Source organism: Alligator mississippiensis, chromosome 4, assembly GCF_030867095.1.
Source record: "Alligator mississippiensis isolate rAllMis1 chromosome 4, rAllMis1, whole genome shotgun sequence".
NCBI classification, from domain to species: Eukaryota; Metazoa; Chordata; order Crocodylia; family Alligatoridae; genus Alligator; species Alligator mississippiensis.
Window position 1 is genome coordinate 149,431,014 of NC_081827.1, and position 70,769 is coordinate 149,501,782.

General features: G+C 45.9%; 1 protein-coding gene across 1 annotated transcript; it reads right to left on the reverse strand.

Annotated features, from left to right (window-relative positions):
- Positions 1–597: 597 nt before the first annotated feature.
- Positions 598–39,155, reverse strand: LOC102569953 (transient receptor potential cation channel subfamily V member 6). Its single transcript, XM_006271797.3, has 15 exons — positions 38,561–39,155; positions 19,766–19,863; positions 19,048–19,170; positions 18,146–18,286; positions 17,523–17,621; positions 16,992–17,167; positions 15,938–16,084; positions 10,831–11,043; positions 9,757–9,843; positions 9,155–9,231; positions 8,621–8,786; positions 8,322–8,388; positions 7,638–7,906; positions 6,253–6,359; positions 598–4,501 (listed from the first exon to the last, which is right to left on the reverse strand). The coding sequence occupies exons 1-15, from the start codon at positions 38,686–38,688 to the stop codon at positions 4,222–4,224; spliced, it is 2,178 nt and encodes a 725-aa protein (XP_006271859.1). The 5' UTR covers positions 38,689–39,155; the 3' UTR covers positions 598–4,221.
- Positions 39,156–70,769: the final 31,614 nt, after the last annotated feature.

The following is a 70,769-nucleotide window of genomic DNA, read 5'->3' on the forward strand; positions in this document are numbered from 1 at the left end:
GTTGAGATTCCATTCATTAAAGGTGGGACAGCTTTCCTGGCAACCAAAGTCAATGCAGTTCCTTGAATGAGTAATAATAGCAAGGTCAGACCTTGAACCAAGACAGAGGGGTGGCAACATAAACACATTCAGCAGATGTTACCAAATCCAGAAGGTAAACCATTCTTTTCTTTTGAGGACCAGCATTGTTTGTGCCAGATTTTACAGATATAAAACTAGGTAAAGAGCTCAGTGCTCAAATTTGAGGTGGGGCCCAAGGCTGCAATCAGGATAACATCACCTTTGCGCCACATGATGATCTCTTACTCACAGATGCAAAAACGTGGCCCCTTTTCTACAGTGTTTGCAATCTAATTTATAAGAAACATTACTTTATTCAAAATTCTGAAGGGGGCCACTGGAAATGATTATGAAGGAATCTCTCAACTGGATGCAGTTCCATTGTTGGGGTATAAAATGCCAAAGCCATGATAAACACAAACAGTTGAGTACTCTGGAGGTTTGACAGGTTGCAGGATGTGGAGACATTCACAGGAACTATCATGTGTTACTGGCTTTACAAAGGGAAAAGAATACGACAAACACACATTATTCGTATGCGAGTTTTTATTTTCAACAAAATCCTTCTGTTTTCATTCTGAGCAATGACACATCAAAAATAGCCCATCCATTTCAACTCAGAGCTATTTTCCCAACTACTAATTTTCCAAGCATAACAAAGAATCTTAAAACCTTGAAATTGCTTCGGTGGCTTTTGAAGGTAGTCTGAGGTCAACTGTTGTAAGACGAAGGGAGAAAGGACGGCCTATTAAGCAAGATTCTGGGCCTGGACAGTGACTTAATGGCCTTGCAAGAAATATAGCCTGATTTCTGTGAAGTCCTGACATTCCCTCCACTGTTTACTGAAATGACAAGTTGCTGAAAGCATCTTCCAAGGGGAACTTGGTCACGCCTCAAGTACCAGGAAGAACATGGTGCCGCCACCAGCCTGAGCCTGCAGCAGCAGCTTGTTCTTGTCCTGGGAGCAGCCAATGGGCTGCTCCACACCCCTCCCTCCGCCCCTTCCCTACTCCCAGCCTTTCCCCCTCCCTCCCTCACTGCCGCAGGAACATATCCCTATTTGTTACTTTATAAACTGGGTTCCCTTTATGCAAATTCAATTCATGCACAGTTTTCTGGGAATGCATGTACCGCATGAAGTGAGGGAAACCTGTATTGGAAATCCAAAACCACTAGCAGTGAACTAGTGCCAGAGACAGAATATAGCTGATGGGTCTGGCTTTCCTGTTTAACCTATGCAAGCTGCAAAATAAGGCCCATATAAAGAGTGAGAATGGTGAGTTCTTAAAACCAAGGAACTGCAGTTATACAGGTTTTCAATTACATAAATAATTTTTAATGACATAAATAAGGTCATTAAAAATGTTTCCCATTTAAAGTGTTCCTTACTTATTTCACCAGTGCTTTCCAGACCACTATAATACCTTATCACCCAGCTCCCTTTGCCACTGTCCTGCCCTGAGAGTTTTTAATACAAGAAAGGAAGGAGATGATGACATGATGAGGTGAAGTAGTCCTAGATAATATCAGCATGAAAGGCCTCAAAGCCAATCGTATTGCTCCATGTTGCAACCTTATTTTATAGGCAAAGTTTAAAAGACATGGGGAAAACCCACAGACATTTTACTTGTCCTCAGAGAAAACAAATTTAGTAATGTGTTTTTGCTATTGAGACTGTATGAGTACACATGACTAGTTGATATCTACTGTCATTTGCACCTATGCAATATCCAACAACTTTACTGAAACTGTCCTGGGATGATAATCCCATGATGATAATGTCCAACTACAGGAGGCAGTTGGTCAATGTTACCCAGAGGACAGTTCAAGGTAAAATGTACGAAATGTGTTTACAGTAGTAAAAACACTGAATTCCTTCTCTCTCTGTGTTGAACTTGGATGATAATCTTTCACTAAAACTACACATTATGCTTATGGTTAAAAAAGTAACTCTGAAAAGAAGGCACCTTCTCATTTAGAGCATCTTCTTGCTAGGTGCTTTTGTATCTGTAGCAGATTCAGAAACCTGCAAAACATATAGGGATGTAGGCCGGATTCTATTCCACCTCACTCTGGCAAATTGCAGGATGCAATCTCAGGCCAGAATCATCATTCCTAGTGATGTCAGAGACAAAAAGAGTAGAGCTGGATGTTCAGAGCCTAAGTCTGAATTGCTGAAACTTGGAACAATCTTTTTTTTTTTCTTTCTTCTTTTTTCTTCATGTACAAATAGAGCCAATCACACTGATGAGCCTGTTTGTAAAAATGACCACATGGTAATTGTGTTTCACGCACTTTTCTAACCGGTTAAAAAGCCCAGCTGGATTTGGAAAAAATCCCACAAACTCCTCCTTTCCTGCCATCTCCCATTTCATTAAGAAAGAAAATTAAACTACAATTACAGTAGCAATTCACAGTTTTGGCAAATGTGCAAAATCACATATTTCCCATTTCCACCGACATTTAGCACAAACCCCTGAGGTTAGAAAGGAGGGTCTGAGAATACAGAAATGTAAAGGAGACCAACCAACACAATGCCAGTTCACCAAAGTGAATCACATTGTAATATTCAGCTGAATCCAAGGGAGATGCTGCCATCCTTGGGACTGAACACACATTCAAGTAAGAAAAAGGTATATTTAATGAAATGCACAACCCCATGGAGTTGGTTGTGGCACTTAAGTCTCCCCCAGTCCCATGCATGGGATATTTTAAAGGAGGGAGGAAATGACACCAATAAGGAAACTCACTTATTTCGCATCCTTCCCTGCTGGTTTCTGAATGTCAGGAAGTATTAGAAGGTCCTTATATAGCTATAGATGTAAGCTTCTGGGTCTTCTACAGACCTCTCTTACTGGTCCTAGTAGAGAGGCACTGTAAGGTCATGAGTTGTTAAGTCTGTGAAATGCTGAGGGTCTGAGAGCCTCTAGAAGAGCGGTCCACATCATCTAGTTATTTTTCCTTTAAAGAAAGCCTTGACAAAGGACTGAAGCAGGAGGTGAAACAGAACTGAACCTATTAGACCAGGCATCCATGGCAAGCTATTGTTAGAAGACATGTGGCTTGTTTTCTTGTGGCTTATGCAATCCCTTCCGCTGTGCTGTGTGCAGCATTGGGTCCTCATTTCATTTCACTACAACTGGGCTACAACCTTGTGACTTAGGAAGGGGTGAAGTGGAAATGGATATCCCTCACCACTGCATGTCCATAAGTACACAGTCTTCAGAAAGAGAAGGACCAAGCATGTTACAATATTGACATAGAAAAGGTAGCAGATGGCAAGCAGACATTAGACCCTGGGCCATTGGGCAATTGTTCAGACATCTGCTTTTCTATACTATACCTGGCCCACATTCAGTTTACCTGGGATCTCCACAGGACATGCACTACAGGATGTCACCCAATCAGTTCCCATACACCCTTGAAACAGGGAAAAGTTCCCAGAATTGGTGCCTCAAGATACTCGTAGAGAATATCTAACTAACAATCACATTTCTGTAGGTGATACAGCATCAAACTGCATTAATGTGGCAGATAAATCAAACCATCCAGTACCTCCCAGTGTAGCAGTGTGGAAAATGCAGCTAATAGGGTTTGTCTTTCTTGTGGGAGGAACATCTGGCAACCTCTTGAATGCCAGTTGACTAGTGACAGTCCCTTTAATCACTTTAATGTCAGCAGCTATTCTTTCCTGAGTTTAAATAATGCTTTTAGTTCTGCATCAAATGAAAAACAATTTGTCAGTTCTCTTCAATTCAGAAGGCACTGAGGTCTTTGCTGGACTGGGCAAGGGAGGACAAGAAAGTTGTTGACCAGTTCTTCATCTCACTGCAGTAACAATTTCTTGGAAGTGAATACAACTTCAGCGCTGACCCAGTTTTCCTTTATTTCTCTAGAGTTATAGAACTGGATAAGGATCCCCCACACCTCAGCTCAGCAGGCTGACCAAACTGGTGCTGTGCATCAGTGCGGTACTCAAAATACCTGAAGGGTAGGGGGAGAGAAGACTGAGCTGATGGTATTAACTCTTTGCTGGAGCGTGGACTGTGCACAATGAACTGAGAGAGCTCATCATGGTGTGCATGTGAAAGTGTCCACTGATAGGCAGAGGTGCCAGCATGTATCAGCAGTCATTCTTGTCACATGGGCAAAAGACATGCCTCAGACATGGTAAACCTCCTCTTCCATGCTGGGATTAATTTCCCCACAGAACTGGCTGAAGGTGCTGCGCCTCAAGATCTGCCAGCCACGGTGGGAACTGCTCCGGGTTGTGCTTCGGGATACCGATGAAGCAGATGGTGTGAGGTTCCTCTTGCAGGGGAACTCTTCATCCAGCTCCAGCTTCTCAGAGTACTTGTCACACTCTTCCTTTTCCTGGCTCTTAAATGCATCTGCATAGCGGAACATCTTGTGCTTGTTGGGGTCAACCCTGTCTTCTACCCTGTAGTAGGGTGAAAAGAAACAGAATGTAGCAGACATAGACCAGCTTCTTGACAACTGTAGTAGTTACACCCAGCAGCGCTCTTCCTGCATCTCTCCAAACACAAATTCATGTTAGGGCAGATAATGCTTTCCCCAGGGAGCTCCACTGGTGTCAGCCCATTCTTTTCACACTCACCGACTTCCTGTTCTCTCCCCTCCTGAGATGTCTATCCCCTTGTCTGATTTTCTATCCATGTTTTTTCCCTTCTCTTTCACCCACACTAGATGCTGTGGACCTGATTCCATTCTACCTGTTGGCCAGCTAAGTGGAATTGGGCCCCTAAGTGTGATTCTGCTCCAGCCTTTTCTAGTTCCTGAAAAGCCATTAATGTAATGGCTTTTGCAACACACCATCATCTCACCCTTAAATCTGAGTCATAACAAGGCAGTGTGGAGGAGGAAAAGAACGCACCCGTCTTTTGCATCAACAGTTTTTCAGGGATTCAAGTGGGGTGGAACAGAATTGCTCTTAGGCATCACATCCACATATGTGCCTAGTAAGTGGAACAAAATCTGGCTCTTCATGTTTGCTCTGTGTCGATGTTCAATCCCACAGCTACTCTATTCCCCATACCTACTCAGTACTCTCTTCTGCTCCTGGCTCAGTACTCTGCTCTGATCTTTAATCCTCGGTGGTTGTGTGTTTCCAGAAACCACCCTGCCCACCATCCACTTGAAATCGCCCTGCTCCCATTTCACTTGTCTTCTTTAGTTCTGCCTAGGAGCTTTCCTTCTCATGAGTCAGACTGCCGTCTTTCCCTCTGAAGTACTGTCCCATGTTATACACCACGCCCATGCACGTGATAAGACTACATATGTGACTGTTACTTTCCCCCCAGCCTAGAGTGGCATGGAGTGGAGTTTGTGCTGGGCAGCAGTCCTGGGGCGTTACACTGCATTTTCTAATTGAAAACACTTCCCACTGGTGCTGCATTCCTGCTGCTAACTCTGCCTGGAAGACTTGAAATCCTCAAGCCTTCCTGGCCTGCTGAAACCTACCAACAACCCCATTGCATAGGGCAGCTGCTCCCCCTCGTGGCTGACTCCATACAACAGAGAAGTAGGTTGATCCTGCTCCCACACAGCGGTAGGTCAGATACAAAACCAGCATACATAAGCAGAAACTTGGGCCTGTTTTTATCCCAACCCAAGGCACGTTGATTCTCTGTACAGGGCTTGACACCAAATCCCAGATCTCAGCAACCCCACACAGTGCCTGATACAGTCTCCTTTGGATGCACAAGCTTAATACATTGACTCTGCTGCATTACATTACACCCTAGTGCCCTATTCTAACAGTCCCTTCCATTGTGTTACTGCTGTTCGGTGTTTGCAATGTTGGAAGTTCATTTCGCTGCCAGGGATAGCTACTAGACTGATAGCTGCACAGACTAACACGCTCTACAGAGGGACGGACTTTCCCAACCATTCACACTGCTCCTGACACAGAATAGGAGGGGAGTGAAAAATGCAATTCAGGCTCTGTGGCCCTTCCAATTTCTTGGCACTCCTGCAGAGCCTGCCAAATAGGATGCAGCTCATTTCACATAGATCATCAGCGCTGTGTCCCAGGGAGGATGCAGGGGAGTGCTTCTGTCAGCCCAAATCTGCTGATACCCTCCAGGGCTGGAAGGACAGCAGTGAGGCTCCTTCAGATTTGTCCCTAGAGGCCCTTTTGAGCTCCTGGTTTCCAAGGTTAGAGGTCCTCACCTCAGGTACCAGCAGTCACTCAGCCCAAACTCCCGACCACAGATTCCAGAACGAGGCCAGAGGCACCGCGGGAGTTTCCTTTCCAGCATGACCGTTGTGGCAACAATCTGCCCAAGTACAGAGAGAGACAAAGACAGTTAGAAAAAAAAAACCTGGAACAATGTTTGTAACACTTCACTTTGAAAACGGTTTATCAGGATATAGAGAAAAGAGGCAGGATCTATATGCTACAAACTGAAGGGACTCTTACTATTACAGCTTAAATTTTAAATTTAATTTATCACAGCTTTCATAACACCTGCTGAAGTAGGCTGTTTTCTATGAAGGTATATGCCTCTCTAAATAATCTGATATATAATGTGCCACCCTGCCTTGCCTTCTGCCTAACTTCAGACTAACACAGCTAACCAACTTTCTCAGCTTTAATTTTGCTGTGGTTTGCTCAAACAAGAGAAAGTTTCTCCCTACTTATACAGGGTGGCAAGGGAGAGGTCATTCACTTAAGGCACAGAAGCCACTTTGCTTACACAAACGTCAGAGCTGTGAGCAAAGTCAGCATACTCAGTACCATCAGGACATCCTCACTAGCAAGTGACTAAGGTTAACCATTAAACTTGTTTAGCATCTCTCAGCAAGATAGGGAGAAGGTTGACAGTTGGCCAGATGGACCACTGGTCTGGCAAGAGACAGCAAATGGCAGTACTAGGTCCAACCATTGGTCCAGAAGGGGTATAGCAGCTTCTTTTGCTGGATCCAAACAGATCATAGGTCTGACTCGTTAACTGGTCATCCTACCTCCTGTGCCTCCTGTTTATCTCTATAATCATTGTATTTAACTCTAAATCGCTTTGGGATGACATTCATACCCAAGAAGTTAACACCATTAAATACAGCTACAATTCTGTTTATCAGGAGAGTACCTGAGCAGGGGATATGACACAAAGGATGGATGAGAAAGGGCAGAATCCTTTCCATGTGGGATTTGAAATAAGGCAGGGGGTTGATGAAGCAGAGATGTGCAGAATGCCTGTTCCAGATGGAAGGAGCAGCAGAGGAGAAAACTCTCATGCCAAATGTGCCCAGACTAGGGAAAGGGGCTGAAGGAGTTTGGCCCTTGAGACAACAGGCAGAAAACAAGGGCATGAGTTTGGCTGGGGAAGCCCATACTGTGGAGGTAATGGGGTAGGGAGTGGAGCAAGCAGACTCTGAAACAAATGGAGGGCCTGGGCAGTGGATCCACGTATGGACAGCAGTGATGTGGCCATGGTTCCTTGCAGTGTGGATGCAAGTCACTGCACCACTCAGCACTTTAACTGAGGCCTGCTCTTTTTACTCTGTCCCAGAGGGATTCCCCATAGACCGATTTAACTCAGCAATACCCTCACCTGTGCCCTCCAAAGCTCATCTCGCTCGTTAGCCACACGCCAGTGGGTGTCACCCATCATAGCAATGAACAGGTTGAGCATGAGGAGGGTGGCAATGATGGCAAAGGCAAAGTATACCACGCTGTACATGAAGGGCAGATCTACATCGTAGTTCGCGGGCCCATCGATGATAGTGAGGAACAGCTCAAAAGTGGTGAACAGGGACATGGCATAGTTATAGAACTGACCCAGGCGGTCCGGGTCCTCAGTCTGGAAGATGACGTAAAAGGCTAGAAAGAGAGGAAGAGTGAGAAGGTTATGGCAGGAAGAGGGTCTTGTGATCAGAGGTAGGGCCAGTGTGGGGATTCCCAGATCATGAGACTTTCCCGACAGTCATTGCCTCTCTCTCTGTGCTTTTGCACACACCAGTACAACTGGCCTTTGCTCCTAGCTGGTGCCTTCCACCACTGCTGCCATAAGAGCAATTCATGATGTGCAAGTGGTGATGTAGCAGAAATCAGCACTAGGAAAAGAGACCTAGAATCATGCCTCGTATAACAGAAGCCACATGTAACCACAGCTCTAGCTGGCTCATGTTCAGAGGGTCACCTGCCGGGTTGCTGTGGCATGCACTGGACCATATCCAGATGAAGCAAGGAAAGACAGAAGAGACAGCATAGCCAGATTTTCCAGTTGCAGTCTTACCTGATGCAAAGCCAAGTATCACCACGGCCATGAGCCAGCAGAAGCGCATGAGATCTCCAAATATCATCTGAAGAGCAAAAGGAAAGGAACAGTGGGCATGAGATTTGGCTCTCTCTCACCAAGTCATGGAGAAATGCTGCACTACCTCGGTTTGATGTTCAGGCTATGTTGAGGAAAGGGGCATCAAAAAAGCCTTGTCGCACCAATGCCTCTGTTCTGTGGACTCATTATGTGCCCTGGGAGCCCTAAAGCCCCTTCTACCACTGGAAAAGACTTGTCCCCCTCCACATTTTCCATACCTTCTGGATCATGATGGTGAAGGGACCCAGCATCTGAAAGCCCCGTGCAAAGTACATGACATTGCACCAGCCCAGCACAAGGGCGAAGGACATGGGGACCACCTCTCCATCAGTGCTGGTGAGACGCATCACCATGGTCATCAGGATCATACAGGCGTAGGTGATTCTGCAGAGGAAGAAGAGACAGAGCTCTGTGGATATGCAGGGGAATCCCATCCTGCTCATCCTTTCCCTTTTTTCTCACTGTTCGCACACAGGCACACAGAGCCATTTATCCTACGTATGGATAAAGTTGGCTAGGGGCATATCTTTGTGCTCATCAGTTCTTTCTCCCTTATATGATTATCATAAATTTCTCTCTTGTTCTCTCTGTCTCTGTCTCTCTCTCACACACACACATGCATAAAACTTAAATCACAAGAGAATGAGGCCCAGAAAAGGGCCCTTCACTCAAACAAAAGAGAAGACAGGAGTGATGATGGTTGAAGAGCAAACAAGCGCATAGCTATAGCATTTAAGAAGGTAAAGACTTACATGATAACATGGAAAGGACCTCCCAGGATGGTTTGCCCAAAATACTTGGTGGCTCCAACTCTGAGGATATCTGGAATCTAAAAGAGACATGCTCTTTTAGTTTGGGATTCAGCCAGTTGCCACAAAAGGAGGAATTCAGAATACTAATGCCTAATCTTCACCAAATTCTGCTTGTTCATTGATCTCAAGATAACAACAAGCCACACTACATGATTTCATGCAGCTCTAAAACTCAGCCATCCATGTGGAGAAATGAAGATGATGTTTAGGAACACAGGGCATTGTACTACAGCCCAGATCCATTCAGAACAACTTGGATAGTCAAAGGGGATAACTTCATGATGTGAAGGATGCCGGGACCAGCATCTCTCTAACTCCTCCCAGAAATGCTCAGAGTCCTCACTGACAAGTGGCCATGGATTCAGTCTCACCAAAAGTATATTTGCCAGTACTGTGCACAAAAGGACTTTACTCAGGCACTTAAATCCAGAGAACAGGCCTTACTGGGTCAGCAAAACAGGCCAGTGTATTTAGCTGAAGTGATTCTACCTTGATTACTTCCCACCCCACTCCTGGTTCTGGTGGCTCACTGTTCTCCTCACCTCCAGGATCAGTATCACTACAGCTCCGATCACAGTGACCAGCTCCCCTACCAGCCTCAGCTGATCCTCATATGTCACATAAGATTCCTGAAAGAAAGAAAGAAAGTGACCCAACTGGTTAGGACAGAGGAACAGAACAATCTCATGCACTGCTACAGACTGGGGACTGACTGGCTAAGCAGCAGCTCTGCAGAAAAGGACCTAGGGGTCACAGTGGAAAATAAGTTGAATATGAGCCAACACTGGAAGCATCTACACAAGATGTTACATCATCGGAGCGATGAGCTATAGCAATATAGCTTATTGCGAAGGCAACGTAGCATCGGCAGGCACAAACCGTGATGCATCCAGTTTTGGGCCCCTCACCACAGAAAGGATGTGGACAAATTGGAGTGAGTCCAGTGAGGACAACGAAAATGGTTCGGGGACTGGAGAACATGATTTATGAGGAGAGATGAAGGGAAAAGAGCTTATTAGTCTGGAGAAGAGAAAACTGAGTGGGGATTTAATATCAGCCTGCAATTACCAGAAGGGTGGTTCCAAAGAGGATGGAGCTGGACTGTTCTCAGTGGTGGCAGATAACAGAACAAGGAGCAATGGTCTCAAGTTGCATCAAGGGAAGTTTAGATTAGATATTCAGAAAAAAAAAAAACCCTTTCTCACAAGGACGGTAGTAAAGCACTGTTAAAGGTTACCCAGGGAGTTTGTAGAATCTCCACCCTTAAATATTTTTAAAACCCGCGTAGACAAAGCCTTGACTAATATGATATAGCTGGGGATGGTCATGCTTTGAGCAGGGAGCTGGACTAGATGACCTCCTGAGGTCCCTTCCAACCTTAATTTTTCTATGATTCTGTGATTCTATAAGAACTATACTGGCCCAGCTTGAGTCCTGGAGCCACCAGATCATGGAGAATTCCTCATCAGTAATCTGTCGCTGAAGAATAGATGGGGATGATGGAGATAAATAGAGGCATAGCTGCCATAGTTTAGATTCAGAGATATGAGGGCCCCTGTGGTTGAGGTCAGGATGGAGCCTCCAGCCCCTTCCCATGTGGCCTTCAGTCAACGCACCTGCAGCATTTTCTGGACATAGATCGTGTTGTCCCTGTCGCTGGTTCTGTTGCTGGTCCGAGCTTTCAGTGGCCGGTAGACACAGCACATGGTGAAGCAAATAATGTAAAGCACATAGAGAAAGGCCAGGAAACAAAAATAGGGCCGCCCGTACAAATTCCACTTTAGGTTCACAAGCTCCTTCACAGGCGTCAGGTCTAAGATCTGCCGGGCCTAAATGAGAGACAGAAAGAGAAGGGGGAGGGTAAGGTTATTAGCTGTATGAAACACCTGCTTCTAGGTGTAGTCTGTACTGTTTCCTGGAAGGACTTGAGCCCAAGCTAATCTCTCCAAAGTCATCTCAGCACCAGGACATGCAATTGTTTTCATACAGAAGAGAGTTCCTGGGTTAGTTTGGATTAACTTGAGCTGCCAATAAGAGGACTGGGTAAAATGCTAAGAAAATATACTGTGGGAAACATTCTGCATTGCCAGCAGGGTGTATTAGGTGGTTGGATTTTTTTTTCTGTCATTTAGTGTCATAGGCTTGATGCTGTGTGCATTTATGAGGTGTGTGTGCGTGTTTGACGGAGAGGGAGGTTTGCAGTTTCTAAAGTGCATGGAGTCCACGGACACAACAACAAAGCAAACTCACCTACTCTTAATAACCTATGAGGAGACACTGCAGAAAAGAAATTGTATTCTTTAAAATAGCAATAAATTGCATTTTATAGTGTCCTATAGAAAGGTCCCAACGCTTTTTACAAGACAAGTCACAAAACATACAGCAGGTATATAGTAGGGATGGGCTAGCCTCAGGGTGTCAGAGAGTTCATGAACCTTCTGAACCATTCTGCAGGTTCATAGGGTGCACAACTTTCACTCATGTTCGTGAATCTTTTCCTCCTGTCAGTGCAAGCTGCTATGAAGGCTGACCCGAACAAGCCAAATAAAACTCTGGGGAACGTTAGATACCGGCACTCTTCCCCTTCCAAATGTTCTCCAGTCACAGGATTGCAAGTCAGGAAACCAGGGTCCTATTTCCACCAGTGGCACTGATTTCCCATATATCCTTACCAAAGTCAAAATTTCAAGACTAGTCTGTGTAACCTTAGAAATTTAAATGCATAGTCTTATTTCCAAAAGTGCTCTTACTGACTTCACTTGGTGTCGTGGGAAATATGTTTCTGGAAAACGTGTCACCAAGGTTGAAAATTTCTCTCCTTACTGTGCCCTAGCTTCATTTTTTTGCTCTATATCATCATAGAGTCATAGAAAAGTAGAGTCATGGCCTCCAGAGGCCATCTGATTCAACCTCCTGCTCAGGGCAGAATCATCCCTATCTAAACCATCCCAGACAAGTGTTCATATAATCCTAAAGACAAAATAATAGGGATGACACCATTTCAACTCATGAAGGCAGTAACTGGCAACCTTTGGGAACAATTTGGTTCCAGTCCAACACAGGCTGGGGGGCTTTGGCAGCACATCAGGAATGGGTACAACAGTGGGGAGCCTATTCGTGCATTAGGCAGTGAGGAGCTATGCCTGGACTACAGCTACAGGATGGGGAAAAGTAGGGACAGGGCAGGTGCAGCTCTCAGATACCTGGCACTAGTGCATCTTACCACCCCACGCCCTGATGCATGCTTCGGTAAAACTCCTGACTCCATGGGCCAGATCCAGTGGCTCCATGGGCCAGATCTGGCCCGCAGGCCATAGGTTACCAACCCCTGCACTAGGGGGCTGAGTGGCTTGGAGAGATTTTCAGATTCCTTAATCCACATTAAAGCATCTAAATGAAATGGCCACCACCCAGCAGCTGCCATTGCAAAAGCTGTAGCGCATCTCCTCAGCCACACATGTGACTGCTATAGCAGTTACTGTTTATGCTCCCTTTCCACGGGGTATTGAATCAGGTTTCTGGTCTTGGGCCCTTTCTTCAGGTATACAGTTCGGCCTGGAACCAGCAAATCTAAAGCACTAATGACTGTTGAGGGATGAAATACCATGTCTGACAATGCTTCTTCTCAGGCACAGTGGAAATCAAGGGAAAGCTCGCCTGTGCAGGAGACAGAGACTTCTCCAGGGTCACTTTGAGGCCACTGAACACTCTTCCAGTGGAAGAAAAAAGACAAGTCTCACTCCTCCAAGGACAAAGTTCCTTTTTGATTTCACATTTCTAATGCAACTTAATAGTAATGTGTGTGTTTAACCAAACAAACAAAATCATTCCCATCCCCCAAGCAAAACGCCCACCCTGAGCCTTACTGGAACAAAAGCACTGCACATGCAACTCTTATCCCCGAGGGGAGAGAATGGGAGAGAAGGAACATCTGTTTCTGGTGTTGGTTCTGCTTCTTACTGCCCTATGGGGAAGCATTCGCATGCTGCAGCAAGGAGGGCACTATATGAAACTGAATAGCACATGGTACAAGAGAAAACATTAGGAGCTGTTTGCTGTCGAGTTCTTTCAAATATCTGGCCTGCGCTTGTCTAATGGTTGCAAACTGCCCAGCACTCCTCAGATTGGAAGTGCTATTCTACCAGCCCAGGTTATTTTTATGACTGCAGGTAGGATGCTATCGATCCTGTTCATCAGCAAGCCTTTTGCCAATGGGTAGGGGGCCAAAAGTACGTGGAATAGTTGGCTGCAAGAAATGGTCACAGCAGTCACTTGCACCCTTTGTAATAACACTGAACAAGTGCTGCAGACCATGCTGTGAGAGAAAACTCTGATTTGCCTAGGAAGACTGTATTGGGTGGGGGAAGCGAGAAAGGGAGAAATGGGGTCTCCAGGGGGAAATGTGGCAGCCGGAGTACTCTCTCTGGACACCTTTGATTTTGAGGATGTCAGAAGTAAATTTTGAAAGGGGCTTACTACATGAGGGGAAGGGTGAGAGGTCGATGCTTGCCTTAGCAGATTTCTGAAGTTTTCATATCAATGGTTTTGTCATAACTAAGCCATTATCTCCCTCAGAAAAAGAAAGGGAGAAGGCACTGAATAGAGCTGATTAGGAAAGACAGCACTAGATAAACAGCTTCAAGGGGAAAAAAGAGAGAGAGAGAGGGAGAAAGAGGTGTTAACTATATAAAGGGATTGGCTCGTTTGCTCACCAGTCAAGAAATTTCTATACATGAAAATATCAAACAAGTACATAGCAATGTTTTCACTTATGTCTTAACTGCATGAGTGTAAGTAACACTTTAGGGATTTTTTATTTATTTTCCTACGTTATATTTTCCATAACGCTCATAGTGCGTCTGCAGATATTATAAAGTGCAGTCAAAGCTGTGACAACAGAAGGAAAAGAAAAACAGTATAGATCTGTCATGGGTATGGACTGAGAACATCAATTACAGCTTTTCATGCAATCAATACTAATATCTTTTGTTGCACAGGCTCCAAGTCAGAGACAGCTCTTCCATGAGAATGCATTGGCACATACCCTTATAGGAAAAACCCACAGAATTCAAAACACACGAGACCAAAAGGATTCTATAGACATGACTATACATGTTTTATCCAATTTAATAGAAAATGAGACATTTGCTATTGATTTTTTTATATCAGTTGATAGAATGTGTTAAAGAATATATCTCCTTGCTTTAGAATTGTATACGGTCATTTAAAATACATGAAGGAAGAACAAGCTTTCTCTGAATACAACAAAACCCACAGAAGATCTATTACTCTGTTAAATGCTGTATGCTTTTTGTTTAAGGGTACATAATACAGAGGCATTTTATCTATTTGACTGGAAATAACAAGCCAAAAGATTCTCAGAGAGGTTAGTTTTCTTCCATAGTTTCGTGTAGCAACCTATGGTCTGGTCCTCAGCTGGTGTCAATCGGGATAATTCAGCTGAAGTTCATGGAGTTGTACTGATTTACTCCAGCTGAAAATATGGCTCTTGGGGTTCTGCTGTACTTTCCACTATATTAAAAAGCTTCCATTGGCTTCAGCAGAAAGATCACTCAACTACCTGGCAGTGGAATTAGGTCTGTGGGTGGTGTGTTTATGGTGAAGCAAAGTGCTTCACAAGCCAAGGCATACCATCCCTAGAGGTGTCACCCACAATACACTAAACCAGGAGTGAAAACCAGTTGAATGTGGTTTTTACAGAACATTTAGCCCATGATATCATTTCATTTGCAGCTTATCCACGTATAAACCTCAGAGATGGTGAACCTCAGGGAATTTATTTGGTTGCTCTCGAAGGCTGTATTCAAGGTTGGTGAGGTTAATCACCTCCCCCAGGCAAATGAGTTTGGAGTAGGTTTGCTGATCGCGAGTTATAGGTGAATGAGTGCATTCTCAAAAAGGGAGCTGGGTTATGGCTCTTTACCTCATTTACAATTAGTTTGAGTTTTGGCAGCTCCTTGCAGATACAGCCAGAGAATAACACCTGCTGTGTTTCTAGGAAGGACTTGAAGCAATCTTTGGGCATGGGAGATTGTAGCGCAGTGCCATACACACTGAAGTACAAGAGTCCTCTGTCTTAGGCATTGTTATGACCTTAATTGTGGTAAATCTTTCCAAATTTGATTAGAAATGGATAGCAAACACAATTCTGTGGCCCACAAAGCATTTCATTCAGATATTCGAAAGATTTATTCATTATTTATTCCTTGTTATTCGTTTGCTTTAACTATATCACATCCAAAGTGGGAGCTGGAAGAGGCACAGGATCACAAAGAACGTCAGTGACGTCACAACATCCCTGAGAGGTAGGCACATAGGTTCATGGCTACAGGCAAGTACTTGCCATCTAAACATCTACAGAATCAGAGAGAGGAGAGAGCCTTCTTCTGAGTCAATATTGTTACCTCCTGTGGTATAAACAGCCTCAGGCACTGTCTTGGTGGCATGGGGTTTAAAGCTAAACTCTTTCCCCTTCCTCATAAACTGTAAAACTATGGTGAAATGCAGTGAGGGAACCATATTAGCTTTGCTGTCAAAGGATAGCTACCTTTCATCTATTCTTTGCATCAAATGGCCAAAAAGTGCCAGCCCCATGGGCGGCGTGGAATATCAGCACAGCTGGAACCTTCAACGTGCAGTTGTTGTTCCTCCTTTTATAACCACCATTTTCCACACAGAGAAAGTAACTGATGCTCACTGTACCTCTCTCTTCTTGGTAGAGACAATGAGCTCGAGGAAGGACTGATCTTCGCCGCAAGAGTCAATCTCTGTGAGGTCATAGAGAACAGAGGTTATGGGGCCAAAGGACCACAGAGTGTGCTTTCGCTTCTGCATCAGGTGCTGAAACATCTGAGGAGCAAAAAAAGGATAGGGGGATTAGATCACGATCCAGCAGTCAATCAATGCACACTGCAAATATGCCAAACAAATTAAAAATGATTCTCTGCAAATATATATTTTTGCAGTTTCAGCATAATTCAGAAGCGTGCTTTTCTGTAACAGTGACAAAAAGGCTGGCTTGCACACAAGAAACATGATGCTCATCATTCTGAATGTGAACAATTTTGGAGGTCCTCTCCTCTCTTGTGTCCACTTTAAAGCAAAAAAATCATAAAACAACGCTGTTATGGGGGTAAAACAAGCTCATTTGTAAATTAAATGTAAAAAACTATGGTCCCCCCTCCCAACAGTTTCATTTTTTGTCACTGATATTTCACGTACATTTAAGTAGAAGCACAAAGGGTAGCTGCTATTCTGAAAAAGAACAATGGCCTATTCTAGTATGATTGGGTTTTGTTATTGTTTTGTTATTGTTATCTTTTTCTAGGTTTTTAAGTTAGAAACTCACTTCTTTGTACACTGTTTGTCTTGGAAAACTGCGGATGACTAAAGAACAGGCATGTGCTTGATATTGTGAGTAATGATATCTGGGTAACTGAGAGAAGGGAATTTGGATCAGGCTGGGAGTTTTATTTTTTTAGTAACATTTATTTAACTCAAATGTCTAACAAACTGTTGAGAAAAAAATCTCCCTTTGTTAAAAATCAGCATGCAACTTCTTGCATATAAGAACTAAGAAAATTCCAACATAGCATTTTGGATTTTCTCTGTAACTACAAATAAAGGAGGGAAGAGAAAATTTGACATTTCTTTTCTAATGGATTAGTAGGATATTTGGATTCTGCTTGCCTTAGGCTGGAACTGTTTTCTAATGTCCTCTACTAGAAAGAGCTGACTTGGTTAGGAATGAACTCACCACAGTGTTGCCCTCAACTCCGGCCAGTTTAAATGGAGTGAGGCCTTCATTGTTTGGAATAGATTCCAGGGACCCTAGACCTTCTTCTGGCTTGTCATAGGAGAGGATCAGGTTGTACATCTGGCAGGCAAAGGTCTTATTGGGTTGGAGAACCAGGATGTGGAGGATGGTGTTTCCTATAGAGAAGGCAACACAAGGGTCATGATAAAAGATATAGACTAGAATAATTGCTGTGTAAGGGAAATAATTATTGATTAGCCGTGTTAATGAGAGTAAAACTGATTGAAGTCATTTTCATTGTTTGAAATTCCCTAGTACCTTTTACTCCAGAGCCTGCTTGCTTGTGGAATAAGGTAACTCTTTGCTTAGTTGCTCAGTAACTAAGTTGCTCAGTATGTGTATGGGTGTACTTAGTTAACTAAGGTAACTCAGTTGCTTAGTATGCGTATAGATGTACATGCATGGCAGAACCTGAATAAAAGAGGTGAAACTTGGCAATATAGGATTCACCTGGCCTGCCAGATTTCTTACCCAGAGAGTCTTGTGCCCGGATGTTGGCTCCATGTTCAATGAGTAGGCGCACAATCTCCTCGCTTCCCACACAGGCAGCAAAAGATAAAACATGCTCCCCTGAAGAGGAAGGAACAGCATGAAAACAAGGTTAAGATCCTAGGTAAAGAAGCAGGCAGGTCAGACTGGGATAAATTGGAGGAAACCTATTCATATTGGTCACTGAAGGAAGAGAGTTCCCCAGAAGCTCGATAGTTCCACCCACAAAAGATCCTATGGCTAAAGGGGAAACCATTCCTTCATGCCTGCATTCAAATACTGTCACAGTCATATCCATTCAGATGGTGTCACAGGGGAAACAGGCTTTAGGAGGGATGCTCTTTTGCTAGATGAAAATTTGGAGAAATATCACTGACTGCCAATGGATTGCTAGGATGTTTTGCACATAAAATTAGTTTTGTTTTAGGTGCCTGGAAAACCCTGGTCATTTACAGGCCTGGAGACTAGAGAGCTATCTGGGGTAAGGCAGGCATAGTAGACAATAACAGCCCATGCCTTTGACACACTTTGGCCTCCAGGCCTACCACTGTCAGGATAACAGAGGGAAAGAAAGAGGTTACTGGGGACTACTGACAGGGCCATACCAAAGTAGATAAGATTATGGCTGCTGCATCTGAAAAAAAGTCCAGTAGCTCGTGGTGCAGAGGCATTGGCTCCCTTTTTGAGCAAAATCTTCACCAAGTTTACGTTCTGATTCACGGCGGCGATATGGAGAGCTGTCTGGCCTGTAACACACACACATACAAATAAAACACATGTTTGGGGAGATTCTCTCATTAGATAGCAGACCCCAAAACTGGCAACCAGTTCCACCCTGTGCATGTGTGTGAAATGTAATGAGTGCCAGAAGATGTTCTGCCACTGGCCTGGGGAGATCACAAGCTGTATTTTTTCAATGGGAGAGACAGAAAAATCTCCTGAATGTGGATGAGGATTGTGACTGGGGGCCACACTCATTTGGAAAGTGTAGTGACAGTCCTCTTAGAGGAAATAAATAGTCCACTAAGCTGTGCCTACAGGATATCCACTCCAGTTCTCCAGCCTGAGGCTGAGATAGAAAAAAAACCCAACAAAAAAAATTCTTATTATTTTGGAAGTGAAAGCTGCCTTTGTTGAGCGGCCTAATTTAAATTGGCTATATATGAAGTTATTCTTATTCTTTCAGGGCTGGCTCTATTTCCTAGCATTGAGTCTGTGCCCTTCAACCACTAGAATTTATAGAAAATATGATCATTTGCCATCTTTGTCTGGGTACCTGAAAGCCAGTGGCCAGCTCTTCCACTAAGTTGCTATGCAAAGAGAAGGGAGAATTCACTTCTTAAACAACAAGAGCTGGACAAAAACACAGCATAATCCCTATTTAGCACACATGGGGCTTCAAAGCCCTTGTCATCACTTTGTGTGTCCAGCTGATTCAGCAGGGAACACAGCCTGTCAGCTGTGAGTCAGTCTGCACGTGCATCAAGGTGCACCCAGGGTTGCTTACCGTCATAGAGCTCTGATGTCATCCTCTCATTGATGAGGTCTGGAGCGGCTTCCAGCAGAGCTTGAGCAACCTCCACGTTATCATATAAGGCAGCCACATGGAGGGCTGTTTCCCCCACCGCACCTAGACAGGGAGTGGGAGAGAAGCATGCCTTCAGCTGCCTAGAGCAAAGCTGAGAAGATCGTTCAGGTAGGAGGACCCGTGTGACCTGGGTGCTTCCATGGCTCCTCTCCACTGACCTGATGTGTGACTTTGGATTGTCATTTCTCTCGCCTCTGACTCTGTCCCACTCCCTGCCCGTTCTCTCCCTTGTTGGTTAGGCTGTAAGCTCTCTGTGTCTGGGTTTTATTCTGGCAGTACAGTAATTAATACACTGGACCATGGCTCTGGGACAGGGCATCTAGGCACAAGTGTAATACAACTGAAAAGGAACAGCTGTGTTCAATGTGGAAAAACCTCCCTAGAGTAATGAAGGAAGCACTGCTGGACCCAGGGAGCAATCCCAGCCCTTGCTGCTTGGCAGTTTGGGGCCTAAGACACACAGCCAAGTGGTTCTTATTGGATCTATGAGGAGGATGTGGTTTCCATCCACATCACCATGGAGTCAGCAACAGTCCAAGAGCACGATGAGAGCAAATAACCACAGACTTGGGCTAGCAGTGCTGGGGGAGGGGGGTTCAGTAATTGGTAGGGTTCAGGAAAATGGGAGCCCATGTACCTCTCTGGTAGACATCACAAGAGCCATCAGCAAGCAGCTTCTTGATAGCCCGGAGATCATTCTCTTTGGCAGCCTGGAGAAGTGGAGATTCCCATATTCTACAAACAAAAGAGAGCAACTCTTAAATGGCATTGGCACATGCTCTACCCCCTGGAATTGAATTCTTCAGGATGAAGGTCATGTTTCGGAAGCAGTAACAACCCTCCTGCTTAGCTACTTTCCTGAAAGGCAAGGCCTATATCCGTTCTCTTGAATTACTTATTACTCACAAGCTCAGTGAAACAATATAAGGAACAGGGAGTTCATTTCTTGCAGCACTGACATAAGGCCACACGGTGGTAGCACAGGGAAGGAGAGGAGATAGGGAATTTATGCTTTGTAATAAAGGACAAGCAAAGTGTTTCAACTTGTGTTGCCTATGGATGAAGACAGAGTTTCTTTGTCTGAAATCATGTCAGCACAAAGTATGTGGAGGCTGAATTACTCACCAGTATAGACCTCTGTTATCCCTAGTCCAATTCTCTTGGGAGCTAAAATGCCAGTCAGCACCTCCCTTTATTCTTAGAAATCACCATAAAAATTGTTTTTCTTCAAATGGAAACCTAGATTACCCCTTAGCAAGCAGGAAAGAAAAGGAGATAAGGGAAAAATCCCCCGCCATCTCCCTAAAGCTGTTGGAACTAAAATTAAAGAAGTGAGTGCTAAGCTGTAATGCTTTTGCCATAGACAAGCATCCAGAAGATTTAAAGTATCAAAAGTTAAAATGAGTAATCCTTTTTTTGCTGGTAATGATGAGCATGAACATTTTTAAAAAATGAAATCTTGCAGCCTACTTGGAGAAATGGAAACACAGTAAGTGTGTTACCAATCAAGATCCAGGTAAAAAAGAATGTCCTTGGCAGGCAGTATCCACCACTTCCTCCGGGTTCTTGGTTATTTTGTCAAGTTCTTTGAAATGAACTAAAGAATTTGCATACACACAGTCCCCTGGACTCCACCAATGGCACACTCGTGCCCTGAGAACTATTTCCTGGACATGAAAGCATGTTTTCACAACTTTACCCCAAGCCTTGTGATATTTTTTGCTTCTTTTCTGTCTAGCCCCAGTTCATAGACTCATGTGCTGACATGAAAATTACAGCCTTTTTTTTTTCTTTTTTTCAACAGGAATGTTGTAACCCTCCTGGATGCAGAGGACAATTTAAAAGTACAATGTGAGAATACCATAACATTTCAAAATCTAGGAGGTGCCCAAAGTATATAGTTAAAAAAAAACAACATAATTTTAAGATAACCTCATGATTTTGTGGGGCTTGGCCCCTGGTTTTTTAACCATTGGGGTTTTTTTCACAGACCTGAACCGCTCATTGCTACTTCAGGTCTCTGTATGGAAGGTTATTATCACTGAAAATGAAATGCCAGACTGGATGGAGAACTCATCTTATCAAGTGCAGCTGGAAGTACAATGCTTGACCAAATGGGAAAATAGCCTGGAATCCTGTGGCAACATCTAGCAGTGCAATTCAATTTTTCTTTGCATATCTAGATGGCAGCTTTCTAGCCATACATACAAGTAGCATTTTAGGCACTTACAAGTTGCAATTCTATTACCATGCACTCTGGACACATATGATTGTGCACATAGACTGAGCCTGTGCAATAAGCTACACACTGGACAGGTAGCTATGCACGCTAACCCATTCTGGATGTATGCATGCATCCAAATCAAGAAGGTATAGCTAGACAGAAACCTGAGACTAGCAGGTCAGGGAGGCCCTCCTGTGTTTTAGTCCCAAGAGCTGACTGATTAGGCAACTTCCCAGAAAGAAGCAGACTCTGCTATTAGGCCCCTCAACCTAGAGGAGAAACCTGGATCCTCATGACTTCCACACACATTACTCTAAATACCAGTACCACAATTTAGGCATTCCCAGGTGCTTCTTCAGCGCTCCTTTTAGAGCTGGTCCCTTGGGTAGCAGAGAGGGCAATATGTGGGAATGGGACCAGAAGGAAGAGAGCAGAAAGTGTGGGTGTGTCTACACGTATGCGCCATTGTTACTGCGCAGTGATTTAGTACTTGCTTTGGCAAGTACAATATGACTGCACAGTAACCGCTGGTAGCATGCAGTTCTGGTGGCGCATGGGTCATTTCCAACCCTACTGCACAGTAGCAACAAGCCTGTTGCTACTGCACAGTAGCGGTGATGTCATAGTTAGTGCCCATCGATGCTATGTTGCCATAGTGATGAGCTGCGTCCCAGTGAGGTAACTACTAAGATGAAAAGAAACAGGCCCTGGCTTGTAGTCTGGACCACTAACTCCAATGGGAAAGAAACATCTGCAGCTCTCTCCATCCATTTTATCCAATGACTATTAAGTGCAAGGGACAGCAGCTCAGTTTCAAAAAGGAGCACTGGAAAGGGGACTGGATAATGCCTAACCTGTGGCCTTTCCTCTCCCCAACAACTTCCTAGACATATGCTCAGGTACATGCATATGCACCCAGCCAGTGCAGAGTTGACTGAACATGCTCTATGCACACCTACTCACACATCCACAGTGCACAAATATGGCCAGGTGTGGGACTAGAATATTGCATCTTAGGTGCACAAGAGGAAAAACAATTCCAACGCTCCATTCAGTTTTTGGCAAGCAAGGTAAATTCCACAAGCCATCCAAACACTGTGACCCTGAGGTATGAGGATAAGAAGCAACTGGCTCTATCCAGCCTGGGGAATCTCATAGAAAAGGGTCAAGGATCGTCAATAGGAGTGTGCCCTTTAACCCTGCCCTGTGGGCTTTGCTTTCTGGAGACTGAGATGGGAGAAAGTTTACCTTATTACAGAGACAAGCCAGAGCTCTAGCCCGTTGTAAGGAGTAAGCATCTAGTTTCCCAGGAGGATTAAGAAAGCCCTGAGACTGAAGCGTTAATGATCACACTGCTTTCTGGATAGCGAATGAAAGCTACACACACACACACACACACACACACACACACACACACACACACACCCCCAACCCAAATGCACACAGAAGACCAGACAGAGGTGGTCTCTCCTCACCTTCGGTCTTTTCCCAAGCCCTTTGCCTGCCCCTTTCCTTCTTCCCCTTGCTCATCCTAAGTCCGTAGTTTTAATTTTAACCCTTCACTGGATGGGACTGAAAATTCCCTGTAACACCAAATTATCACATTGCTAGATGTCTCAAGTCTTAAACAAATAATCAGACTCAAAATCTTCCTATTCCAGGGACATTTAAGTCAAGATCCAAGATTTCAGGGAAAAAAAGATGTGGAAACAGTTGTTAGCCCCCAAGTGCTTAAACTCATGCATCAACCACCAAAAATCAGAAGATTGGCTTAAAAATCATGACATTAAAATAGATATGTATACTCATTTTGGATGGTCTTTACTTGTTTTTATTTACCTCTTAGAGGTAGTTGGATCGTGTTTTTAGATTTTTTTCCTGAATCATGTAGCTTAGACACATGCATTTTGCTAGTTATAAAAAGTCAGAAATTGTCAGTCATCTCTTGTTAGGAGTTGAAGCTTTAGGGGAAAAACAAAATCGACAAGAAACAGAAAATGTATATCAGGAAACTCATGACAAACTCATAAAGGTAGGCTGCATGAGCCATGCAACCCTCTCTCCCCTCAAACACTGTGCCTTCAGCTCATGTCAATCTTCTGTAATGTTGCCATTTTACTTACTGCCAAATAGATCTCAGGCCAGACTACAAAGCATGACATAAGAGTAAGTCCGCTGAAGATGGAAGGTTAACTTTAGATTCATGGTAATATAAGAGATATGAAGTTTAGTCCCTTTTGCATTTACTCATCTATTGAGTGCTCTTCTTCCTTCTCATCTAACCACTTCTGGTTGAAAACGCCTTAGTCTGAGACCCAAATTGAAACTTGAGTGGTGAAAACCCACTTAAACCAAAACCATGGATGTTTGAGACAACTTATTGCTCTCAGGCTTCTTCCCACTTCTGAGATTTATCATTTAACTTTAAGAGTTCTTGGCATTTGAGGTTCAATTCGTTGGAAAGGTGCCCTACAAGCATACAGATGCTTTATATTATTAATAAAGCTGGTGTAGCTGTACATTGCCCAAAAGATTTAAACCTTTTCTGTTTGTGAAACATAAAGCAATCAGTCCTGACATCCTTTCTACTTGCTGATGACTGAAATGTTTTCAATATTGGAATAGCCGATAGTGAACACTGCACTTTGTAGCACAATTTTTTGGATGAATCTCCTATGCTAAAATTCTTGAAATGCCTGGGATTCAAGAATATTTCCATACTGTTCCCCATGGTCCTTTAGCAGACAGTTCATGGATAATACTAAAGCTCCATTAATTAACAGGAAAATGAATTGTGCCATTTGTTCACAAAAATAATCTTTTATTTTATGCATCCAACTCAGTTATTAGGATGGGCAGTGTTCTGAATAATAGCATACAAACAAGGTTTTTCAACAGCAATCCACTGAATAGAAAACTGACATCAACATTCACACCATGTTATTATCAAGGATCTGGCAAGGGAATTGATGTTTTGGGGAACACTGTCAACTGTACAGTTAGATTATGTTCAATGTTCCTTTGAAATCTTCTGAAATCTTTTCAAATTCACCGACTTAACCACACTGAATGATTTCACCACCAGGAGAAAATTTGAAGAAGGAAAAGAAACGGAGAAACAGTAGGAGAGTAAGTCGAAAAATAAGAAATATGAATAGCCTGATCAAATGACAACTAAGAAGGGAGAGGTGGGTGTAAATAGGGTAACTACCCTCCAAATGTTTGATTGGCATAAGCAGGACATGGTAAGAACTGGTTAAAGACATCTATAAGATTGTGAAAGAGAGCAAAGGGAATATTTTGTGTTGCATATAAGGAAATACTTTCTTTCACTGAGGAAATAACGGGAGTCTTATTTCCCAAGTTATGAAAACTAAACTGGATGTAGCCCAAAGCTATGGACTATGGAGGATGTTCCTGATCAGCCAGGAAATGGTTAAATGTGATCTCACATGTGTCCCTCTGACCCCACACCTATCTTCAGATATGCCCTCTGGGTTAGCCAATCTGTTTTCACTTACAGCTGTGAAGTTACAGGTAGACTCGATAATGACATTAAGGATAGGAATGGACAGCAAGGAAGGAAAAAGAGGCTCCAGGAGCAAAACATGCTATGCTCAATAAGAGGACGCAAGATTATCAGATATAGTGTTGCATTGCCAGGACTTTGCCTCAGGAAAATCTGGTGTTCCTGGGACATCTGAATTTCTAAAAGCAAGAGGTAGGAAGAGGGAAGATTTTCAGTAGCATTAACATTGCTGCAATTAATATGCCTGTGCCAGTGTTTCCCAAACGGTGGGGTGTGCAAGGTTCTTTGAGATGGCACATGTGAATTACAGCCACCGATTTCCCTTACTAGTGCCAACTGGCGGGGGGTGGTATAGATTGAAGGGTATATGTGGAAGAATTGGAGACAGGTTAAACATCAGCAGTGGCTGAAGTAAGAGGAGCATGAGAGTGGCCAACCCTGCTATGGTGCAGTTGAAACCCGCCTAGCTTGGGAAACATGGCTTTATTAGGCTCTGCACCTCGGTTCCTAGACTGACCCAAGTGGAAGGGAGGGGTTGGACAGCAGACCACACTAGAAAGGCTCAGACACAGGTCAACTACTACACAGATCTCAGAACCCCATGCAAACATCCTATGAAGGCCCCCAGAAGCCCTCTGGGAGGTGTTGTTCAGGGAGGGGTCACCAATGTCAGGCTCCCTGAGTGGTCTGAGTGTGCATAGTGTTGGGAAGCTGCCTGCACTGCAGTGTCCTCTGAAGACTTTCTTGTTACAGAAAGAACAACCGCAAGCCCAGTCTCAGTGACAAAATGTCAGCCAGGTTTATTGCCTATAAAGCACCTACAAGCTAACATACATGACAAGCCGGTACGCGGTGTTGGTCACGATACCTGCAGTAAAGTATAGGCATGTGTCAGGTGGATGCACCCACTAAGCCTAATGCAAAATAACAAAGGTTCCTAGACCCTCCTTTATACACCAGTCTAAACAACTCTTATTTATAACATATACTTCCTACTTCTCAGCAAATACTAAAACATCTTTTGGTGGCAACATCCTAGATGATGACCTACATCTAGGACGTGTATGTTGTCACCAAGCAATAAAACATGTTTACCAGGTTGTCTTAATCCTTGTATATCTCATCTTTATTTTGGGGTGTTGTCTGGTCTTATCAAACACTCTTAACCGTTAGCTTTGGAAGAAATCTAACTTTCCCAGTGACTTCTCATGTAAGCCCCATAAATCATATATGGTATTACCTAATTCAGGGGCTTTCAACTTTTTTTAATAAGTGTACCCCCAGCAGTCCCCTTTTTAATAAGTGTACATCTGGGGGGAGGGGGGTGGCAAGCAGCCGGACACGGAGTGGGGTCATGGCGAGCAGCAGAGTGACAGCAGCGCAGCATCTGTGCCACCCTGGCCCTGCTCCTATGAGGCAGCGGCACAGGATGGTGGGACTCCATCCCTGCCTGCTCCCGCATTCCCCCTGGGACTTTCAAAGTACCCCTGGGGTATGTGTACCCCTGGTTGACAACCCCTGACCTAATTCATTCTCAGTAGACATGTCTACACATGCATTAATGTGCCGTGGTTACGGCGCATTAAGTTTAGTGCCTGTAATAACAGGTACTAACTAAATACACAGTAACCAGCTCTACTGTGCAGTAGCACTGGTGCATGCCATTAAGTGACACTAATGCACAGTAGACTAATTCTACTGCACATTAGTGCAACAGCATGGCTTTTGCCGTGGCTCACTAATATACACAGCAGAATTAGTCTTCAGCACATTTAGCATCTTGAGTAGACATGCCCAGAGAGGCCTATTTTTGTCAATGGTTCTAGCAGATCCTCTGTGTGAACTGTAATGTGCACTGATCAATGGTGGTATTCACCCATATTCCAGTGAGACCTATATAGGACAGGCAAGTATTAATTATTATCCTATCTGGAGATGAAGTAGGCCAAAATTTTCAAAAAATACTCTCTAATTTTAGGGGCTGTCAAGTTGGATATCCAAACTCAGTGGCCCCTCTTGGGCATGTGAAGCTTCCCAAGGTTTTATAGCAAATCAGTGACAGAACCTAGTTCAGAACACAGACGTCCAGGTAGCCAGCCCCTATTCTAATTACTTGGAAATACTCCCTTAGCTGCTTCTTGCTCACCTGCCTCCAACATCCATGCTCTACATACTTGTACCATACATCCACAACCTTAGTTAATTTTCTGGCACTGAACAAGGGAAAAATGCGGGCTGTCATCCAGAACATAATTAGGGATAAACATTATTTTTTTTAATGTGCTACTGTCATGTTCCCAGGTAGAAGTGTCATGGACGGGGCAAACCAGTTTAGCTGAGATAAAAAGTGAACCAAAATCTTGAATCTTCAGCCCACGCTTTACAATTTAAATTCTTTAGTATTATTATCTAGTGCTTGAAGTAGTGTGCAACTTCTTCTCCTGTTCCACCAAGCATTTACTTCTGGAAGAATCATATCACCAGCCCTGCAAAGGTCAGTCCTGTAATATTTCTGGTCTGAACCATGGCTGAAAAATTAAGAGTCTCATAGGGGGAGAATAGCTCACCCCATACGATTTCTAGACTGATGTGCTTGGCTACAGGCTAGCCTGGCTCTAGAGGTTGGGAAAAGAAGGGGAAAGTCTGGGCACCTGCTGGAGAATATTAAGACCCAACCATCAATAGCTAGCAACCTTTACAGGACTAGGTTGGGGCTGGCCTTATAAAGCATAGCCACAGGACCACACAGCTGCTGTTCAAGTAGATAGTGAGGATGGATAGTGTATCCCGCTGAAACTTCCCTTGTAATGAGGGAAAGGGTGTGGCTGTTTGCTGGCATTCACAGAGACATGGTGTCCTGTATTACTGCTATGAAGCTTTATTAAGTAGACTTATAAATAGGTGACTCAGCAATAGGCGGAGGAAGTCCTGCTTTGTTGTCACTTGGATAGTGGTAAGGTAGGTAGTAGGTGAAAATCCCTTAGGGAACAGAGGATGGAGAATGTAGGTCAGATATCAACTGAGGAAGTTGCTGGATCCTCAGACTAAAAATGACTCCAAGCAGGCAAAACAAGCAATTTCTGCCCACGTACAGAAAGGGGGAGGTTCCCTTTGCATTTACAATTTCTTAGCTGCTTTCTTCCAAGGGGCAGCATCCAGGCCACTGTATGTATTAAGAAGGAAACGGCATAGGCCAGATCCATCCCTAAATGAACCCCACAGCCTAGGGTCTAGGAACCTTTGTTATGAACCCCCCAGCCTCTGCACGGTTGGCTCATGTGGAATCTGGCTTATTGGGAATTTTGTTAAGAGAAAGGAGTTATATCACAGATTGAGTGCAGGGACTCAAGAGTGAGGGACAGAACCAGCAAGGAGGGCGATCTGGCAAACCACCCCCCCATACAAGATGAGACATCAGACTAGTAAATGGGGTGGGGCCTCAGAAGAGGAGCAGCAAAGGCTGAGGGCTTGGATCCATGCAACCCCTTTGACAGCTACAGGTACCATGAAATCCTCCCACCTTCATTCCTTGCTCCCCTGGAACCTCAGAATACGGTGGATCCTGGCACAAAACATACAAGGCTACAGGTACAGGAGGAGCAGCCTGGCTCACGCTCACTACTCTGCTCCCATGCTATTCAAAACAGCCACATGAACACACTCAGCCCAGCAACAGCCATCCCCCAGCTTGTTCATCATTCACCACATACGTGTGCCATGCTGTCTCTGGCCTCTGAGGAGAGGAAGCAAGAAATAGGGCAAATGGCTTTTCAGTTGGGAAGCCAAAAATAAGATGAGAAGGGAAAGAAGAGACTGGAAAGGGAGTGACTGACTAACAGGTCTGGGGCTGGGGACAGAAGCTACACAAACTGGCTTAAGTGTTCAGAAACTGGTTTAAACCTGTAACAGAACAGAAGCTCAGTGCACATAGACCACTTTCAGAATGGCTGAAACTGGTTTAAGATGAACCTGGTTGAATGTAGTACCAGACTTAACTGATTTGGATCAAACTGGTTTATGAACCTTCTGTCCCAGATGTCTTCCTGGTTCAAGTTAAATCACAGTCCCCCAGCATCCCACCATGCTTTGCAGCCCTGGGTTGGGCCGTGCTATCTGCTCCAGAGAGCAGGGCTAGCTCTGCCTCTCTGTTTCCTAGATGGAGCAGTGAGGGCTGGCTGGCTGACAAGGCAGGCAGGGACAAGCCTGGCTGGGGATGCAGCCCAGTCTACAGGGGAAGGGATAGGCCCCCAGACAAGCCCAGCTGGGGTCTGTGGCCTGGGAGGGGAGTGAAACACTCCTTCCCCCACCCAAACTTACTGCCAGCTGCAACTCTGGGCTACAAATCTCAGAGGCACCTGGAAGCAGGAAAAGGAAGTGATGAAAAACCCTGCAGAGTCCTGCTGCTGTAATTCTAGACTGCAAATCCCAGAGACCTTGGGGGAAGGAGGAAGAAGAAGTGAACACACAGCCAGAGTGCCCTGCTCTAGCAGCCCCTGGCTTCTGGCCTGAGCCACTGTAGGAATGTGGCTGCATTTCCTGAATCAAAGGTAAATGTCATCTCACTTCTGTTTCAATTTAATTTGTGCAGCTTAGACTAGCTGCAAAGACTGAATTGATTCAGTCTCAGTCTTCGTGAATGTCTGTACCTGGCCCTGGAGAGCTGGTGGAAAAGGACAGTGAACAGCCTGTGCCCTTTCCTTTAGTGCATTGGAAGAGATGCTTCAAGGGAATAGGATTGGGAACTGTGTGCACAAACACACATACACAAGAGAGAAAGAGCACATGCTGTCCAGCTGCATGTCAGACCCCATTCAGCCGATACATGGCAGATTTACCTTCAGTTCTAGTACAGAGACTCATGCATGGTGCAGGAGGACCTGGGCTTTGTCCCTACTGATGCTGAGAAGCCCCAAAGCTGAGGGTGCCACAGTGCAGTGAAAACCCAGTAGCTTTAGGTAGCCCTTGGTTTGCTAAAGAAATTCTTAGGTGTTTCTGAGGTGCCTGGTGCTACTGCTAAGCACAGCAATAAAACTGGGAATAAATAAAACTCATTGTGGGCTAAATTACTAATTATAGACACTGACAGACAAGAGGTGGAGAACCCGGGCCTCCTCACCTTGATGGTCAAACAATCCACCCTGCTCCCTAACAGAAACTTCTTCCCAGGTCTTAGGGGACAGGCCCCACCCAACAAACACGGGGTGGCTATGAAAGCTTAAGTGGCTATTGAGAACAATCACAGACTAAAGCAGGGTTAGTAGGTCAGCTCAGCTCATTATTTGCTCATCAGGACAATAGCAAGATTGAAGCACTCCCTGAAATTTGCCTGTATTCTGCAACACAAATCTCAAACACAACAGCAAGAATTACAAACTGCTTTTCTCCAATAGCAAGTATAAAATGCATCAACCTTCAAGGGAGCAGATCTCAAGTCTCCCCCTCCCCAACTGGGTGCTCCAACCACTTGATGCTTACATTTATTTACTTTCTGTCTGCACCCATCGCCTAAGCATTCTTGTCTGCATGCTGGCACAGCCTCAACAGAAAGTGCTCCCTGTTAGCAGTATGCTAGCTATTACATAAAGGGAGACACTGGCTCCAGTACCTCTACTTGTATCTCTGAGCAAAAGTGATCATGGCTACCGCCATTCATGAATGATGTCTGTGCCACTGGCACATGTTGGGCAGGCATTGACCACTTATACTGCCTCCTTACTGACTCCAGATCTACGGCTGACAGAAAAAGCTCTGCTTTCTTGCTCTCACTTCACTACCCCAAAGTTCAGCAATTAGTTGGAAGAGATGGCTTAGGAGGAGTTCTGAGCAGCATGGTGGCTCTGAGTGCCTCCTCATCCCTCCTCACCCCCAGCACCACACTCAGGCTTTTCTGTGAGAACAGTCCTGGGACATGCACTCTTCCAAGCTGTCTACTGTGCCTAACTGCTGGTGTCTTGCACACCCCATGGGAGTGGGTGAACAGGGCTTATTTTGTTAGGGACAATGTGGGGTGAGGAGGAGACTGTACATGTGCCCTACACTGACACCTAAGAGGTTTTGTGGTTGTTGAGCAGAGCTACTCTAGATTGCTTTCTGCAGCACAGATATGTACATTTCTGCCTGAGTTCGGATTGGGCACCTAGTTTGCCAATCTGGATTTGCCCATCTGTACTTCTGAAAATCAGGTCACATATTTTCTATTGTTGAAACTCTTCCCTTAATGCTTTCACTGGGGCAAAGGTGGAAGAAGAGAGACCCAGATTTCATCAGCAATACATCTCTCACATGACTTGACTGGCGGTGCAGTGACATTGCTTCCAAAAGGCCACTTTGTGTGTCCTCCAACTGTGTGAAACATTGTGACTGGAACATTACTCACCAAAAGAAATGAACCTCTAGGAGGCAAGAAAGCATGGTTGTGCCTTTGACCTTTCTCATGAACAGGGATCCAGGTTTTCCATTTCCGTGGGAGACAGAGAAAAACACAGATTTCCCACTTCACCCGATGAAAACGGGAATTTTTCATTTTCATAGATTTCATAGACATTAGGGATGGATGGGACCTCCCAAGATCATCAGGTCCAGCCCCCTGCCCAAGGGGCAGGAACTCAGCTGGGGTCAGATCACCCCAGCAAGATAAGCATCCAAGCATTTCTTAAAGGTATCCACAGAGAAACCCATGGATTTTGTATTTTTGCAAAGAGCTCTCTGCAGGCTGACAGAGTTCCAGCCTGCAAGGGGCTGGGGGGAGTGGGAGAAGGGCGGTCAGGCATGGGGTGCCATGTACATGTCTATGCACATGGCCACCTGGCAGCCTGGAGAGCAGCTCCTGCAGGTAAGTCAGGGGGTGAGGGGTGGGATTAAGGCCCCCATAGGGATGGAGGAAGGGAGTTGGGCAGGGCTGGGGTTTGGGGCTGCTGCCCAGCCAAGGAAGGTGTGGGGCGTGGAGCCCAGGGCTGAAATGCGTGGCTGCAGGATCTGGGCGGAGAGTGGGACAGGGCTGTGGGCAGCTCATCTGGAGGGCAGGGCATGGGACCAGCTCCCCACTGCTGCGTGCACTCCCAGAAGGCAGGGGGAACCCGTCCCCGCCAGATCTGTGACTACGGACAAGGGCAGGGGCAGAGGCAGGGGCAGGGGCGGGCATAGGCTACCCACTGTGGGCTCGGGCTCTCCACCCTGCTGCCATGCCCTGGGACCTCTGCAGCTCGGTGGGTGGGACCCGGTGTGGCAGGGCAGAGCGGGGCTGCACAGGGAAGCTCCTTGCCACTGCGAACTCTGTGCTGCCCTGGAAAGGCACCCCCTGCCCATGCAGCAGCAGCAAGGGGCACAACCCAGTGTCGCTGCCCCCACACGCAGGGGATGCCTTGCCAGGGCAATGGCAAGGAGCTTCTCCATGTGGCCTTGCTCTGCTCTGCAGCATCAGGTCTCATCTGCTGGACTGCAGAGGCCCTGGGGGAGGGCAGCAGGGTGGGAGCCCAAGCCTGCAGTGGGCAGCTCACCCTTGCCCTGTACACAGATCTGAGGGGCACAGGTCCCCCCCTAATGCCCAAGAGTGCGCGCAATGGCAGGGAGCTGGCCCCAACCCTACCTGAGCCCACAGCAGGCAGTGGAGGGTGGGGGGAGTTGAGCTTTGTACCCCACTCCTGCAGGCAGCAGCCAGGGCTAGGGTACTGCTGTGGGGGCTAGGGGGCTGGAAATCTGGGTCCCTGGCCCTGTAGCCCTGGCAGCTGGGGGCCACTTCCAGCAGGGCAGGGGGGCAGGGGGCTGTGGGTGGGAAGCGAGGGGCACCAGCAGGGCTGGGGAGGTTGTAAGGGGGAGTGAGGGGCAGAGCAGGGCCAGGAGTCTGTAGGTTGGGGGAGTGAGGGGCATAAGCAGGGAGAGGGGGCTGCGGTGGGAAGTGAGAGGCACCAGCAGAGCTGGGAGAGGCTGTTGGGGGGTAGTAAGGGGCACGAGCAGGGCTGGGCGGGGGGCTGTGGAGAGTGAGGGGCACTGGCAGGGCAAAGAGGCTGTGGGGGAAAGGGAGTAAGGGGCACCAGCAGAGCCGGGGGGCTGTGGCTTGGGAGTGAGGGGCCTGGAGCTGTGTTCTGTGACCACAGGGGCCAGGGGGAGTTCTCATTTTCGATGATAAAAAAACCCAAAATCAAATACTAAAATTTATAGGTATTGAGAATTTATTTTATTATAGTGATTGCATCAAAAAAAAGATATCAAGAAAACGTTATGTTCAACTGATATATATATATATATAAATGATATATATAGAAAATAAAAATATACTAGCCAATTACCCATCTAAAATGACGGGCGGAGGGGCAGTCAGGGACAATGTCCTGCATCCGGCCCTGCCTCCCCACCTTCAGGGCCAGACCCACTCTCCCCCTCCTCCACCCCCCCCCCCCCACTGCTGCTCTGGGGCCAGCCTGCCCTGCCTGTCTGCTGGCCCTGCCCCCCATCCACCTGCAGGGCCGGGGCACACATAGTCAGCAGCACTGGCCTTGCCCCTCCCCCCATCCACTCCATTTTTGCGGCCTGCAGGGAGCAGGGGGGATGGGGCCAGCGCTGATGGCTCTGCCCCCCTCCATCCGCTCTGTCACCACCACCTGCTGGGTGGGTGGTGGGCAGGGACAGAGGCCCAGGGCCAGGCTCACTCCCCCACCCTCACCCCTGCTGCTTCAGGGCTGGAGGTGCTCCCCCCACCCCCATTCGGGGGGCCGGTGGAGATAGAGCCCAGCGTCCAGCCCTGCACCCCCATTCCCCTTGTCTGGCCCCACCCCCCCAATTTGGGTCTGACCCTGTTCCCCCCCTTCCCCATCACTTCAGGCTCGACCCCATTTCCCCCTGCTGGTTCGGGGCCCTCCCCCTGTCCTCCCCTCACTGCGGCAGCCCTGACCCTGTTTCCCCCGCCCTTGCGCAGCCCCTGCCTCCACCCCAGAGAGGGGGTGGGCAGGCCAGCAGAGCTGGCCTGGCCCCCCATCCCCCAGGTCCCCTCTGTCCCTGCCGCCTGCTTGCCATAGTGCTGTATTCACACACTGATTGGCTGTCAAGATAGCCAATCAGAGTGCAAATAAAGCATTATGGACAGACAGACTAAGACTTCTATATATCTAGAACTGACCTTTCATTTTATTCACAGATTTGGGAGTTTTTATCAGAGAATTAGCAATTTTTTATTGGACAATTTGTGATTTTTTTATCAAGGAAACCAGGATCCCTGCTGATGAAGTTGGCAATAAGGGAACCAATTCATATTGATGGTCATGCTGGGTGTTTAGACAGGGACACTTGTATACTAGGGAAGTGTACTAAGACCTCACTGATTCTTTTCACTGAAACAATGCAGAGCCAATGTTTAGCAACGTCTTTTGTATGTTATCAGCCTAAGACAAATTGGACCTTCTGACTTAGAGGTGAAAGGTGCACTGTATCCTTTTGCAAACCCAAAGGCATAGACCCTGATAACGCACAACAAAGTTTATTTTTCACTTGTGAACGTCACTCAGTACTGATGCTGAATACATAGTAATTAAAGTAATTCAAATAGAAAAAAAAACAATGCATGGGTGAGACTATAAAGCTACACAAAATCCCTATAAACTAAGGCAAATATGTGGCACTAACAAGAAAAGTGATGGCGTGAAGGGGCATAAACTTTTATTGCCACCTGCTTAAAATGACCTGAATAGCTCTCCGCCAGTTATGTAAGCTACCCCCAAAACATGCCTAGAGAATCTTTACAGCAACCTACGCCAGACATATGGAATCATAATTATTATAACAACAGTACATTTTATTCCTCCACTGCCTCTTAGCAGATAATCTCAAAGTCCTTTTACACACATTAATTATACCTTACAACACCCCATTTGGTACAGCAGGTGTGACACACCCTATGGTACAGACGAGGCGACATGGCGTGCAGAGCAAAAGGGCACGTATAGTGGCTACTGACCCACTAGGTAGGAAAAACAGGAAGAAAAGCCAGTTGCCCTAGCTTTGCATCTTCCATTTACTGTAAACCCTTGTGTTGGCTATACACCCATATTTATATATTGGTTATTTCTGACATTGTCCCTCAGGGGTGCGACTTTCCTTAATCATCACACCTCTGAGTTTTCCAGCTCCTTTTTCTCTGTGATCTGTTACTGTTGATGAGTTCATGTACCTAAATCCTATGTGGGTTTCAGAGTTCACCTCCACAGGTAAACCCAGAAAGAAGACAGTGATGAAAAGGTATTCTGACTATAGCACTTCATAGCAAGTTGTATGTTCTTCAGAATGCTGATTGGTGATGTAGAGAAGGAGAGGCATGAACCAGAAGACCCTTCTCAGTGGAAAATGCTGCCACATATTTGCACACTGGCTTCCCTTTGAGCACTAGCCTACAATGAGAGATTAAACTTGAAAATGCCTGGGGGTAAATATTGCTGGCTGGCTTGGTAAGACTCATAGATTTGGACCTGCATGAATAAAGAAAACATGCAGTAACACTAGCCTGGGTGAACATTATTACAACCATTAATCTTCATGCTATGTTATAATGTGCCAGAGGTCAGGAAGAAGTTCCATTTTCTTCTCCTTGGGAAATATTTCACAGTGAGCTGAATTACTAAATCAACTCCTATCAGATATAGGGTAGCAAAGTACCTGGACAGACAGGCCCACATTCTGTGTTGCCCTCCTGTTCCAGCCATAATGAGTCAATGTGGGATAAAAATCAGTGCAGAATATCATTGTATCTCCCAGATCTATGTGTTTTTGTTAGTGCTAGAACAAGTCCACCAAGACTTGTCCAAGCTAGGACCTAACCACGGGGACTGCAAAAATAGAATTATTAGAATGCATGGCAAGCCTTGTTGGCTTACAGTTCTTCATGTGCAAAACTAGTAGCCAGGAAGGATTTCTAAAGGCAGCTTAATTAAATAAATTCTTCACTCTTTCCTTTCATTTCTGCCAGTGTTGAGATTACAGCACCCAAACTCAAACAAGCATCCTCTGTCACTTTGTAAAATATTCCCTCCTTCTCCCCAGAGTATTGGTTATATTTAGGGAGGAAAAAAATCACTGCACTGGAGAGAGAAAACTGTATAACTTAGGAACAAGTGGAATGATAACGAAAGGGGAAGGAGGGTCTGCTCATGTTTGAAAGCAACTTTATTTTTCTATATTTAAAGCCTTTCCTTCCTCTGTCTGTCTGTCTCTCACCTCTGCTCCCTCCCACCCTGCAACACATGCCTCTTTCCCACTTCTAATGTTTTTTTATATTCACGGCTTGACCAAATTCAGTGGCATTATATTCAGCAGGTAGGAGGTACTAAAGATTTTAAGGTGAGATTTAAGGCATACATAAAAAAGGACTCACTGATCTATTCCCACTACTAAAGATAAGCTGATATAATTCTCCCAGTGACTATATTCCAGTATAGGTATAGAGACAGGGTATTAGAAATAAATGATCATGTGCCCACAGAAATGTGGATTGCTTACATTTGGAAACAATAAGCTGTTTGGGTCTTTCTGAACAGTCAGAAATTATGTGTTGAGGATTTCAGAGGTGACTATGAAAACAGCTCTAAAAAGTTACTACACGTTTAGAAGTAAATATTTGCAACATGATGGACAAAAGATTTACTTCTATCTAGAGCAGTGGTTCTCAACCTTCTTTGACTAAAGGCACCATGGAATAAACTTAAGGTACCCCTTTGAAAACTAGGAGCTGCCATTTTCCCTCTTTTTGACTACAGAAAAATTAAAGAGCAGTTTTCTGTTGCAAACTACTCAGTAAGACCACAACTATGGATTTTGATTTGAAATCTCTGGGTTTGTCCTGTGAAACTTGTTTGCAAACCTACCAGTGCTAATATTATGTGGCATACTACAGCAGGTTTAAAATCATCCCATGGAACCCTAGGGTGCTGTGGCACCCTGGTTAAAAATCCCCACAGCTTGACAAACCAAGGATGCACAGTGCCTAGGTCACCCACCACTGGAATCCAGCTGCAGCCCTACATGCAGCAGGTGACTCACACTACACGGCAGTAAGGAGGTTGGTCTGGCACTTACACACTCAGATGACACATGCTGTGCTGACAGTGGTTACAAGCTCATGTAGGTGTCCCTGGAGAGGAACGCTGGACCCAATTTGTTGCTACCCTGTACATTGTGTGGGTGCTTATGCCTAGGTCAAGGGAATGCAAATCATCTGCCTTCTCTTACAACATTTTGCAGACTGTCTTGATGAAGTAAGTGCCTGTGCCAGCTGCAGGCAACCATGGATGAGGCTACTGAATCCAGTGGAAAGAGGATGACAAGGCACTATTGTAAATACATGCAGCTATCGCAGAACCAAGCCCTCACCTACCCCTCAGCAAATAGAATTTTGCACCGTTTCACACTAAAATGCTTTAACACTCCCGTTTCACAGGTGTTGGTTGCAGCCATGTTGGTCTAAGGACATAGGCAGACAAGGTTCTTAAGGTAAATCTGATATATTTTATTAGACCAACTAAGAAAATATATCAGATTTACCCTAAGATCCTTGGCAGACAAGGTTCCTTGGGTGAATTTGATATCTTTTATTAGACCAACCCAAATGGTTGGAGAATAGTTATTAAGCAAGCTTTCGGGTTCAAAAACCCTTTGTCAGGCTAAGGACGCTGCAGCAGTTGCTGCGTGCTCTTCCTGCAACTGTTGCAGCATCCTTAGCCTGACGAAGGGTTTTTGAACCCGAAAGCTTGCTTAATAACTATTCTCCAACCATTTGGGTTGGTCTAATAAAAGATATCAAATTCACCCAAGGAACCTTGTCTGCCTATATCCTTAGACCAACACGGCTACAACCTAAACCCCTAAGATCCTTGACACTCCTGTGGCCTTTATGAATGGGTATGGACAAGATAAAGTGAGCAAAAATTATGTATTTAAATTTTGTGAAATTTATGCTTAGGAAATCAAGGAGTGATGGTTTCCTGAGATATAACTCTGCACATATAATTCAGTTCTCATCTTCAGCTACCTGTCCTGCTAATCCAAGCTTGGAATCTCCAAGCATTTGCCATTTTACCCCATCCCTACCCTGCAGCCCCTTGCTATCCTAGCCTGGACTCCCCCAAATAGCTCTGTGAGCACCCCCAATATGCCCAGCAGGCCCCCACATAATCCATAGGAAGAGAGGACTGGAAGGGATTTCTCAAGCCATATGATCAAGTCCCTTCTGTTCACAGGCAACCCTGTAAGAAACCGGTCAAAAAATGCCCAGTCAGTCTCAGACACCGTAGTCACAAATCACTCAGTAATAAATACCTCCTATGTGCTTCAGGAACAGAGCACAAAAGCACCATGTGCAATTGTGGGAATCCCCAGAGAATAGTGTCTGGCTGTATCATTCCTGACATACAAACCCCCCACTATTTCCCCTTGGGAAACACTGCATGCTGTGTCCAGTGCTACCAAAACTTTCACACGTTGCCGCCATGGGCATAAAACAGAGACCCATAAAACTCACCTGTGAGCAGAGATAAGGTCTAAATGCCAGGCATGTTTCACCTCGGAGAAAACCCCCAACAGAGAGGCAGCCAGAAAAGTGCTGCAAGCCCTGTCTGAGTCCATCTATAGGCTGAAGATCTGAGGCAAAAGGATAGAGAAGCAGTAGAGAGAGCTGCAGGGGGAGGAGAAATGTACTGTACCTTTTCTGCTGCAGCAGGTGAATTTCCTCAAGGCACCAGTCCCAGGACTTCTTGCCCTGTATTCTGGGACACAGTCCATTCCAGATCTGGTTGAAGAGCTTGCTGTCCCCAAACAGAGGCACCCCCATTTCTTGTGCTCTTCTTTTCTCCTTCAGTTGGGGCAACCTTCAAAGCTCCAACACAAACCAGCAACACCAACCACCAGGATTTGGGAAGTCTCACTCAGAAGCCTCCTGTTTCTCCACAGGGATTAGCACTCTTCTCCAAGGCTCTTACTCACAGAGGCTTGTCCCCAGTTGCATCAATTTCCCAAGCGCCCAGGTAAAAAGCAAAACTGGCTAGAAGGTCATCCTGAGGCTTGACAAGCAGCAGAATAAAATGACAATAAGCAGTAATTTAATCTTCAAAATAGCCCAACCCACAGGTGTGTCTTATTTGGAAATAGCTACCTGGGTGCTTATCTCTCAGGTGGAGTGACCCTGCACGGCCACAGGGGAACGTGTAAGTCCTGAGCTCCTAATACTTTTCAGTTTCTAAGATCTATGATTCTGCGATAAGCATCCACCTTATCTACTCTTGAATCCCACTGGCAGGGTGCATCAGACCAAAGGGACCTGGAAAGACAGACTGACACAGGGTTGCATATATCACACAGAGCACCATCTAGCTCTGTGAACATGTTACAGTGTGTCCAGAGTCTTACTGTCTGGCTAGGAGGTGGGGCAGAGGAGGACACACCTCCCAGCTCACCTCTCTACAAATCACATCAGGCTGTTTTGAGATGGCTCCTTCCCCCTCCTTCACACACACGCATACTACACCATTCCTGATCTATAACTTGCATAGAAGTCAGAAGTGTTTACAGCCATTGCCCAAGAACTTTTGCACTCCCTCGCTTCCCTTTTTTCCATTCTTGGTGCATTCTCTCTTACTTGACCTTGACCGACAGGGAAATGTATTGCAAAGGGATAGGGCATTTATCGCTGAACCTTCTTAGGGTTTTATAGAGCAGTCAGCAGGTCAGGGATGCTGCCTCCAGAATGGATTGGTAGGAACTGGACCCAACTGGAAATCCTGGTCTTGCTCCCACTAACAGCAATGGAGCCCACAGTCTACCTGAGCAGCCCTCCAGTTGTAATGAAAGGGAGCTTTGCTTGAGTACAATCTCCAGAATTTGGCCCTGGGGGGACATGGGGCTAGATCAGAAGTTAAGAGCAGAAACCTAGCACAAGCCACTCTGAGGAAGAGAGGAGTGAGAAAGAGTGAAACAGGCAGGGGGAAGGGAATCCATCCTAGATGGCTGGTATTAAGAGACTGCCTTGGTTTGCAGAATTAGGATCCTGATCTAAAATTCACCAAGCTCCAGCTGACTCCCAATCCAGGATTTTGATCTTTCCATTGCAGAGGTTATGGTACCATAGGCTGGAGAATGCACAGCAGGGGCTGACTTGGTCCTGGCTGAGAGGTGACACAACAGGTCTGTTCCTGCAGTCTGTGGCAGAAGTACTGAATCTCCCTCTCAGTAAAGGTGGTGGCACTGCACAGATAGGCCAGCAGGCAGTGCCAATCAGGATAGACAGGCAATCTGCCACAGGGCAGAGGTAGGCTTTGGATGCAACCTATCTGTGTACCCACTCCCATTCCCAAGGAGAGAATGAGGAAGAGGATTGAGCCTGGTTCAAAGTGTGATCACTTCGGCGACTGAGGTAAAAGGAACATTATAAATACCTGAGGGTACACATAGGTAAATGGTAGGAGAGCTGCTCTCCCCACCCTTTCTGCTGGGCTTCACATTTTTTGTGCATAACTGTCATTCCCCCCTCCATCAGGGGCATTGTGATATCTATCTGCTATCAAGCAGAAGGACTCTCCTGTGCAAAGGTCTTGAGTCCAGATTACACAGCAGCTTTCTAGGCATATTGTAAAGGCACTGAAGGCAAGTAGGGAATGTGACTCTCTCTCCTCATCTCTTTTTTTGGCGCCTACCTTCCCTCCACCAGCACTGTGGGTGTAAAAGTGTATAGCCCAGGATGAGAGAACGTCAAGCTGTAAGCAGTTCTGCGGTGCAGACCAACTGCGTGGAGGAGGGTGGGCAATGAAGCACAAGTGCCATTCCTCACCAGAGCAAAGGGGGTTTGTCTTTGCAAAAAGTACAGCCATAAGGGAGGGAATGGCTGGCAGCCCCTCTTCCTGCCGTGTGAACAAGGAAAGGCGAAGCTGTTCCTTATACCTTTGTGCTCTGCCCCTCTGCAGCTGCAATGCAACTATGAGTGGATTAGGATATGTACACAGTCTGGAGATGGCAGGCACATTTATTAGTTCAATCACACGCAACAACCCACACACACACAAACACGTGTGCCAACCCACTTCAATGAAAATAGGGCTCTTGTGCTAACACCCTCCCCATCCCTTTAGCCATTAAGAGCAACAGCTTTTATGCCTTCTAGGGTTTGTCTTCCCTGCACCAGTTAGTACCCTCAGAATAATAATCTCTTTTTACCCCACCTGTGCTAGCCTCCCTGGAGTGAGAGTGACCCCAGAGGGGTTAGACCCTCAAGCTGCACAGTGTGTATGTGTGTGTATGTGCAAAGGGGAGGTGGGGAGAGGCAGGATGAGTAGCTGCTGAACAGCCATGCCACTGAGCTAGCTGGAGCACCAGCAGCACTCAAGCTTCAACCCCCACTTCACTCCTGCTCCGATCTCCACATCCATGACAGGATGCTTTGTTCATTGGCTTAGTGATGTTCAGCTTAGTGGAGCAGTCACACAGTAAGGCAAAAAACCCTGCTCTGATGGTCCTTCGCCTACATAGCTGTGACTTGGCACTAGAGGCTTGGGGAGCAGAGGCTGAACTAGGAGCAGGACCCACTTGCAGCTCCTACCGGGTAAAGAGTGGGCCCATTGTAGTGCCAGTTGCGGCAAGACCGCAGAGATGAGGAAGCAGCTTCCCTGGGGCTCTCTGGTCTCGCTTTCCTTGACACAGTGGCTCTGCCCCGAGAGCAAGGTCCAATCCTTTTTTCTCCATAGCTTAGGTGGTGCCTACCATCCTGCAACCTACCAGCCAGGCTGCCAGCTGGCCAGGTGCCTCCTGAGCACCAAGGGACCTGATCCTTTTTTCTCTGGAGTTCAGGTAGTGTCCAGTCCCCCTGGTGGGAATAGAGCCAGTCCAGGTGGTAGTAGGAGGCACTGTGGCCACTAGGCGCTCTGAGGCTGTGGTGCTCACGTTGCCTGATGCCTCTGGGGAGGGGCAAGGCATTGTGTTTAGCCCCACTGCACCCCAGTGTGAGTTGGGAAGGGTCACTGTATTTTGGGGATACTGGAAGACTTAAGCTTGGGTGAAATAACTGTTTGAAGTAGCCACATGGTAATGGAACAGAAACAAAATTAGGTGGATTGGAAATAATCTTGTCCTGGGGTGGCATAATTTAAGCGGAATAATGAGTGCTTTAAACCACTTAAAAAGGTGTTAATGTGAAGCCAGTCCAGGGGTTAAGAGCTCCAGAAGTCACCTAAGCTTACCATGTAACAAGGCCCTTGGAGATGTCTGTGAGTGTATCAGAGTTGGTTGCAGGCCAATAGTCCAGCTAAATCCTGTGGCTCAGGCCCTGAGAGGCTGCTCATGACTACGCTTCAGTATATAAATCACAGGTGCTGAAAAAGTACATTTTTCCTGCTATTGTTCAGTCAAAGCTAAATGTCTGAAGAGAGGGAAGCTGGACAAACTTGGGGAGCGCTGCATGGGCCAAGGCTGTTCAGCAGACAAAAAATTGCACCAACCTTTATGGGCACAGGAAGGCTGAAGGATATACAGCAACACCCAGCCAAGTGGTAGAGAGTGCACCACTGTGGCTGTGTCTATATGTGCCATTAATGTGTAGCAATAAACTGTGAAGCTTGCTGCTCTGCAGTTTATTGCTTCCCGGGAAGCTCCTGGGTGAGTAATTTACACGTGCACCCAGACTGTAGCAAATTGATCTGGATCAGAGTGGCCCCATCTGGCAGGAGGGTGGGGGGGTCAGCCTGCCAACCTGGGGATGCCCTAGTCGGGCTCAAGGTGCTGCAGAGGGGCTGGCTGGGGCACGAGCACAGCCAACTACTACCCTGTTGCAGAGTTTATTAGTTCCCTACATCCTAACAGGGGCACATGTGTAGATGCCGAGATGTTTACTGTACAGTTGATTAGTCAACTGAGCAATAAATGTCTGTGTAGACATGCCCAGTGGGACATGACCCAGTGCTGACAGTTGAGCAGTGGTGCCAAAGGCCATGATGGTGCCACGTGGGCGTGCATTTCAGTCCCCTCTCATTCTGGGAGGTGCATCAGTGTTGTGTACAATACAACCAGCCTGGGTGTGGCCTTGGAAGAACTGGAATGGCAAAAGTGAGTCAGTGGGTGCTACTATTTCCCAGAGGGACAAAAGAAAAACAAGGACCCTAGCAGAAGCCAGGGAACTGCCATTTCTACATACCAGCTCCACAGGAAAGGGAACCACAAACCCATGTAAGCAACTGGGTAGAAGCACTGCCAAAGGCCTGTGCTGCCAGAACATGCTGCCCCTATGTTTCTCCAGTGCTAGGACAAATTTTGGAACACAAGTCAAACTAACTTGACATGGATACACAGAAACAGGAATCAGCTAACTTCTAGCAATGTTTCAGTGACTGACCTCAGTGGAAGCTAAGCTGTGGATTTTCAGCAGCTGGGAAAATCAGGCCACTTACCTAAATATGATTTCCCAGTAGCAAATTTTGCCTTCATTCTGTAAATTTGCAGCCCCAGGCATGTTTTAATGTGCTTGGTGTGCAGTTTGTGGTGTCGCAAAGTGGTTTGCAATGCTACAACCCATATGTGCCTGCATGTTTAGATTTGGCCTGTGTTTCTTTCATTGCCATCAATTGCTGACTATTCATAAGTTACATGGAGAGCTGACTGTCTAGATCATATGTTGGATCCTTCCCATTCTTGCTTTCATGCATTGATTGTTGCCCTGGTTTGCAATGGAAAGGATAATCAGCCTCAGCATCTCTTGTTCTGTGGAGGATGTTGGCTTTAAATTGGTGGACTGGATATCCAGAGCTCTGGATGAAATGTCTAGCGTTGCCACAGCCCCATTGCGAAACCTTGGGCAAATCACTTCCTTTCTCTGTGCCTTGATTTTTCTCACCAGGAAAAAAAAAAGGAAGTATAGTGATATTTCCCCAGTTCTCAGGATCTTCTTAGGCTTTAGTCATAGTTGGAAAGTGTTGACAAATATTAGTTAGCACAAGAGTGCCATAATGATGTCAGAGGTGGCTGAGGCCGGCTCAAGAGAGGTAGTCTTTTAGAAGAGACAGCATGTACCAATTTCTACAGCAAACATTGTCCTGATGCTGCTGTGCCCTAGATGCTTTCTCTGCCGTAATTCTCTCTGTGTGTAAAAGAAGCAACAGGCCTCAAGAGGAGAGGCAGTGCTATGCTGGGTGCTGCAGGACATGTGGTGCCTTTGAATGCTCTCTTTGTTAACCCATTTTACACACTCTGGAAGAGCAAAGATTTGTATAACTTCCACTCTATTCTTCCCTCTCTCTCTCTCTCTTTCTGTCTCCTTCTCTCTCTGTTGATGCTGTACCTCTCCCAATTCTTTCTCTAACTCCGTCTCTCTTTCAGATTTAAATTAAGACATGCCTTTATTTTATTGACTGTAATAAATGTCTTGCCAATGCTCCTATATGCAAACACAGTGATCGACATGCACGATTGGCTTGGCACATGGCATGGATTCCTTTAGCCTAAATGACCCTGACCCCTGCATTCCGGGCTCTGTCAAAAACGTCTGTTGACTCCATTGGGAATGTCGAGTGCTCAAGGAATGTAGTTTTGGATCCAGTGTATTTAACTGGTGACAAGTCAGGATGAGAGCTCTCTCTCACTCTCTTTATTTCTTCCCCCTGGCCATGTCTGAACATCACTTTAGGAAGAGAAAAAAAATGCAAGGGTCAAGAGATGCTTCCAAAATTATTCCCACGAGGGAACTGTAAAGTGCAACCTCCTTGTTCACGAAACACATTGCAATTTAAAATGAGAATAGCAGCAATGGATGCAAGAAAGGCTATGGCAAGAATGAGGGAGGATGTGATATCAAAAGAAAAAGGCCTCATTTATAGCTCCTGAAAAGATTTTGAATTTTCTTTTAAACAACGAGCAGAGATAGTGTCACTGATGGTATCAGCAAAACTTATTCATGATGGCAGCAAAGAGTGGCTGTTTTGGGTTAATTTATATTCTCCTGTGGTACAACCTGCCTGTAACTTGACCTTTTTTTTTTCTTTCTCAAATCCTTGGCATGCCCCTGATGGACAAAGGAGGCCTTCGTTTCAGTGTGTCTGTTGTCATAACAATTCCTGGCACTTACATCTTCCCAGTGCCGGACAGTCGCTGACTGATCAACATTCTTATTGTCCCCTTGGTCACACCTGCTTGACACATAGAGAAACTGAAGCACAGAGACATTAATGGCCTTGCCCAGGTCCCCATGCAGGGTCAGTAGCAAAACCATGAGCAGAATTCATGAGTTCTTGGACCCCGGCCCTGTGATCCATCTATCCTCTGAAGTTTACATTCCTTTTCTTTCTCACCCCCTTGTTCTTACTCCCTCAGCGTTACATTCGCCTTCAAACTGCTGGAAGTACCATGACATTATCGCCTTATTGATCCAAACTAGACAGATTCAGTCTCACACCTCTTAAACGTTTCCTCTTGGATGGCCTCTGCTTCATAAATCATGATGGATGCTGGCCTTCCCAGAGGACTGTAAGCAGGGGGGAAGGTCAGGGGAAGGCTGCCATCTTCAGACACTGAGTGAAAGTGCAGCCAACAAGTAGATGGCATGTTCCACATCTCTCTGGTTTTTGATTTGCTCTGATGCCCCGATAGCTGGGAGATAGTGGTACACCACAAATATTCCTCAGCCAAGTTACATCATCATTCTTTTGCAGGCAGCATTAAACTGTGCTAGGATCCATGCTAGGATGCATTCATTTATGTGAATGCATAAAATACATACATGAGACTCTGACTGTGCAGTTGTTACATGTACTAAATGACTGCATAGTAACTGGAATTACTACACAGTAGCATCCCCAAATGGCTTCTTGATGATGCTGGCTGCACAGTAGTTCGTTACTACTGTGCAGTAGTGTTGCATCACACTTCGTGCCATGCAACACTACTGCACAGTAGTAACAAGCTACTATGCAGTCAGCGTCTCATGCAGACGTGGCCACTGATTTAAAACAAAGCTAAGTAGCTGAGGGAAACACCATGCAACACCTAGAAATGCTAGGAAGACCATATTACTCGTATTATCTCACTTGTCTTTAGAAACTTTCATTTTGTGAAATCTTAGTGAATACACAACAAAGTGACTACACTCACAGATCACTCTTCCTCCAGTAAATTGCAACTAACCCTGAGACAGATCTTGACTGTTTTTGCACAGCAGAAAAAAATCACACTGTAAGGGTGAGAACTGAAAAATAATCATGTGTCCCACTGAAAATGTAAGAATTTGTTGAGGGTAAAATGCAGCTAAATTATCCTTACAGAAAAGTCCTTCTAGAATTTAACAGAGACCTGACAACCTTACTATACAATTTTTCACTAATCCAACACATTCTGTAGAAATGACAACATTGGTTTTTAAATTCTGTAGGATACCAACCTGGAAAGGGCCTGCTGGACACCCAGACCCAATACCCTGTTTTCCCAGGCAATCATTAACCAAAGGAATCCCCCCAAATCACCACTTCAAACCCTCACCCACAGCTATAAAGAACAAGATCTTTAATACCAAGCATACCCTGTAACCTGACACAGGTGAAAGCAGGGGCAATGACAGGGATGTAGTTGGTTAATATGTACTCAGAAATTCTAGGAAATTATAGGTTCTAGGCTGATTTCTGTGGAAACTGATTGACTGATTTCATCTTTACTAAGTTATGCAGGTCTTTCCATTTGAAGAACTTTGGACTGTGGCCAGGGCACTAAAAGATGACCCAGGATCTTTAATATTGGCTATCATCTTTTCTTTCTGTCATAACCAAAAGCTGAAATACTGAAAGGCATTTCTTGCCCTACCAATACCATAGGGTAGTAAGTTTCAGACTCAGTGTGTCTACACACGTGCTTTAATGCTCTGTGGCCTATTTGACTGTACAGAAAATTCAGGTGCATTAAACTGCAGCCCTGCATACATCTGAACATGTGCCCATTAGGAGCATATTTGCTCCCAATGGGAGCAGTTCAGTCTAGGGCTGCTTCTGAACTGCTCTGCTCCCCTGCAGCACCCGGCGGAGTTGCAGGCTATATGGAGACCAGGACTCATCCAGATCTCTATGTAGCTAGGAGAGCTGCCTCAGTTGCTGGGCAGCTGGCTGCCAGCCATGTGGCGATCAGGACCCATCCCAATCTCCATGTGGCTGCTAGGCAGTGTCCTGAGCTGGGACAACACTCCCCGTCCCCTGTGGCCCCCTGCTGCCTAGGCTGACTGGGGGCAATTTGCTCCCAGTCAGTGTCTACACATACACTTCACCGCATTAGTTTAATGCACCAGTTTCTAGTACCTGTATCTATAGGTACTAGAAAATGTCAGATTAGACTGATCTACTGCAGCAATTGCTGTGCACATGTTGCTGGCGATGCTTTACTGTGCATTAGATTAGTGTAATGTTCAGTAAAGCATCTCATGTAGACTCACCCAAAGCCTTACAAAAAACAAAACAAAAATCCCTACTCCTTCCCAAAGTTGGCATATGTGCCAGTCAAATTTAAATTTCCATTTATTTCCACTACAATAGCAAATTGTTTTTATCTCTGGAAAACTCAATGCTTCTGCATTCTGTGAATTTATTTGAAGCATGTTCAAAGTAGAGGAAGCTCCTCATCTCGCCTCCCTAAAACTGGTCACTGGGAGCCAGGAGAAGAAGTTAGAAAAACTATGGCTCAGTGAGCGTATCTACAAGTGCATTAATGTGCAGTTGCTACTGTGCATTATATTTAGTACCTCTAATATGAGATACTACATAAATACTCAGTAACCAGTGCTAATGCGCAGTAGCAATGGCACACAGTCTTTTTCTGATGCTTAATGCGCAGTAGACTAATTCTATTATGCATTGATGCATTAGCACAGTTTTTGCCATGACATGCTAATGCACAGTAGAATTAGTCTACTGCCCATTAAGTGTCTTGTGTCAACACACCCAGTGTGATGGAAGGTTCCCTGGAAGGAGTGAGGGGGCAGGGAGAGGATTCTAGCTCTGTACTATTGCCCCAGTAGGGCAGAAGCAATACCCGTGCTATTGACCCATTTTAAACCCAAGGGCTAGGGACAGACATTCAGAAAGCCTGAGCCTGAATTGATTCAATCTTTGCAGGTTAGTCTAACCTGGTTAGGCTGAATCAGTTTGTAACTGCACAGATGTTCCAGACATGCCTGCAGTGGCTCAAGCTAGAAGCCAGGGGGTGCTAGAGCAGCCCTCCCTTCCCTTCAACAATGCTTAGCTGAGGGCGGGTGTAAGCAGCCCCTGGCAGAATGCTTTGATAAAGGAGGGATTTCCCCCCTCCCCACAACCAGCCCAGCAGGGAATTGATAACTCAGTGTTTATCACTCCATTAAGAAAACAACAGAGGGACATTACCAGCTACCTGTTGATTCTGCCTCTGTCTGGTCTGCCACAGCATGGACCATAGCCATCATGTGGTCTGCTAGCTAATGCTGAAAGGGTGTCTATGTAAGGCAGAGGGGATGATGAAATCCTTGCTTAGAGGAAAGGGCGGGAGCAGAAGCCAGGTGGACTCCTGCAGTCCCTGCCAGAGCTGAAGCCAGGGAGCAGAGGGGAGGGGCCAGGCCTGCTGTGGAGCAGAGAGCCCCGTGCATGCCAGAGAGCATGCCAGGAAGCTGTGGGAATCTGATTTAACTTAAACCAGCCAGGAGTCTGGGACAGACATGACATAAACTGGTTTGACCCAAATCAGTTAAGACTGATACTACGTTCAACCAGGTTTATCTCAAACCAGTTTCAGCGATTTTCAAGCTGGCTTATGTGCACTGAACATCTGTTCTGTTACAGGTTTAAACCAATTTCTGATCACTTAAACCAGTTTATGTGTAATGTCTGTCTCTAGCCAAGGTGCAATGGCCCAACTTCAAAAGAAGGCGTGGAGACGACCTGACTACTGCCTAGCCCAAGGCCTGGTGGTTAGAGGACTTTCCTGGGATACAGGCACTTTAGGCTCAACCCTCTTCTGTTTGAGTGTGGCCTAGAATCTGGCTCTTTCAGCAAGTTCTATGGGACTACTAGGTAGGAGCCTCTCCTCCCCTCCTCTGGGGTCCAGTACTAAATATTTTCTGTGACACAAGTTTCAGGTCATACCTGGTGTTGTCCAATTGCTGGACAAGTCTATTCCACCTAAGCAGTCATGCAATCAGGGTGCAGCCTCCTAAGCCTGCTCTGAAGGGAAGCACAAGGTGAGCATAGCTACACTGAATCCCAAACTGCTTTTCATGCCAAAAGCTTTAGTTACATGGTTATGTGTGCCTCTCAAAGGGAAGTAGGGCTTAGCCCTTTATCTTTACTGTGCTTTCGTACTTTACAGGTTTCCCACACTTTATGCGGGTTCTGTATGTGCAAATTCGCTCTTATGCGATAATGCTTTTTATACCAAAACATTTGTTATATGCAAGGTAAATTCACTCTTATGCAATCATTGTGGTGGAAGCCCACAGTCAGCTGCTTTGTGCAGTGCATTGTGGGAGTGATGCGCACCAAAATGTAGTCTCCTGTGTGGATCTGTGTTCCTCGTTTGTTGTCTATGACACGTGTTTATGTAGTTGCCATCCCCATTATGACAGTGCTCTGTGCTTGTGTGTACTGTCTGTTGTTGGTGAGCACCAAAATTGTCTTGTAAAAGTGGTAGAAATGGGTCTGGGGGTCAGTACAGTCAAGGTCTTGGAACCTATTCCGATTTCTTACATTTTAAAGTGGGTTTCTTTTATGCAAATTTGAGTTCTGTGCCATTTTCCAGGAATGCATGTACAGCGTAAAGTGAGGGAAACCTGTGTTTCCCTTTGCATTTTGATGCTTTCCTGTTCTCTGGGGCACTACTTTCTTGAGGAATGACAAAAATACCTGGGATGCTGCAAAAAGTGGTGCTAGTGATACAGCAGAGGGCACACATCTCATGCAGCAGCAGTATAATATAGTTTCATAAGTGGTAAGCAAGCAGGATAATATGCCCACTGAGAAGTGACTCAGTAGAGGTTTCACTGCCTTTGGCTCAATTCTGTGCCAGCACAGGGATGGGGGTCCTCTATAGTCTGTCATGCTGCAATGCTAGTTCAGGCTGACTAACAGGATGCAACATGCTACAACATGAGCAACAACACCCCTATTGCACTGGGTTACAGCTGAAAGTCTCCAACCCAGGTGTCCTAGCCTGACCTTGTGTGACTCCAAGACCTGATGAGATCACAGCCCAGCAGTGGTATGGCTGCATTCTGGTGTTACATCACATACTAGTATTATTTCTGTCAACCTCACTCCTCCATATGCCAAGAAGTGAGTTATTCTCCTCTGCTGCGACTATAAGGATTTCTCCTTAAGCTATTACTGTGTTTCTCCATTTACTAACTCCTTCAGAGCCTTGTTGAAGTCTGAAAAATGACAGTTATGCACAAATAGTACTATGTTGCTCAACATAATCAGCTCTCATTGTGCCTGATTCACAGCTGCTTACGGCACTCACGCAAACACATTCAGGCACCAAAAGGGCAGACCTCTTGTCTATTAGTTTTCATGCATCATCATCCAACTAATGCTGAGTAAAATATTCACTGAAAACCCATTATCTAGTAAATTTAGTGCCCCCCCCCCTTTTTTTTTCTGTTCATGAATGACTGGTGAATTTGCCTTAATTTCAATGAAGCTATCAGCATTTGCAAATATTTACTGAATTTTTTTTATAAGCAAATTTCAATATATGGGATATTCATGACCTAGCTGTTACACTGACACTTTTCAGTCTTTGCAATGTGGGGAATACTTTCAGTGGCATAAGTCGCATCTGCTGTTCTAATTTTTAGTTACATAAGTGAAACTTTCTAAAAGTGAGAATTAGGATTTCCAAGAAAGAAACCATTCCCAGGAGAAAGTTTTGGATGAATTAGCCTTTGCAATAAAAATCATGAAGACCGTGGGAATTGTGAACTTTTCCAACTGAGATGGTGATGAACTGACAACTTGATAGTAATGGATGTTAATTCCTGCAGCTAGTAACAGAGAAGACATGACAGTCAGAGCCTTTGTGGACAAGTGGTTCTTAAGCCAATACCAGCATTGCCAGGAAACACACTCTTCCTCCTTCTCCCCCACAACCGTGTTCATATGAACCAAATCTAGGAATGCAGCAATGGAAGGGCTCTGAGGAACATGCTTTGCAACTTCTCTTGTGCATGTTGAGGTCTGGAGAGCAGCCACAGACTTGGCCAGAGCAGATCCGCTGCCATGTTTTCAGGTTTGGCACACATAAACAAGTGCAAGTTGGCTGGGTTTAGCTTGGGAGGATTCCTCCCTAGACATTCTGAGGACACCATGCAGACGTGCTCCAGAAGTCCAGCTAGAGACCACTTTTTGTCCTGGAGACTTTACAGTATAGAAGGCAAACCTTTCCTGATTCTCCTTAATGGGAATATACTATAGTACAGGTAACTCTCCACCCCATGCCACAAACTGCCCTCAGTCCTCTACCCAGTAATTTCACCCATGAATATTTACAAGTATGCCCACACTGCAGCTACAGCAGTGACTGCAGGGTAGTGGAGATCTACCCAAGCTAGCTTTAAACTGGCAGTTTGGGTACCATTTGCAGTCTAGCCATGCCAGCACAGAGCTCAGCACAAGCTAATTCAGCATAATGCTTGAATGCACTTTGCAACCCACACAGCGCTCTGATGTCATAGAGAGACTTTTCACAGCACCCAAGCTAGCTACTGTAATGTTAGTTGAAGTATCTACTATAACTTCAGGATGGACATGTCCTCAGAGAAGCATCTAATATGATTTTGTTATTTATTCTTTTTAAGAAGCAGTGATGGGGTGACCTGAAATCTTAGGGAAGGACTTGGTGATGATCATGAGGGAAACAGGACTGAGGAAAAGGGGATAGTTGAAAGAAGCTGAGAGTAGAGGCTTGGTAAATGTTATCTTTATGTGTGTGATCACTATGTTTATTGTCAGAAAGAAGTTACTTCTGTCCCTCTTCCCCAAGCCTTTGAGATATGGTTGCAAGAAATTGGGAATCCCTGTTCTTATAGAAACCTAAAGGTACAATGCACTTGATTCTCCATGACTGTGGGGTGCTGATGGCATTAGGGTCCACACAACTTCTCACTGTCTTCTGATTTTGGAGCTGTGAGAACGTAGAGCACTACTGTGCTGTCACCGATGTATGGTAGATCAGTGCATCCTGTATGACCTTCATCCAGGTATGCAATGTCTAGGGTGAGACCATCAAGTATTTTTCCACCTGAACATCCTTCATCCACCCAAGGGCATTTTTCCACACTACACTCTTGGGAGTCACAAAGTTTATTCAGAGATATATGTTATGCAAACACATTCTTCTCACTCAGTTCTCTGAAATACTTGCATCTCTGCCATTTCATCGAAGACTTCACCAAAAATAAATGCATAATTTTAGTTATGGACATGCAACAGAATGATGGCACTTATGGGCAGCATGTAGATTATATAAATGAAATCATGGAACCAATAAACACTTCCTAAAGACACTGGTAGATTTCCTATACAGAGCTCATTGCCATAGTAGGTTGATTACAGTCCTTAACAGCCCTTTCATTTTATATGCATTCCAAAAACGAGCACTTAATAAAAGTATCTGTGTATTATTTACAAGAAGGGCCATGGTGCTTGCTTGATATGAAAGAATCAGAGAGGCCATTCCTTACCAAGAGGCAAAAGCCAGGAATTGTTTCCAAGACCCTTCCCCATTCAAGAAAGTAGCCTGTACTGATGTTTGGGCACTTGCTTTAAAGACAGGTAAACTAGTAAGCAGCTTTGAGACACTATCACTGCTCATAAGTTCAAATTTTCTGGGCCCTGCAGGCCCTTGATGTAAACTTGAACCAAATGATCCCTATTGAGTAAAAGCAACAGGGCTGGTGATCTGGCCAGGGACAAAATTGAAAATAATGTTTCTGGTTACCTATTGAATTTTATTGAAATATGTACACATACATGAATACCATCTGCAAAGTCAGACCATCTCCCCAGAAGTAAGACTTCATAGGCAGCGATTTTTACCTTCTTTGTCTAATATGTATGACTAGCTTTTCCATTTAATTGTCTAGATTTTTTCAAGGGGGGGGGGGAGAGAACAAAAAAACCCCAAACCAAACAAAAGTTATTCATAGATATGTTCTGAGAATGCTGCATGAACAAGGCTGTTCACATGAGAAGTCTCAAGCGTTAAATGCGAGTGTGGTTTTGCATTATATGTGTGAAAAGGAAAGTGAGGTTATAGATAGATAGTGTGAAAAAAAATCTTTTAATTTTTTTTTGAAGTATATGTTGCCATAAGTGTGTGTGTTAGTGTGTGTATTTATACATAGACATACACCACAGAATTTATTATGGCAATATATAATTAAAAAAGAAATTAAAAGATTCTTCTCAAATTATCCACCTAAGGGAGGGGGCATATGGAAAATTTCCCCTCAAATTGACAATATCTTTAAACAGTTATGGACAAGGTAAAATAGGAAAATTATAAAGAAAGTAATTAGACTTCTTCAGTACATCCCCTATAACCAACAAAGGTTATAACTATTACTCCTGTTTCTGTTTTTTAATGTATTAACTATGTTAAATAAATGAATTCTGTAGTGATATTATTAGATTTGTACTGGCTTTTATGACCCAGTGGAGTAAAGCATACTATACTGAATAAGGCTCTTCTCATTGTTAGGTCATATGGCACTCAGCAACCCTTAGCAGATAGGAACATCTAAGGAAAAAGACCAGGGGTGTACTTTTTAGCTATACTGAAATAAACTCAAGCTGAAGAGTTTGGGGGTCAGCTGTCATGTAACATGAAACAAATTTAAGTGCAGTAGCAAATTGCTATGTGCAAGGAATGTGAACTTCCTCACCTTTGAGGTCCAGCATCTATGATCCTGCTGTCTCTGGAATGAAGGAGGAGCAAAATAAACCCCAAAATAGTTCATGCTATTTATTTCCTGAGGCAAGAGTACCAGGCACACACAAGTAAACTCAGCACCTATCTGAGACCTTGATACACTGTGATGAGCAGAGTACAGATCCAAAACCAAATTAGCTTACACTAGCTATGATGAGATGCTGCTACAAGCTGCTAGCATTGTGAGGACAGCACATATTTGCACTATGCTCTATCTTCCTCCATGTAGGTGAGAGAACAGCAAAGATGGGAAGCATCTCTGTCAGACTCAAAGAGATGTTTGAAAATTTGGCCTATTGTCCTGCACTTTGTATCACATTTGGCTTTTAACAGGGAAGCATTTGTTATTGGTTTTATAATCAGGGATTTTTTTCAGTAGAGGAGACGGAATAGGCCCGTCCAAAAAAGGAGAGACAGGCGCACGCTCACACGTGTGTGTGTGTGTGTGTGTGTGTGTGTGTGTGTGTGTGTGTGTGTGTGTGTGTGTGGAGGGGTCTCAAATATATGCAAAGAAACTGAGGGGCTGTATGTCCCAGGAGCATCAGTGTTTAGAAAGATCAGGTCTTTACCATGGTAGCAACCATCTACACAATCTGCTCCAACAAACAACTCTCCCAGTCAAAATACATTTCAGTGCATGCAAAAGGATGCCCTCATCCCTCTCTCCAAATGCCTTTATCTGTATCATTCAAATGGCTGTATTTCCCAGGCGGTGATAGAACACACCTTTCAACCTGGCTACCATTTTGTTTCAGGGACCAAGAAAGCAACACAACAAAATAAATGCAAATACAAACATTTATATGAGTGAGAGCACTGCATAAGTCTATGCAACAGGCACCTCCAAATGATTTTCTGTCCTTCTAGCACCACCCCCTCAGGGGCAGAGAATCTCCTGGGGTGAAAACCTGGCCGCCATGAATTGAACGGGTACAAGATTTCACCCCTTATATTCAAAGATGTGGTACCTAGACAAAAGACTGTTTGCTGCTCCCTTAACTTTATATGGTTAAATATGTTACATGAGCCTGGCTGCTATGCACAATATGACGACAGAAACAGAGAGATCAGGAGAGTGCAACTTCTCTGTGTAGAAGAAAATGAGAGTGATTTGAACCTTGTAATTAATGCAGAAGTGAAGGTTGTGTGGGTTAACTTGTAATATTCAGTGGTCATTTAGGGAATGAGATTAGAATAATGAGAACAAAATGAGAATAATCTGATCGATGATCAGGATTTAATTTTTAAACATAGTTCTTTTTTACATAGTCCCTCTGGATGTTCCTTTTTGCTGGAAAGGGAGCTTTGAGGCTGGGGTGTCAGAGGTGGTGTTGCTGATGTGTGGAGAGATTGTGATAACACAAGTGATGGCCAGTGAACCCCACCGCCAGTATTTACACACATACTAAGTACTTTTGGTGCTCAGAGTCTTATCATTCTTCTGCCCTCATTCATCCTGATCCTAATTACAGCCTGGAAGAAGATTGCAGTAGCAATTCACATGCTTTTTCAAATGAATCGTCAAATCACGTGGTCAACTTTGGATGGCGCTCAAAAGAAATTAAGATGAGATCTAGGAGAACTGCCCATTCATAAAGATAATACGTCAGAAAAATGCCACTGATTGTCTGCCCCGGGATAAATGAACCCAGGGGCCTCAAAATGTACCCAGTGACTGCCTGCAACACCAGGACAGCTAGAACAACCTACCAACACTCTTCTCTGTGAGCATGGGGGTAAAGGCATACATCCCACAGACACACCACCCTTCATCTTATTTCCAGAAGACCCCATATCAGGGGACCTCACGCCATTTGCAAAAATAATACGACTATTACTCAGTGAACTGAGGTCTCATGCATATTATTCATACTACTTACCACTTAGATAGTGCTTTCAGTCCCTATACCCGAAAGCCCTTTACAAAGGAGGAAAAGACAGCATTATCCCACATTTTACAGGTGGGGAACTTGATACACAGGGTTTAAGAATTACCTATGCAGATTCTATATCAAGAGAGCTAGGAATAGAATTTAAGCCTCCAATCCCACAGCCAGCCCCTCTATTGCAACGGATCATGGACTGAGGCCTTCGGTAGAGGCCTTTCTTCCAAAAAAGGAAGTTCTAGACTGTGGCCTGGTATCCTCACTGCCAAGGCCTGTCTTGTACTTACAGACCTGGGGGCAAACAATCCCCAACTTACCTACAGGCTTGGTGGCGACAATTTGACTTGCACCACGGCCAAAAGGGATGTAGGGGTAGTGATTGACCGCTGCATGAACGTGAGCCGGCACTGTGATGCTGTGGGAAGCAGGGCAAACAACACACTGGCATGCATTAACCATTGCATCTCATGCAAAACTAAGGAAGTGATACTTCAACTGTACTCCACACTGGTGAGACCACAGCTGGACTACCGCATCCAGTTCTGCACTTCAACAAGGACATGGAAAAACTTGAGATGGTCCAGAGAAGAGCCACCTGTATGATCAGGGACTTGCAAGACAAGTCATATGAGGAAAGGCTGAGGGACTTGGGCCTCTTCACCCTACAGTTAGAGAAGGCTGAGAGGGGACTTGGTAGCGGGAGTACATCAAGAACTCAGTAAACAGCGGTTCACCAGGGCACCCCTGGGGAAGACCAGGAACAAAGAATACCAATTCCTGGAAGGCCACTTCAGGCTCAATTCCAGGAAAAACTCCTTCACAGTCAGGGTGTCCAGACTGTGGAATAAACTCCCCCCAGTGGTGGTGCAGTCACCTACCCTGGAATTCATCAAAAGGAGACTGGACAATCACCTCGCTGGGGTCACTTGACCCCAGTTGTCTTTTCCTGCCTAGTGCAAGGGGGCTGGATCTGATAATCTACAAGGTCCCTTCCAGTCCATAACAATCTATGACCCCTACCTGAAGCCTTGCCCCACTGTTCGCCTGGACTTAGTTCTGAGGCACTACTCCATGTTTTGGATAAGATGGGAAAGGGAAGTCTTGCAGCTCTGCATTCATGAAGTTGAAGATCCTACACAATTTTTACTATAGCAGTAATGTTATCCTGGGTGTTAGACAAATTCCAGCATGGGTAACACCTCTCTGCCTTCCTAATACAGACCTATACAGCTCATAGGGTGGTTAAGAACCAAAATTGGAAAAGAAACACAAAGGAAAGGACTTAGCAATAGTGTAATGCACCTGTCTTTGGCCCTCCCTCTCTCCTTCTCAGAAACCAATGCATATACATGTACATACACATTCAAAATTAACACACAGGTCCAGACCCCATTCTACCTAGCAGGCATTCAAGTGGACTGAAACACCTGAGTGTGGTTCTATTCCACCTTGTACAAGTCTCTGAAAAGAAAGTTAATGCAACACGTGGGTCTTCCTCCTGCTTTATGGCTTAGCCTTAATGCTAAGGTGACGGTGTAGGGAAAAGTAGGCAAGTTAACATGTCTTCAGAAACAAGAGCAGGGTGGAACAGGATCATACTTAAATGCTTAGTTCTTTTTCAGTACCTAGTGGCTCTTGTTTACAGGGTCTCTGCCTATGTATCTATCTCCTGACAGATGACAAAAGAACCCACCTCTTGTTTCCTTGGGTGGTTCCTCCAGTGGGGTTCAGTTGGTAGGATGGAGGGACATTAGAATCAGAAAGAAGATGCAGGTAGACAGAATGGGTGTGCAACTTTTAAGGAATATGGAAAGGGCTTAAAGGGTTGAAGACCTCATGGTCTTTCTTGGCAGGTCAGCAGATGGCAATGTCTCTGCTCTTGGAGTGAGTGAGAGATGTGGAGAGACCGTGGCAGAACCAGGACCAGAACCCTCTGCTTCTGGCAGCAGAGGATTCACAGCCTTGGCCCAGAGGATGGGGACAAGAGGGTGGCTTTCACCCACCTCTGTGCCTCATTTATGTAGCCACACTCGTGGGCACTATGCATTTTGGGCACCCTCCTACTGCCAACTCAAGTCCCCCAGTCAACCCCTGGCACATCATTTACACACAGTCTTGTATGGAGTCCTTCACACAGTATGATCAGCATTTTAAAACAGTGCCTTTTTGAGGATATACTTCTCTTCCTCCCAAGCCCCCTTGGGTACAGAACATGTATGTGGACTCTTCTATTGGTTCAATGCCCTGTTTGGCAGCAGGGAGGGGGAGTAATGGGGAGGATCCTCCCCATGTTTGTAGATCCATGGTGCTGTGTTTTCATCACACAGTCATTTCAATGGAGAGAAGAGGTGTTTTTAAAGGAAACATGAAAAGAGAGGGGCAAGTGGAAAAGTAGATACAGGCAAATTAATGCCATCAATGCCATCCCATGCACTGGTACAGGCTGGGGACTGACTGGCTAAGCAGCAGCTCTGCAGAAAAGGACCTTGGGGACACAGTGGGAAATAAGCTGACTATAAGCCAACAGTGTGCCCTTGTTATGAAGAAAGCGAATAGCATACTGGGCTGCATTAGTGATTATTCCCCTCTATTCGGAACTAGCGAAGCCACATCTGGAGTACTGTATCCAGTTTTAGGCTGAGGGAGCTGGTCTTTTTTAGTATGGAGAAGAGAAGACTGTTTAATAACAGCCTCCAGCCAACTGAAGGGTGATGCCAAAGAGGATCGAGCTAGACTGTTCTCTGTGGTGCCAGATGACAGAACAAGAAATAATAGTCTCGAGTTGTAGCAAGGGAAGTTTAGGTTAGACATTAGGAGGACTTTAGGACATTGCCCACAAGGAGGGTAGTAAAGCACTGGAAAAGGCTACCCATAGTCATTGTGGAAACTCCATCCTTAGAAGTTGTTAAGGACCAGGTAGACAAAGCTAGGCTAGGATGATATAATTGGGGATAGTCCTGCTTTGAGCAGTGGGGTGAATTAGATGACCTCCTAAGTTCTTCCCAAAACCTTAGTTTTCTATGATTCTAATGATGATATGTGATAGAGGAGAGGCTGATGCCTGGCAGACAATGGGAGTGAGAGAAGGGGAGAGAGAAACCAGAAATGTTAACAGCAATGTGAAATTCCTGGTGAGTTGCTACCCCCAGCTCCTGGAGTGAAGTGACTCAAATCAAGTGATGTTTAGATTTTTGCAAAACAAGTGTTTCCCTTTGTGACTGCAAGCAAAACCCTGAAAAAAAATGGATCATGGCTTGTCAGGGAGAGATGGCAAATACACAGGGCCCATGCTACATTATTCTAAAAACACCACTGTACTAAAGACCCTATCTGTATTCGTTGGGAATCAGACAAATTGTGTCTGCAGTCCTGCAGTGTGTAAAATCATCTGCAAATCTTTTAAAGTCAGTGGAGTTGCACCTCTTTACATTAGGTCTACCTTTGGCTAAGTGACATGAAGAAAGTTGGAGCAAATCCCATAGAAGTCATTCGAGAGCAAATGCCAAAGGTGCTAGATAATGACATTAATGGGGAGTTGGCAGAGGCGCCTGAGGACTGCACGTTGGCAGGATGTGACTGCACGTATTGGAGCACTGAGCTGGGACTTGAATGGGTTGAAGTAATCAGTGCTATTACCCGAGATGTCAGGTCTCTGCTCCTGTTGCACTGTCACCACTGTGATTAGCAGAGGCATCTGGCTCTCACACCAGTTAACAGTAGCAGTACACCAGCAAAGCAAGGCTGCCTGTCGAGTGCTTTCGAGAGCCTTAGCTATGAAACAGAATTTGTCTCTGAGCTAAGCTGGCCAGGGGCAACATTTTGCAAAGTGCCTAAATGACTTAGGAACCATTTTAAAAGGTGATTCTTAGGTGCTTGGGATATTCCATTCAATTGATTTCCAGTGAGATTTCTAAATCATTTCCAAATGCAGGCACTTTGGAGAATGTTATCTGTGACCTACTGGCTTCCAGAGCATGCTACAAGATCCCTACTCTACCAGGAGGCCGTTGAGAGACACCAGATTTGGTGAAGCTCATTTTCCTTCTGTATTTTATGAGTACCTCTAGGCACTGTGCTGATTGTACTTTTAAAACTGATACCAATAAATATGGCAGAAGAAGGCAGAAGCCTGGATGAGATTGGCAAACAAGAGGGGAGAAAATGGCAATTTGCAGGCAATGCTGCATAAGAAGCAGTGTTGCAGAGGGAACATGTATCTGACATAATCAGGATGAAACTCCTAAAATGACCCTCTTATAAGCTCCCAGTGGCCATAGGAAAAACTCCACTGTTTTCCCTGTAAATTGCAGCCACAAGGTAAGCCAGAAGCAGGCCAGGCACTGAGAGGCTCAGGCTTGTCCCCTGCTCAGAAAAGCGGGGGCATCTGCAGTCACTGACGCTGCAGGATGTTATCTCTGTACTAAGGGCAAGTGCTAATGCTGGAAATGGGTCATCTGCTGCAGCCCTTACATCAGACTAATCTCCCAAGTACCCTGAGCCGTGATGGCCTTAAAAGCTATAATCTCTGCATGGAAAATAAGGAGCTAGAGTGCATGCCTCACTGTGGAATGAAGACAAGAGGCATGAAAAACAGATTCTGGCAGAGTTGCTTAGCACCTGATAACGTATGACAGAGAAAGGTAATGAATTGCCTGCCTCCGGCAGAATGGCTGCTCTATACTGCTGTGTACTCCCTGACTTCCCTCAGCATTAAGGCACCAGCAAAAGTGTGGTGTGGGCTGCAGTCACTGCCCTGCTCCTGGATTTAGGCACCTTGTTGCAGGCAAACACACAATCCTCCTCTCTAACTCCAAAGGTTTAGCTGCAGCATCCACTCTTATTCCAGTCCCAGCCCTGGGTTCCCCACACAGCTCTACCAGAGCCCATCACTCCTGCTCTGCAGCTCTCCTCTTATTCCATTATGGAGCTCCCCACGCAGCTCCACCAGTAACCCTTGTTTATGCCCCAAACCCCCTACCTATTTTTCCATTGCTGGACACCTCTTCCTCTGCCCCCTCCCCACTCCCCATCTCTTTCCTGCCTGTAACACTTTGTACCAAAAAGACTCTCCTGCCCCTTGAGGAGTGGAGGGGGGTGGGGGCTCAGGGGAGGAGGATGCAGAAACCTCACTGATTATGATCTTTCCACCCATTTATTTTCTTCCCTCCACTGGCTCCTACCTGCCTCAAGGTTTTTCTACCCCATCTTGGGAATTACTTTACTACCTCCCTCCCCCCGGCTTTCCTATAAACCGAATGCAACTTTGACCTCAGAGGGGGGAATTGTCTGATAGAGACTGCGATAACCTCCCTGGTGCTGCCAATGGTTCTGTGCTCCGCTGGACCGGAGAGCAGATTTGCGTGGTGTCTTGCGCCAATTCCCTCACCCCAGCCGGTACATTAACCCTTTGCTCCTGCCCTTGTCTGCCTGCCTGACCTGAGTATAGTGGCGTTGTCTGCCTGGTTTGAGACTGGCTGAGAAATTCAGCCTTTCCTTCTTCCTTACATTAGATCATGCTGCAGAAAGGCCACTCACCATTCAGGAGTGGGAGGTCCAGGATGCGGGTACTGCAATCTCATTGTGGGGGTTTCACAGTGACTCCATCCTTCTGACCTCCCAGAAGGATGGAGTCACTGTGAAGCCCCCACAATGAGATTGCAGTACCCGCATTCTGGACCTCGGCAGACCTCATTGTTGGGAGCCCTTGGGCTCCTCCTTTTTGTCCTAAGGTGCTTCTCCCAGGATCCATGTTGATGAATGCAGTTCAGGCTGCTCTCTATCCCCAGGGGGGTACACACCCCAGGGCATACAGGACAGCAGGGGCAGTCTCCTTACAGCTGCAGCCAGGGTCTGTTCCCCACGGCACACAAATCCTCTTATGCTTCAAGGTCTGGGTGGGGGAGAGAAGCTGTGGGCTTGGGTTGCTGGCTCTGAAGCATTGAGGTGGATGTTAGCAGGTCATAACCAAGCTGGAATAGGAGCTTGGACAGGCACAAGGGAGCCAGTCTCATCCAGAAAGGGGAAAGAGCATTTAGTTTGCTTTGTGGGTTGCCAGTGTGTGGGTGGGGGGAGTTCAAGCGTGAGGAGACTGAGTACAAGGAACAATTAGGTTGGAAAGGGAAGCCAGTAAAGCACAACGGCCCAGATATAGCTTTTCCTTTCATAGTGCTGGAGCCAGCAGGCTTTTACTCCCTCTTGTCCTCCTCACGCTTAACACATACTTGCTCACCTCTCCTTCTTTCCCCTGCTTTACTCTACCCCCCTCCCTCCCTCATTCACATCTTCTCTGTGTCCCCTGGTTTTTCATCCTCCAGGACTGGATTACATTTACAAGTATAAATACTGACATAACTGCTGTGGCCAGAGGCACAATCTTGTGTTGAAGCAGTTACTCTGGTACAAGCCCTGGTGAAGATATACTTATACCTTATAAGATACAGTTCAGTCCCTGTCCTAAGCCAAACTAAGCCATGTTGGTACAACACGTACATCCCAAGGCAGCTGCCCACACTCTTGGTTGTGTGACTGTACAGGCAAAACTTTCTGGTGCATCCAAGCCTTCATTTATATTCTTCCCTTCACCTTTGTTCATGCTGTCTTTTTAGGATTGCATTAGGAAGGACACCAAACAAATCCCAAACTACCTGATCCAAAATTCGCAGACGGCCTGTGTTTCTTTCACTGTGGAAGACATTCAAGTGTCACCATTTTACAGGCTTGAATTTTGCTGGTGCAATGGTCGTACGGGTGGGAAAGTTTGTATCGACCTGCTTGTGCTTAAGAAAACAAAAACTCAGGGTTGTGCATTCGAGCATTGTGGAAGACTTCAGCTATCACTATCAAGAGTGCAAGGCTCACGAGGTGGCTGGGAAGCTCGTTGATAGATACAGCTTAGCCCGCTGTGGCAGGAGTCCTTTCCAGGCAGACAAGAGCCCTGCAGTGAACCATGGGAGACTCACTACAGGCTGATGCTGCTCATGAAAGGAAGGAGAGAAAGCACTGCATTGTTATGAGTAACACCGGCATGGGGTGTGAGCAGAGATGTGACTGGTAAGGTTTATGCCTTGGGCAGCTGCCACTGTGTGTGGTGTCAGTGTGGCCAGCAGCCAAGCCAATGCAGCCTCCCTGGAGTATGGACCTTCCCACCCCATCCTCTTGCAGCTCTCCCCTCCCCGTGGCTCACCCCCTACCCAGCAACCGAGGCAGGGGCTGCATTAGGGAGACTGTGCTAACTCCCTGGCTGCAAGCTGCACCCACAGCCTTCCTCCATAGTAGCATGGTCTCTCAAGCAGTGTGAGACTGATGAGGGGACCAGGCTGACAAGAGACATAAGTCCCCAGATGCCTCACTGGCAGGGGCGGCCCTGAACCCAGAGTGCTGTAGATTTTAGTTGCCAGTGGCAAGGGGCAGCCCTGGGTTCGGCGGCACAGCAGGGCAGCTCCTCCTTCGACTCCATTCTGGAGTCCATTCCTTGACATCAGCAGCCGGGGCTCCTATTCCTGACACTCACCTCCTACTACTGGTAGCTGCCTAGTGTAGGGGATGTAAAAGTTAAAATGGGCCGGCCTTGAGCAGTCAGGTGTGACCAGTGTCATTTCCTGGCAAGGGTTCAGGTCTCAGCAGTCTGGGGAATGCCAGATGGCACCATGCTAGCTGCTGAGGAGCCTTACGGGATTATCAAACTGCTGCTCTATGTGTTCTGCCAGGCTCAGAATTCCCTGGTGCTGTATCATATTAGTATAATGGCACAAGCCAGATCCATTCACAGTAAAAGTATCTTTGTGGCCAGAATGCCTCTCAGTTCCTGAATGCCCTCCTTGATGCTGACCTTGCTCCTGGGAGTGAGATCCAAGGGAGAAGAAGGCCCATGTTCAGAAAACATCCAAGTGATTTCTGGAAGTGGTGCTTGTGTGTCTGCTAGGATAAAGTACTTCACACTCGCTGTTCCATATACAACCCTGTTTCACACTGTGAGAGCCCTTGTTTATGATTTTTACTCCAGGCTGCTTTTGCTTGCTGGAGAAGCTGTGTTGTAAATAGTACTGGCAGGATCCCAAAAGCTTGCCATTCTCTTCTGCACATCTGTGCAGGCCTGTCCTGTCTTGGTGATGTGTCTGGGAATCTGCTGCCAGATTCATTTACTCCCAGGCTGAGGAAAAGTGGAGGCTGAATGTTGTGTGATCACGGGAAGATAATGCAATTGCCCTGTTTCTGCTTCATTGGACTCGTGAGCTTTCAGGCCCAGGAGTCACTTTCTTGACCACTGTGTTCCTTTTAAGGAAGGGGCATGGTTTCAGGTAGGTCTCTGAGGGGTACACTGCTGGGATAAGCCCTACACCCTCTTTGCAGTGGACTAGCATCCAAGAAATCCCTTGGGACCTCCTGAGGGAACATGCTACTAGAAAGTACCTTATCCACCCCTGCACCCACCTAAAACAGGAATGGGTTGTAGTGCCCCAGGGATGAAAACCTTCTCGTACTACTTCCACTCTCTCAGCCTATCCAGAAATCTGTGCCCGCATCTGGGGTATGAATGGACTACATGAGCAGGGGTGTGTGCTTGCAGCAGCACAAATAGTAGTTGTTCATTATCCTGCTGCTCTGCAAGGGGGGCTGGCAGGGGCACAGGGTGCCTCGGCTCTGGACTACCTGGCAGGTAGCCCCCACGCTGATGCACCCTGTACCCCAGCCAGGCTGGGAGTGGCACGTGGAGATGGAGAGCCCAGGGCTGCATGCTTCCCAGTTTCCACATGCTGCAGAGCCCCAGCGCTGAGGCACCCTGTGCCTTAGCTAGCCCTGGGCTGCCTTATCCTCTGTCTTTGCATTTGTCCCAGCACACAGCACTTTGGTATGCTTTGTGCCACTTTTTTGGGGGTGGGTATTTTTGTTACCGGGAAATTCTAGTACCAAATTTTGCCCCAGCACCGCTAATTAGCAATGCAGCAAATGGTTTAACATGCAACACGCATGGTTTGTGGTGCTGCAAAGAGGTTTGTGGCACCGCAGACCACAACTGCATGCACATCTGCATCTGGCCTTACATGCTAGCACATCCCTAATCAAATCAGGGAGCTGACAGGGCCAGGACATAATAGGTCCTGTTGAGATAGTTGTGGCCCTCTCTGTACTGAGCCTTTCTGAAAGGTTGTCCATAAGCACCTAAACTCCTGTCCTAGCCAGCATGCACTGTGCTTATTTTAAAGCTGAGGATGATTTTCGGAGGCAAATCACCATTCTGATTGTTTCAGAGCTCCAGGCAGGTATCTAGAGACAATTCAAAAACATCACATGCCCCAAGGATCAGAGTGTTCACATGCCAGCCCCTGAGCCTATACAGTTACTTTGACCAAATTTTGCGCTTGAAAGAAATGGTACCGGGGTCACATGAGGCTAAAGATTGAAGAATGATTTCTCAGCTGTCAGAAAAGAAGCAAACAGTAGAAAATAGAACTAGTGTTCTTCAAGGAATATACAGCCGCTTTGGGTTTGACCTGGATACATTAGTTAGCCAGCCACTTTGGCCAGCTCTTACATCATGAGCAGAATACATAGCCCCAAGGCTTTGCTTATTGTTCTGAAAAGAAAGGCAGGAATCTGAAAAAAAAAACAAAAAACTAAGTAGGACAGAAAAACATGAATGGGAGCAGGGAGAACAGAAGAGCTGCCTATAAAATGCAAAATTTACTGGGTCAGGGGTGTAGGTTGTAGCCATGTTGGTCTAAGGACATAGGCAGACAAGGTCCTTTGGGTAAATCTGATATCTTTTATTAGATCAGCTCAAATAGTTGAAAAAAATCTTCTTTGCAAGCTTTCGGGTACAATTACCCTTCGTCAGGCAGAGGAAGTATCTGCAGATGGTCTGTGCTCTTCCTGAATAGAATAGGAAATCAGTCAGAGGCCAGTTATTTACTGGCAAACTTACAGGGTAATATCCTATAAACATTATAGGAATCAGCTAGGTCTTAGCAGAACTGATTAGAGAGAGTTGCACCCCAAGACCAGAGGTGGGAACTTGTAACTTGAGTCACATGAAAACAGCAGGGGAAAATCTGATACTGGCTGCAATGAAGGGAAGGCAGGAGCAGACTCAGACTTACTCAAAAGGAAGTTTTCCAGCTGTAGTGCAGATAGTGAAGAACAGCAGCTGTTTCTTCATTGATGGTGTCAGAGCACCCTCTGGGGGCTATTTTAGGTACCATGCTTCAATGTTGCCTGGTTTTAAAAATGTTTTTCTCTCCTCTTGCTCTGGGAGAAAGACTTATATACATGGCACAAACAAGGGGATGTAAACTAACTGGCTGCACAGCGAAATGCAGAAACTCATGACAGCTACCCCACAACATAAAATCAGAGAAAAATATTGTCTTTTTTCCTTCTGTTAGAGTGATGCTGGGTGTTGTGGTGCTAGGAGTCACATACAGATATTTAGAGCAAGGTGTGATTTGCGTATGATTGGCCATCCCTTAGCTATCCTCTTGCAATTTGCTGGCCTGTTTCATATTCCCTTCCTTTTAGGTTTGTGCAGGTTTGCTGTGAGCACCTCATCATTCTCAGGATTCCCAGAGTTTCCTCCCTGTCTTCATGTTTTAGGTGCTGAATAGCCAGTAGTAAAACTTCTCCATTCTGGAGGGATCATTGCTCCTCCTTTATTCCTGCCCTGGCTCCTACTCACATAGGAAATGCATCACAGAATGTGACATCATGGTGTGTCAGAAGTGCTTGGTGATGTCATAGTCCACCCTGAGCAGGAGTCAGGCTGCAGGGAAAATGCAAGTCCTTCAGTGACTCTGAGGGGTAATAAGCACTGGCATCTCCTGCTGGACAGGAGTATTGGGAGAAGGGTGGCTCAGTCCTGATGGTTTCCCTGGGGTATACCATCTACCTGGTGGCTGTGCTTCTGGCCACTCACTTCCTAGTGTTCTCTGATGCCTTCATACCATTGAAAAGACAGGCCATGGTCCAAGGGGACAAAGACAAACTGCTTGAAGAAGGCAGCCCACCAGCTGGTGAGTCAAGCTGGCTTTGTCCTTCTTCTGTGTGTGCATGTGGGAGGAAGCAGTTGAAGACAGGATGGGACAAGAAGGCAGGGTGGAAAGGGAAATGATGCTGGAGAGAGAAGGGTTGGAGTGAGGGGCTAAGAAAGGGAAGAGGGATGATAGGGGACAGCAAGAGATAAAATACAGGGCAGGGGAGGAATAGAAATTTGGGAATGGTAGAGGAGGAAGGAGAAGAGAACTGGGAGGGGATAGGAAGGGAAGGAAAGTGGTAAGGGAAATCTGTCTAGGGGAATAGCTGGGCTTGGAGAAGTGATGAGGGACAGAGGGGAGTGGGGTAGGACTGTGAGGAGAGGTTGTATGTGAGGAGAAGTGCATATTGGGAGAGGAACCCTTGGGAGCAGGTCTTGGACAATGACTTTCTTTGCTGGGATAAGTATGTTTCAGCTGCTGGGGCCTGATCTGGATCCACTCCTCTGGGCACTCATGTAATGCACTTAATAAAGCACGTGTGCCCCTATTACACTTACCCTGAGCATTAGCTACATGTGTGCCCCTCCTGTCATGCTCTCCCTCCTTGCCAGTGGCACCAGAGATGCTGGGTACATGGGGGCCCAAGGGCCTTGGCCCCCCTTGGGAAGAGGGCTGTCGTTTGAAATGTGTAAAACTTTCTACATGTCCATCATCTTAGCGCCCCACCAAAAAAACAAAAGTCGGCACCTATGATTGGCACATTACTCCTAAGCAAAGGGGCTGAATTTCCTTTTCCTTTCCCCTGCCCAGAGGCTACTGTGAGGGTATCTGGGCAGCAGGCTCTCCTGGCCCTCCCTTGCTACTCCTTTGTTTGCTGCATCCCCACAAAGAGCCAGGCATAGGCCTGGTCATTAAGGGCTACAAGATAAAGGTCCCTTCTCTGCTCAGTGCCTTGGTTTTTCGACCCCTAAGGTGGTGACAGTGGCTCTGGTCTGAGTCCCAGGCAGGTAAGTGCGCCTTTGTCTTTCAAGACAAGTGTGTGAGCACAGTTATTTTTAGGCCCAAAGTTCAAGTTAGCATCCCTTCCATAAACCCCTCATGGAAGAGCCACCTGGAATATAGTAGCTATGACAACAATAAGTGGGGGAATGGGAGGGATTGACTGAGGAGCTGGAGAGTGGACATGGTGGAGGGAGGGAAAAGAGAAACACATGGAAGGAAAGAAAAGGACCAAAGAGGGGACAGGAGCAGTCAGCAGAAGGCCAGGTGGGATCAGAGGCCAAGAGAGAGGTCAGGAATAGCAGCAAGGAGAGATGATGTCAACCTCCTGGGTTGCAGGCTGGGAGGAAATGGAGGAAACGTTTGTGGCCTCGTCAACAGGAGAAGGCATGGAGGTGATCAACATGATGCAGAGTGATGAGTCACAGAGGCTGAGGAACTCAGCAGTGAAGGACCTGCTGCTGGATCTGGCCATCTCCTTGAACACTGGCAGCATTGTGCTGTTTTTTTTATGCGTGACATAGAACCAGAAATCATCGCCATGATAATGGATGAAGACAATCTGAACATCTACTTGCAGTTCATGATTGCCTGCTAGCCAGCCCTTCACACACCACCCATACCTCCCTGCCCAGGGAACCTCTGACACCCTGGGGCAATCACAGGAATCCTGCACACCACCCAGACCTGCCACTTTTCCATCCACCCCTAAGAACAGCAATAAACAATCCATCCAAAGCTTGTGGAGTCTCTTGTGAACCAGCCTTCCCTGCCCAGGATCTCTGTCCTTCGATCTACTCCTTATAGCACAACTAAACCCTTGGCACCCATGACACCATTATGCAGTGGTATGCCTCTCAGGGGGTGGAGGGAAAGATTGCTTTTTAAACCAAGAAGTTAGTGCTTGTTTTATGCCCTAGACCATGTTTCTTGCAAATGTTCATCCTAGCCAATGTCACTGCAGAGCTTCTTATTACCCATATCAAGGTTTCTGTCTGGTATGAATCTTATGGCACCCTGCAGCTCCATAATATAGTGCTAGGGTTGGCCGGGGCCTCCAAGGTCATCTTGCCCAGTGCCTGTACAGATGGAGATCATTTTTTTTTTCTAAACCATTCAGATAGATGCTCTGTATGTTGTGAGAGTGGGTTCCACAGGCCAGAGATGCATTACATGGGAAGTCACACTCTGTAAAAACCAGAACTTGATTCAACTCATTCCTATTCTGCCAAATGTTTTCCCCAATTAAAAATATATAGAACACAGAAAAATAGATTCAAATGTAGATTACCGGTAGTGATTTATTAAATTTAAAAGGTGTTTTATTAGAGATAGACCACACAAACAAACTCCTTTTTTAAATGATAAAAGCTAACAAAACTCATTTTGAGCTACCATTTATTAAAATATTCAAATAGAGAGAAGAGCAATAGTAAAATTGACTGGCCTGGGATTTTTAGACATTGGGCTTGCACTGATATCTGCTGGGCTTGGAAGCTGGGGGTCAGGGACTGCAGGCTGTATTTTTAATATTAGAAATAAAAGTCTTGTCTACTCTAGAAGATTCTGTAGTAATTGGAAAACTACAGAGAAATATGACATCAAAGTTTCAATTGACACTGAGAGTTGAGCAATTAGAAGAAGAAAGATTTTTAGTCAGGCAGGTTTTTAATCAGGAGATCCTGGTGTAAAAAAACCCAAAAAAACTTCTGCCAAAAAAAGCAGGTTGGCACATGTGGCTGTAGTGTGTGCCACCCAAAACCAGAGCCTGGCCAGCCAGAGCCACATACTGGCTGCCAGTTAGGCTTTGCAAGCCTGGATCACAGCCGTTGCAGCCCCCGGAAGCCCCCAGAACTAGGCTACTGGGACCAATCCAGGTGCTGGACCCAAGCTTCCCTAACCCACCCAGGGCAATTTGCCTAGTGGTAGAGCACACATCCAGGGGCACGCCCAGAGAAAGCTAGCAGCAGAACAAATATGTGTCACTGCTATTTGTGCCCAGGGAACACATGTTCCTGTTCATGGGGATGTGCCCAGAGAGGGTTTGGGTGTCTACCAGAGGGCTGAGATGCTTTTTTTATTTAAGTAGCACTGGTGGTTTAGCCTTGAGCCCTACTGAGGGCAAGTTCAAGGCACACTCAGAGAGCCAGGAGCCCAGAGAGGGGGTAGAAGCAAGGCAGTGACTCGTAGCTCTGAGGAGGCAAGTAGACCTGAGGAGCCTGGAGATCTCGACTGGCCCAGAGCAGGACCAGACCCAGGAGGGGCCAAAGGTCTGAGAGGGACCACTGCTAGAGAATGATAGGGTTAAGGAGCCACAGTTAGGGAGGCTGTAGCCTAGAGGCCAAATCCAATACCATGGGCCTGAGCTAAAAGGCCCAGCAAGAGTATAAGGGGATGAGGCTGAAAAGACCAAGACTCCTACAAGGTAAACAACTGTACAATAACACCTGTGAGCCATGGGGCATGGTATAGGGAAGGACAGAGCCATGCAATGAGTCCCTAAGACTACAGGTGCCCTATAAAGGCGCAGACAGGCTGAGAGGGCCTATTGAGCTTGTGGGCTGAATTGAGACTAGTGGAGTCCAGGAGGGACCCAGTAATGACTTGCACAGACTAAGAATCACTCTAAGGCCCATGGGTAGCCTCCCTTACTTAATTTCCAGTAAGGACAAAGTAATTAAGGAAAGACTACATTAAATACTTTGTGGCAGGGATACTGCCATGACAGGTAACTTACCTGTAGGATGGGACCAATGAGTGGAATGGGCGATACGGAGCATGGCAGCAGACTAGGGTGGACTTCCAGTGCCGGCCTGGGCATGTTTTGTAAATGCATGCCAACAGCAATTCAGCACCCATCCCGTGTTTGCCAGTTCAGAAGCAACCCAGAGCAACATCCCGGGGGACCGAAAGAATGGTCCCTGTGGGAACAGGAGCAATGCCATGAGGTAGCTTGCCACAGCAGGGGTGAATGGTGGAAACCAGATGCTGAAAGGCTTCTCACCAGAACTGGTTTGGAGGAGCCGGACTACTCACTGTTGCAGCAGGTGTGGATCCCTGATGTCACAGACCAGAGCTGGAGCGACAGTGAACCTGAA

Coding starts and splice junctions, on each gene's coding strand:
- LOC102569953 (XM_006271797.3), bottom strand. CDS start 38,688: ATGGGGGTGCCTCTGTTTGGGGACAGCAAGCTCTTCAACCAGATCTGG. Junction 19,864..38,560: donor CACCTGCTGCAGCAGAAAAG/GTACAGTACATT, acceptor TTTTGTTTGTAG/AATATGGGAATCTCCACTTC. Junction 18,287..19,047: donor GACATCAGAGCTCTATGACG/GTAAGCAACCCT, acceptor TGTGTGTTACAG/GCCAGACAGCTCTCCATATC.